The sequence below is a fragment of the Budorcas taxicolor genome, chromosome 6 (genome assembly GCF_023091745.1).
Source record: "Budorcas taxicolor isolate Tak-1 chromosome 6, Takin1.1, whole genome shotgun sequence".
Taxonomy (NCBI): Eukaryota; Metazoa; Chordata; class Mammalia; order Artiodactyla; family Bovidae; genus Budorcas; species Budorcas taxicolor.
In genome coordinates, this window is record NC_068915.1 from 10,734,782 (window position 1) to 10,806,870 (window position 72,089).

The window sequence follows — 72,089 nt, forward strand, 5'->3', positions numbered from 1 at the left end:
GCTCTGTGACTTTGTGCAAATATCTTAGATGTTGTAGTCTCATTTTCTTTACTTGCAAACTAAGGGATTGGTAGTTTGTCTCTACGGAGAAGGCAATGGCACCCCACTCCAGTACTCTTGCCTGGAATGTTGTCTCTAAGGTCTGTCTCATACTGAGCTGTTCCTATTTAAATTTTTCTCTCTGCTTTCAGTCAGCATATTAAAAAGAGTATGTTTATTTGATTTAATGGGTGGTCATTTTGCTACTTTTGAAATCCTCCTATACATTCAGAAAAGTTCATAACATAGCACAGAATTTTTGCTTTCATTATTTCACTTGAAGCCCAAACAAATATTTATTTATCTATATATATATTTTTACATATAGGGAGCTCAAGAACTTTAGTGACTTGACTTGCAGCACATACACCTCAAGTCATAAATACTCATAAAGTATATTTACCTTGACTCCATCTGTATCTTTTTAGCTTCACAGGCTTGTCCTGGGTTTTCAAATTGTCCAGATGCTAGCTGTACTTGTCTCTGCCAAAAAATCATTAAAGTCATTTTCAGAAGATTTTTAAATATAGAGCTGTGTGTAATAAATATAAAGAGGTGTGCAATTGGGAGAAATTTATATGCATCCTATCAAAATTTGATTATCACCACAGCAAGTTCCTTGGGGGGAAAACTTACAGAAGAATTTGTGTGTGTGTGGGAGTCCAAGAGTAAAGAAACACCTTTAGTAATACAAATATTATGATTACAATATTGATGACAATGTCCACTGAAAGACTATCTTATTACCATACAAACATTTTATTTTCACACTTTTAGATGCAATATATATGATAATATATTCATTGGGAAGAATTACTTGTTTGAAATCAAGTCAAGTCTGGAACCAGTTTAATCCTCTAATACTTAATTTGGAAAAAAGAAAAGTGTAAAGCTTTTAACAAGTTTAAATATTTCCATTTATTATCAAAATTCTTGACTTAAACCTCTTAATGAAGAACTTTATGACATATGAAATGCATGTCATGAGCATACAAATCTCTTAATAGGTCTTTTTTAACTGAAGTATCATTCTGACCTATGAAAATTGAGTTTGACAACTTTATTAAAATGAGATGATTTAGGGATGAACATTTTCATTAGTCCTTCAAATATATTGCCTTGCATTCACCAGTTTAATTGCATTTAAGAATGAAGAAATGGAAAGATATGTGTTAAAAATGAAGGAATAATATTTAAAATCCATATTTGCTATTCTTCAATTTTTTTAATATTTTAAATTGCTACTTATTTTCAATAGTTAAGAGGAATTATTCTACCGCCATAAGCAAGATGGTGAAAGAGGTATGATTTCAATTACACCTAGAATATATCTGCAAAAACAAATGTCCCATGAAAGCAAGAGGTTAACTTTGCTGCTCATAGTATGAACAGATAGCTGATTTGCACACACATATTCCTTTTATCCTGCAGATTTTCTAACAGACAAGGTGGTTGCAACAATTCAATGTTGTTCATCAATAATAACAGTCACAATACATTACTATGTGAAAATTATTCGGCAGATTAGATACACATGATGTCATCTAAATAACTATAAAGAAATTAACTGGATCCAGAATTTTTCTTTTCTTTTCCTTGATGAGTTAGGGAGAGGTAAAGAAAGAGTCTTTCTTTTATCAGTTATGATAATTGTAAGTGCTTGGCATGTTTATAATGGTTCAGTTCAGTTTAGTTCAGGCGCTCAATCGTGTCCAGTTCTTATAATGGTTATTACTATTGAATTTTGGAAAGCATAATTTCCTGCATAGTAACATCTATTCCTGCTTTATTGACTATGCCAAAGCCTCTGACTGTGTGGATCACAATAAACTGTGGGAAATTCTGAAAGAGATGGGAATAACAGGCCACCTGACCTGCCTCTTGAAAAATCTGTATGCAAGTCAGGAAGCAATAGTTAGAACTGGACATGGAACAACAGACTGGTTCCAAATAGGAAAAGGAGTATGTCAAGGCTGTATATTGTCATCCTGCTTATTTAACTTCTATGCAGAGTACATCATGAGAAACACTTGGCTGGAAGAAGCACAAGCTGGAATCAAGATTGCCGGGATAAATATCAATAACCTCAGATATGCAGATGACACCACACTTATGGCAGAAAGTGAAGAGGAACTAAAAAGTGAAAGTGAAAGTGGAGAGTGAAAAAGTTGGCTTAAAGCTCAACATTTAGAAAACGTAGATCATGGCCTCTGGTCCCATCACTTCATGGGAAATAGAAGGGGAAACAGTGGAAACAGCATCAGACTTTATTTTGGGGGGCTCCAAAATCACTGCAGATGGTGATTGCAGCAATGAAATTAATAGACGCTTACTCCTTGGAAGAAAAGTTATGACCAACCTAGATAGCATGTTGAAAAGCAGAGACATTACTTTGCCAACAAAGGTCCATCTAGTCAAGGCTATGGTTTTTCCAGTAGTCATGTATGGATGTGAGAGTTGGACTATGAAGAAAGCTGAGTGCGGAAGAATTGATGCTTTTGAACTGTGGTGTTGGAGAAGACTCTTGCGAGTCCCTTGGACTGCAAGAAGATCCAACCAGTCCATTCAGAAGCTAATCAGCCATGGAATTTCTTTGGAAGGAATGATGCTAAAGCTGAAACTCCAGTACTTTGGCCGCCTCATGAGAAGAGTTGACTCATTGGAAGAGTCTGATGCTGTGAGGGATTTGGGGCATGAGGAGAAGGGGACGACAGAGGATGAGATGATGGCATCACTGACTCGATGGACTTGAGTCTGAGTGAACTCTGGGAGTTGGTGATGGACTGGGAGGCCTGGCGTGCTGTGATTCATGGGGTCGCAAAGAGTCGGACATGACCAAGTGACTGAACTGAACTGAACTGAGCATTATTTCAGTCGTTTCCTTTGAACTGCTATTTCTTATCTTACACTCAGGATCATCCCCTTTGTTCTGAAGTGTCAACTCATTCAGAGTTTCCTTTTCTTCATGTCTCTGATAGCCAGGCTCAATTAATATTTATCAAGACATGTATATATTATGATTATACAATATATGTACAAAATATTTTTTATAATTTCCCATCTGTACTATAAATTACATAAGACTGATATTTCAACTTTTATTTTCATTTTTTAACTTTCTATAAGGACTTCAGCATTTTTTTACATGGAAGGATGAGGTCAAATGGGAAGGATGGAGGAAGATCTGCAGTGAAGAGACATCAGGGTACTTAGATTACTTCATGATCCACATGGATGAATCGGTTAAGCAGGGTTGGGACTGTGATCATCTGTCAAAATGGAAATCTGAACAAATAATGTAATATGTCAATATATTTAGGCCACTTTCCAAAGAAAAAGTTAAAGTTGAGAATGATGCTAGATTGAATGCAAAAAATAGTGAAGTACAACCTGCTAAACTAAATAAACACAGCCTAAATTCTATAATAAAACTTATAACATATCCTAGAATATATAACTCCCAATGAACTGAATGCTTTTTTAAACTACCAGAAGAATTTTAACATCTGGTGGAGCTGATTCTTGATTCCTTCCTTGTTTTCCAGTAGAATTATATTTTCTTTGTCAAGTTACATGTGTTCCATTGATAGCAACCTTGCAACAGAACACGCTATACATATTAAACACTGAGTAAATATATCACAGTCTGATGATTTGCACTGTATTCAAGAAAAGAGATATCATCTTTCAAAATTGCTTGTTTAAATTTAATGTAAAGTTTTTGAATGAAGTCCAGGGTTATTTAGGTGAATCTTTCATAAATTCACTTAAACAATAAATATTTCCTGGACATATAAATCTGTCAGTCACTAGTGTATTGGAGATATTGGGGAGAAAAAAACACAGAAGACCCCTTTGTCCCTCATCCTTTTGAAGTTAGTAGCTATTATAAATAGTATCTACTCTATATGCTATATGTTGTATTGCAAATAGTATAGTGCAAAAAATATATAGTCTAAAGCAAACTTTTAAAACACACGAGAAAGTCTAAATTAAGTCTTTGCAACTCTGATGTTATACTGTCTAGTTTGCAACCATGGCATTCCCTTGGATGGACTTTTGGAAATGTTACTTATCTTTCTTGGAATAAGTTATGTATTTCTCAAACAGTACTCCACTGTAAAATAGAAATACTAATAACACCTTGCTTCAAATGTTTGTGGTTTGATTTAAAGAAAATAATATATATGAATTATTTAGTAAAATGCTTGAAAGTGAACATTGCTTAGTTATGTCTGACTCTTTGTGACCCCATGGACTATACAATCTGCGGAATTCTCCAGGCCAAAATACTGGAGTAGGTAGCCTTTCCCTTTTCCAGGGAATCTTTCCAACCCAAGAATTGAATTGGAGTATCTGTATTGCAGGCAGATTCTTTACCAACTGAGGTATAAGGGAAAATGCTTGGCTATAGGTAAAGAGTGCTACCATTCAACAATACAATTACTATAATACTTTTTTATGTAGTAATAATTCTAAACTATATTTTCTAGCAACCTAGCAGATAGGTGGAATCATATGACACTACATGGGTAATACAATGTGAACAAAATTTTAATAATTCCTTATCCTTATATAAAATCTTCCATGAACAGTGTTCAGCAGTTTCCATTTATGAGGCTAGACGCATTTGAAAATCACTAGATCAATTCAGTTCAGTTGCTCAGTTGTGTCCAACTCTTTGTGACCCCATGGACTGCAGCATGCCAAGCTTCCCTGTCCATCACCAACTCCCAGCCCAGAGTTTGCTCAAACTTATATCCATCGAGTCAGTGATGCCATACAAACATCTCATCTTCTGTTGTCCCCATCTCCTCCTACCTTCAATCTTTCCCAGCATCAGGGTCTTTTCCAATGAGTCAGTTCTTTGAATCAGGTGGCCAAAGTATTAGAGTTTCAGATTCAGCATCAGTTCTTCCATTGAATATTCAGGACTGATTTCCTTTAGGATTGACTGGTTTGATCTCCTTGCAGTCCAAGGGATACTCAACAGTCTTCTCCAACACCACAGCTCAAAAGCACCAATTCTTTGGCACTTTATAGTTCAAATCTCACATCCATACATGATTACTGGAAAAAACATGCCTTTGACTAGATGGACCTTTGTTGGCAAAGTAATGTCTCTGCTTTTTAATATGCTGTCAAGGTTAGTCATAGCTTTTCTTCCAAGGAACAAGCATTGTTTAATTTCATGGCTTCAGTCACTATCTGCAGTGATTTTGGAGCCCAAAATAATAAGGTTTCTCACTATTTCCTAAGTCACTAGATAAGCAAGCCTATACCTATGAATAAATGCATGGAGCAGAGAGATGTTGGTTCTCAGTCTCTTGACCTCTAACATGGCTAAAATAAATATGCATCTACTGAGCTTGCTTTAAGTGAGAAGTTGTAAAATGTGGTGTTTGTAGTGTTTCCAGATTGTTATGATCTGTATTTAGTTAGGTATTCAATGGAGAGGAGGCAGAAAGTTCTCAAAATCTGGCAGACAGTATTACCTGCTTGTGAATATTATTGCATTGGTTTCTCATGAGTACTAATAGCAAATTATCACTAATATGATGGCTTTAAACACCAAAATTGACAAAGAAATTATGAATATTTTAGCTTTTGTGGTCAAGGATCTTGAGATAGAAAGATCATTTTACATTATCTTAATAAGTTGAGTGTATTAACAAGGGTCCCTATGTTATTCAGAGGGAGTCTGAATAGTCAGAGAAGGAAGCATATAGAGGAGGGTTGTTACCATGTGATTGGATGACATTGCCAAGACAATGAATGCTGACCTAGAAAAGAGTCAGAGAAAAATGCAAATCTGGTTTTAATTTACTTTGTAAATCATAATTGCCAGAGAAAGTAATATTGAGTGAATGACACTTTGGAAAAGTGGGAAAAAGAAAGGTGGTTCCTTAGTGGAATAATATCTATTGATAAAGAGTGACTAGAAAAAGTCATTTAAAAGTTTAAATCATGTAAAGTAATTAGCCTCCAATTAAAATAAATAATTCATATTTAAAAAAGTTTAAACCTTTTGGGACTTTGGAAAGAAGCCTTTGCTGGCTCACCAAAGACAATTAACGATGATACCCTGTGAGTAGACAGGAATGCTGCTTTCTATTTTGCTGCATGAAGAAACAAGCCAATGGGCTGTGTGTGGACTATTAATATCTTCATTTCCATGTAAAGATTTCTTGTGTTAGTAAATAAATGCCATTTGTAGAATGCCTTGTAGAATATAGAGAAAAGAGACAGAAATTCCACTCAAATTTGGTTGCCAAGAGCCAGCTGACCAATATCCGAGACAAAATGATGACCATGAAAACGAAGTGGAGTGGAGATACATGAAAAATGCTTGGGAACTGACTGTGTGCTTAAATGTTATACAACCTAATTTAAAGACACGGCGTTGTTTGTTTATTTATTTATTTATTTATTTACATCCTCTCAGTCTTTCTCTCTCTCTCTTTTTTCACACTCAGGTCCAACAGGTTATTTTATTGTTTTTATTTATCAAATATAGACTCATTCTATTATTTAGCTTATCAGACAATGTTATCTCCTTTCATCTTCTAAAAACATTTTGTAAAGATGTGATCTCATAAATAAGTATATGGCCCAGTGCTTTTTATAGGTATGTTGTGCTAAGTTCTGATTGTGTCATCAGTGTCAACATCTTATCAACAGTCTTTCTGGAGTTTGGCTATAGGATATTTTTTTCCCCTTTAGAATTATTTTTTAGGATAAAGATCCAGAAAATTCTGAAGAAAAATTTTGATATGAGGAGAATATACAGGTTTCTGACTAGAAATTCTGCTGTTTAGGTTATTACTAATTCAAAGGAAAATCATAGAAAAGTTAAGCAGATTTACTACCATGATATCATTTCTTGTTAGCAGGGGAAATAATTTTAATTCAAAGTGTATCTTCTGTCAACTAATTATGCACAGAAACTAGTAAGATAAACTTCACATATATTCTTGGAAATACATAATTTTGATGACAAAAGTAACATTAACAATCAGTCCATATTATTTCCTGCTGCTACTACTGCTAAGTCACTTCAGTCGTGTCCGACTCTGTGGTGACCCCATAGACGGCAGCCCACCAGGCTCTCTCCATCCCTGGGATTCTCCAGGGAAGAACACTGGAGTGGGTATATTATTTCCTAAATATACCTTATTTTCCTAATATATGACAAAAGAATTAGAATATTAAACTTGAACTATAAATGATGTATGAAAAAGATCAGAAATGTATTGCTTTGTGTTTTGAAAATACCTACGAAAACACTATAATTATTGTTGATAATAGTATTCCTCCTTTTTTGAATCACTTTTCAAAAAAAAAAAAGTGAAGTTCCTTTCAATAAAGTACAGCTCAGTTAAAGTGACATTATAGCTGACTGCTTTGTGATACCTAAAAGCTAATATGATTCAAGTGTTTATTATATTCAGCTGTATTCTAGAAGGGGATAACCAACACGTTGGGAAATGTTTGTTGAGTGACAAATTGCTCATTCTTCCTCAACTGCCATTTTCAACCAACTAAATTTTCAAAGTTGAAAAACAAATAAATGGGCACGAAAAAACATCAGAGTTATTATATTTGTCCCACCTAGTTCTTGTAACCATGTACAAATTAACTACCACCTAAAGTTTGGAAGAGATAAAATTAACTATTCTAAGTTGTCATTCAGTCATATAACTTCTAGTCTTTATTTTATACTCAAAATATGTTTAAGTATTTTGCAGACAGTCATCTGTCTGTCAATAAAACAGTTTTCTTCCCTAATACTATACACACTGTAAGTGATTAGAAGTGATACTATTGATTATTATCATGATGATAATGATGTGGTATATTGTTCAGTTGTTTAAACTGTTTCTTTGTACACGTTCTTTCCTTATTAACACAAGTTAGACAACTATACCGCTCCTCAAAAAATGTTTTCACTCAGTGTTGCTGTGACATTTAAATAGTATTTGTAATCAACATATGTCTGTAAATAAATGAGAGATAACTAAGTAGAGTTTTAAATTTTGAAATTTGTGTGTGATATTCTCTTGTATAAAACCTGAAATACAGTATAAGAATAATAGTTTCAAAGTGTATCAAAAAAATGAAGCAGAGTCTCCCAGGAAAATGTAGATTAATGAAATAGCTTCATAGATCATGTGTGTTTATTTTGTGTCATTTTTATAATTTTACTTGAAGATTTAATTATTTTGGTATTATTTGATTAAGAGTATAAAGTTATGCTATAGCCATTATCTATTTTTTCATGATTTATCTCTTCCTGAAACTTTAATTTCAAAATTTATTAGGCATCATATCTTTTTCTGCAGTTTTCAGGACCCTGTCACCAGTATTTCACATTTTGATTAAAGTGCAAGTACTGTTGTTTACTATCTGGATGCAATTCCTCTCTATGTAGCTGGAGAAAGGGATGTAGCTTCATTACAAAAATACATTTTGGTTTACTTTTTAAAATGTAGCTTGAAGAACTGGAAAGGAAATACACTACACACAGGGATGCTGTGTTGTGTTCTCCACTGAATTTTATTAAAAAGCTCACAGATATTTCTGATTGCTATTCTGCCAACAAACTTTGACTTTAACATATTTCATTGATCTTTCCCACTTATCGGAGAAGGTGATAGCACCCCACTCCAGTACTCTTGCCTGGAAAATCTCATGGACGGAGGAGCCTGGTGGGCTGCAGTCCACGGGGTCACAAAGAGTTGGACACGACTGAGCGACTTCCCTTCCCTTCCCACTTATCCTCTTTTATTTCCTCTTCATATAGAAAGTTTGTATATTAATGAAAATAAAACACCAGTAATTGTTATCACTGAGTGTTTACCATGTTCTGGCCACTTTAATGAACACTTTAGATACACTATTTTATTGTCCCTTCTAGCAGAAATATTTTCCATTTTACAGATAAAATTAAGACTGAGATTAAGAGATATTATAGGGTAGGTGATGAGGTAAGATTTGAGTATTAGTTGGTCTGGTACATAATCTGTACTTTGCCATATAATTCTTCACTCTACTTGTCTTTCTTTTTATTAGTCTTAAATTTTACTATTAATTAACACACATATGCAATTGAAATTATACACATTGGATACTGAGATGTGATTGACCTGGTATTATTTTATAAAATAAAAAAGTTAAAAATGAGAAAATTTTTGATCATAAACTTTTAAGAAAGCACAGTAACCCGAAATTTCTTTCCACCAGTTAAAACAACAACAAAAAAAGATCAACCTTTTATTTTAACATAATTACCCTCTTAAAAATATATTGCTGAAACATTTTCTGCAGATACAGAGAAGGAAAAAGAAGCAGTATAAATTACAGGCACACAGTGATTATCACAAAATCCTAGTGCTGAAAAATGAATTTTAATACCAGTTAAGCTGTCACTAAGTCAGAGTTATGAATAAATTCTTGATAATTACTTATAATTTTCAGTGTTTGGAAAACAATTTACTGGGCAGATGTTTTTCCATTGTCCTAAATGTTCCTATTGCTATGAAGTGTTGAACATTTTCTCTGGTTTATGCTCCAAATGTATTAATCTTTCCAGTCATTAAAGATGATTACCTGGTAACATTAACATACAAATGTACAGTGATCACTATGCTCTTATGAATTCCTTACAATCTACACACTTGAAAAAGTCAGATTATTCTTTGTTAGGTGATGTGGTGCCTTGTTTAAAGAGTGAGTTTATCATTAAGTCACAGGCCTTGAAAATTAAGTATTAATTGAGCTTGAACTATTAGAAAATTATCTCAGAAAAACATCATTTAACATGTAATTCCTTTAAATTTGTAATGTTATGAATGAGATTCCTGGGACAAAAGCTTGTTTATGCCAGTGAAATAAGTTACTGTTTCTCCTCTTTCTAAGTACAGTGATTATTTATCAGACATCCCTTATCAAATTTCATTTTAAATTTCAACCAAGTTTTAGATATTTAGGAATCAATTATCCAGTTTATGGTTTCTCTGAACCTCTAATTTTGTTTCTGTAGTTCTTTCTTTTCTCTAGAGCAATCAAAATTCCAAAAATCTTTTAAAAATAGGAAAGAAATATACATTGATTATTCATTTGTATTAATTATACATAATCCTAAGGAAAAGTTTATGATAAAGATTATTGATAGTTTAATAAAAGTAAGACTGGAAATCTATAAATTAAATTTGTTCGGGTTATTTATACACCAGCATAATGAAGGATTCTGTGATGATATTTTGAACTAAAAGTTAAGTTAATCCTTAAGAAATGAATACTAGTTAACTAAGAAGTAAATAATTTTAAAACCTTAAAACTATTCTCTATCAAAAAACTCATACACCATGATCAAGTTGGGTTTATTCCAGGAATGCAATGATTCTTCAGTATACACAAATCAATCAATGTGATACACCGTATTAACAAATTGAAAGATAAAAACAATATGATAATCTCAATAGATGTAGAAAAAGCCTTTGACAAGATTCAGCACCCATTTATGATTAAAACTCTTCAAACAAATGGGCATAGAAGGAACCTACCTCAACATAGTGAAGGCCATATATGATAAGCCTACAGTAAACATTATTCTCAATTGTGAAAAACTGAAAGCATTCCCCCGAAGATCAGGAATGAGACACGGGTGTCCACTTTCACCACGATTACTCAACATAGTTCTGGAAGTCCTAGCTACAGCAATCAGAGAACAAAAAGAAATAAAAGGAATCCAGATCAGAAAAATATCTCACTGTTTGCAGATGACATGATACTATGCATGCTGCTGCTACATCACTTCAGTTGTGTCCGACTCTGTACAACTCCATAGAAGGCAGCCCCACCAGGATCCTCTGTCCATGATATTGTCCAGGCAAGAATACTGGAGTGGGCTGCCATTTCCTACTCCAATGCGTGAAAGTGGAAAGCGAAATTGAAAATGAAGTCATTGAGTCATAATCAACTCAGTGACCCAATGAGGTCTACCAGGCTCCTCCATCTATGGGATTTTCCAGACAAGAGTACTGGACTGGGTTGTCATTTCCTTCTCCCAATACTGTGCATAGAAAACCCTAAAGATAGTATCAGAAAAGTAGTAGAAATAATCAGGAATTTAGCAAATTAGCAGGATACAAAATCAGTACACAGAAATCACTTGTATACCTATATACTAACAGCAAAAAATCAGAAAGAGAAATTAAGGAATAAATCCCATTCACCATTGCAGCAAAAAGAAAAAAAAAAAAAATCTAGGAATAAACTTACCTAAGGAGACAAAAGAACTGTACACAGCAAATTAGAAGACACTGATGAAAGAAACTAAAGATGACATAAAGAGAGGGACGGATATTCATGTTTCTGAGTAGGAAGAATAAATATTGTGAAAATGACTATACTACCAAATGCAATCTACAGATTCAATGAGATCCCTATCAAACTACCAATGGCATTTTTCACAGAACTAGAACAAAAAATTTCACGGTTCATATGGAAACAAAAAAGACCCTGAATAGCCAAAGTGTGTTTAGAAAGAAGAATGGAGCCAGAAGAATCAACCTTCCTGACTTCAGATTATACCACAAAGCTACAGTCATCAAGACAGTATGATACCGGCACAAAAACAGAAATATAGACCAATGGAACAAGATAGAAAACCAAGAAACAAGCCCATGCACCCATGGGTACCTTATTTTTGACAAAGGAGGCAAGAAAATACAATGGGGGTAAAGATAGCCTTTTCAATAAATGGTGCTGGGAAAACTGGACAACTCCATGTAAAAGAATAAAATTAGAACACTTCCTAGCACCATACATAAAGATAAACTCAAAATGGATTAAAGACCTAAATCTAAGCCCAGAAACTATAAGACTCTTAGAAGAAAACATAGGCAGAACACTATGAGGTAAACAAAGCAAGATCCTCTATGACCCACCTCCTAGAGTAACAGAAATAAAAACAAAAGTAAACAAGTAGGACCTGATTAAACTTAAAAGCTTTTACATAGCAAAGAAAACTATAAGCAAGGTTGAAAGACAACTCTCAGAATGGGAGAAAATAATAGCAAATGAAACAGCTGGCAGAGGCTTAATTTCCAATATATACAAGCAGCTCATGCAACTCAATACCAGAAAAGCAAATAACCCAATCAGAAAGTGGGAAAAAGACATAAACAGACATTTCTCCAAAGAAGACATACAGATGGCTAACAAGCACATGAAAAGATGCTCAAAATTGCTCAATATTAGAGTAATGCCAATCAAAACAAGAATGAGATATCACCTCACACTGGTCAGAATGGCCATCATCAAAAAGTCTACAAACAAGAAAACTGGAGAAGATGTGGAGAAAAGGGAACACTCTTGCACTGTTGGTGGAAATGTAAATTGATACAGCCACTATGGAAGACGGTATGGAGATTCCTTTAAAAAAAAAAAAAAAACTAGGACTAAAACCACCATACAACCCAGGAATCCTACTCCAGGCATATACCTTGAGGAAACCAAAATTGAAAAAGACACATGTATCCCATTGTTTATTGTAGCACTATTTACAATAGCTAGAACATGGAAGCAACCTAGATGTCCAGCAACAGATGAATAGATAAAGAAGTGATGGTACATATATATGATGGAATACTACTCAGCCAGAAAAAGGAACACATTTGAGTCAGTTCTAATGTGGTGGGTGAACCTTGAACCTATCATACAGACTGAAATGTCAGAAAGAGAAAGATAAATATCATATTCTAACACATATATATGGAATCTAGGAAAATAGTACTTAAGAATTTATTTACAGGGCAGCAATGGAGAAACAGACATAGAAAGCACACTTGTGGACATGGAGAGAGGGGAGGAGAGGGTGAGCTGTATGGAGAAAGTCACATGGAAACTTACATTACCATATGTAAAACAGATAGCCAACGGAATTTGCTATATGGCTCAGGAAACTCTAACAGGGATTCTGTATCACCTAGAGGGGTGTAATTGGAGGGAGATGGGAGGGAAGTTTAAAAGGGAGAGGTTGAGAGGAGCTACCCCACGCCCGAGGTCAGGGGCGGCGGCCAAGAGGAGCTACCCCATGTCCGAGGAGCAGTGGCTGAACGGGCACAGGAGGGCTGATAGAGGTACTCCATGTTCAAGGTCAGGAGGGGCGACTCGTCCAAGGTAAGGAGCAGTGGCTGCACTTTGCTGCAGCAGCCATGAAGAGATACCCCACGTCCAAGGTAAGAGAAACCCAAGTAAGATGGTAGGTGTTGCGAGAGGGCATCAGAAGGGAGACACGCTGAAACCATAATCACAGAAAACTAGCCAATCTGATCACATGGACCACAGCCTTGTCTAACTCAGTGAAACTAAGCCATGCGAGGTGGGGCCACCCAAGACAAATGGGTCATGGTGGAGAGGTCTGACAGAATGTGGTCCACTGGAGAAGGGAATGGCAAACCACTTCTGTATTCTTGCCGTCAGAACCCCATGAACAGTATGAAAAGGCAAAACAATAGGATACTGAAAGGGAAATGCCCCAGGTCAGTAGGTGCCCAATATGCATCAGGAGATCAGTGGAGAAATAACTCCAGAAAGAATGAAGGGATGGATGGAGCGAAAGCAAAAACCATACCCAGCTGTGGAAGCAAGGTCCAATGCTGTAAAGAGCAATATTGCATAAGAATCTGGAATGTTAGGTCCATGAATCAAGGCAAATTGGAAGTGGTCAAACAGGAGATGGCAAGAGTGAACGTCGACATTCTTGAAATCAGTAAACTAAAATGGAGTGGAATGGGTGAATTTAACTCAGATGACCGTTATATCTACTACTGTGAGCAGTAATCCCTTAGAAGAAATGGAGTAGCCATCATGGTCAACAAAAGAGTCCGAAATGCAGTACTTGGATGCAATCTCAGAGACGACAGAATGATCTTTGTTCATTTCCAAGGCAAACCATTTAATATCACCGTGATCCAAGCATATGCCCCAACCAGGAATGCTGAAGAAGCTGAAGTTGAATGGTTCTATGAAGACCTACAAGAACTTTTAGAACTAACACCCCAAAAAGATGTCCTTTTCATTCTAGGGGACTGGAATGCAAAAGTAGGAATTCAAGAAACACCTGAATGCAAAAGTAGGAAGTCAAGAAACATCTGGAGTAACAGGCAAATTTGGCCTTGAAATACGAAATGAAGCAGGGCAAAGACTAATAGAATTCTGCCAAGAGAACACACTGGTCATAGCAAACACCTTCTTCCGACAACACAAAAGAAGACTCTAGACATGGACATCACCAGATGGCCAACAGTGAAATCAGATTGATTCTATTCTTTGCAGCCAAAGATGGAGAAGCTCTATATAGTCAGCAAAAACAAGACCAAGAGTGGACTGTGGCTCAGATTATGAACTCCTTATTGCCAAATTCAAACTTAAATTGAAGAAAGTAGAGAAAACCACTAGACCATTCAAGTATGAACTAAATCAAATCCCTTCTGATTATAGAGTGGGAGTTAGAAATAGATTTAAGGGACTAGATCTGATAGACAGAGTGTCTGATGGACTATGGACGAGATTTGTGACATTGTACAGGAAACAGGGATCAAAACCATCCCCATGGAAAAGAAATGTAAAAAAGAAAAATGGTTGTTGAGGAGGCCTTACAAATAGCTATGCAAAGAAGAGAGGTGAAAAGCAAAGGAGAAAAGGAAAGATATAAGCATCTAAATGCAGAGTTCCAAAGAATAGCAAGGAGAGATTAAAAAAAAAAAAAAAAAAAAAGGCTTCCTTAGCGAACAATGCAAAGAAATAGAGGAAAACAACAGAATGGGAAAGACTAGAGAGCTCTTCAAGAAAATTAGAGATACCAAGGGAATATTTCAGGCAAAGATGGGCTTGATAAAGGACAGTAATGGTATGGATCTCACAGAAGCAGAAGATATATAGACGAGGTGGCAAGAATACACAAAAGAACTGTACAAACAGAGATCTTCAAGACCCAGATAATCATGATGCTGTAATCACTCACCTAGAGCCAGACATCTTGGAATGTGAAGTCAAGTGGGCCTTAGAAAGCATCACTACGAACAAAGCTAGTGGAGGTGATGGAATTCCAGTTGAGCTATTTCTAATCCTAAAAGATGATGCTGAGAAAGTGTTGCACTCAATATGCCAGCAAATTTGGAAAACTCAGCAGTGGCCACAGGACTGGAAAAGGTCAGTTTTCATTCCAATCCCAAAGAAAGGCAATGCCAAAGAATGCTCAAACTACTGCATAATTGCACTCATCTCACACGCTAGTAAAGTAATGCTCAAAATTCTCCACGCCAGGCTTCAGCAATACATGAACCGTGAACTTCCAGATGTTTTAGCTGATTTTAGATAAGACAGAAGAATCAGAGATCAAATTGTCAATATCCGCTGGATCTTGGAAAAAGTAAGAAAGTTCCAGAAAAACATCTCTTTCTGCTTTTTTGACTATTACAAAGCCTTTGACTGTGTGGACCACAATAAACTGTGGAAAATTCTGAAAGAGATGGGAATACCAGGCCACCTGACATGCCTCTTTAGAAACCTGTATGCAAGTCAGGAAGCAACAGTTAGAACTGGACATGGAACAACAAACTGGTTCCAAATAGGCAAAGGAGTACATCAAGGCTGTATATTGTTACCCTGCTTATTTAACTTCTATGCAGAGTACATCATGAGAAACGCTGGACTGGAAGAAGCACAAGCTGAAATCAAGATTGCTGGGATAAATATCAATAACCTCAGATATGCAGATGACACCACCCTTATGGTGGAAAGTGAAGAGGAACTAAAACTCCTCTTGATGAGGGTGGAAGAGGAGAGTGGAAAAGTTGGCTTAAAGCTCAACAGTCAGAAAACGAAGATCATGGCATCTGGTCCCATCACTTCATGGGAAATAGATGGGAAAACAGTGGAAACAGTGTCAGACTTTATTTTTTTTTGGGCTCCAAAATCACTGCAAATGGTGATTGCAGCTATGAAAAGAAAATATACTTACTCCTTGGGAGGAAAGTTATGAACAACCTAGAAAGCATATTCAAAAGTAGAGACATTACTTTGCCAGCAAAGGTCCATCTAGTCAAGGCTATAGTTTTTCCAATAGTCATGTATGGATGTGAGAGTTGGACTGTGAAGAAAGCTGAGCACCAAAGAATTGATGCTTTTGAACTGTGGTGTTGGAGAAGACTTTTGAGAGTCCCTTGGACTGCAAGGAGATTCAACCAGTCCATTCTAAGGGACATCAGTCCTGGGTGTTCATTGGAAGGACTGATGCTGAAGCTGAAACTCCAATACTTTGGCCACTTCATGCGAAGAGTTGACTCATTGGAATAGATCCTGATGCTGGGAGGGATTGGGGGCAGGAGGAGAAGGGGACGACAGAAGATGAGCTGGCTGGATGGCATCACTGACTCGATGGACATGAGTCTGAGTGAACTCGGGAGATGGTGATGGGCAGGGAGGCCTGGTGTGCTGAGATTCATGGGGTTGCGAAGAGTCAAGGACGACTGAGTGACTGAACTGGACTGAACTAATGCCTGATTTATGTTGAAGTTTGACATAAAACAACAAAATCCCATAAAGGAATTATCCTTCAATTAAAAAATAAACACATTTTAAAAATGACTGGCAACCTATAGATTTAATTTGTTCTGGTTAATTATATTCCAGAATAATGAAGGATTCTGTGATAATATTTTGAACTAAAAATGAAGTTAATCCTAAAGAAATAAATACGAGTTAATTAAGAAGACTGGTAAATAATTTTAAAACCTTAAAACTATTCTCTATGACGTGATTGTCTCATCACTGTTAGCTTCAAAACATAATCAGTGTAAAATGACCCAAGCAGTAGCAATGTAGTACGTATCCTATATAAACACTTTTGTAAACAATGCTTTTTCCAAATTAGTTCAGAAACAAACTTACCTAATGTTTCCAAAAGTATCTCAGTCTTTCTTAAAAGAGAAAAATTAGTTCTGCTGAATCTCTTATTACTTTTTTCACCAGAAAAAAAATACATTTCTATGTTCTAAATATAAAATAAGTTATACTTTAAAATGAAGTATCAGCATTGACAATTCTTTAAGCTGTTTATCACTCTGAGAATTGATTTTCAGTCATTAATTTAAAAATAAATAAAAAGCAGAGCAGCAGTTGACTGCAACCTTCCAGTTTCAAGTCAGCTCCATTATCAAATCCTATTCACTCTAACTTTAGAACATATTCAGCTCTCCTTACCACATCTCATAACTTTGCTCCAAACCATTATCATTTCTCAAACAAATGCAATATTTAAAAGATAGCTTCCTGTTTGTTGTTCCACATAATAGGAACTTGGAAGTTACCATTCCATCCCAACATGTAAAAGCTAAACACATTGAAAAAACAAACAATTTTTCTAAGTCTTAAGAGAAGGGAAGCCATAGGGAAAATCATACCATCAATATTGCCCCTTGGTAATTACACAAAAGATTTGAAAACTTACATCTACACAAAACCCTGTACAGGGCTTCCCAGGTGGCGTTAGCAGTAAAGAACCTGCCTGCCAATGCAGGAGACTCAAGAGGCATGGGTTTGATCCCTGAGTCAGAAGTATCCTCTAGAGGAGAGCCTTGGCAGCCCACTCCAGTATTCTTGCCTGGATAATCCCATGGATAGAAGAGCCTTGGGGGCTACAGTCCATGGGGTCACAAAGAGTCTGACACGACTGAAGTGTCTTGGCACACATGCACACACCATGCAGAAGACCTGGGTTCGATCCTGGGGTTTGGCAGATCCCCTGGAGGAGGACAGAATAGCAACCCACTTTGGTATTCTTGCCTAAAGAATTTCACGGACTGAGGAGACTGGTGGGCTACAATCCATGGGGTTGCAAAGAGTAAGATACAACTGAGTGACAGTTTTCACCGGACTGCTTATAGCAGCTCTAGGCCATTTCCAACACTTGGTGACAGCCAAGATGCCCTTTAGTAAGTGAATAGATAAACTGTGATACATCTAGACAATAGAATATTATCCAGCACAAAAGGAAATAAAATATTAAGCCATAAAAAATGGAAGTGCTTCAAATTCATATTGATAAAGGAAAAAAATCAACCTGAAAAGGCAACATAGTGTATGATTTCAACTATAAGACATTCTGAAAAAAAAAGCAAAATAATGGAGAGACAGTAAAAAGATCAGTGATTATCTGAGTTTAAGGGGAATAAGGTGATTTGGAGGAGCACAAAGGCTATCTGAAACTATGGTACTGTCACGATGCATACATATATCACCTATACATTAGTCAAACCCCTAGAATGTAAAACACCAAAGGTGAATTGTAGTGGAAACTATGGGCTTCGGGTGATTGTAATGTAATGTAGCTTCATCTGTTGTAACAAATGTTAGTAATATACGAAGACATGTGGGGCAGGGGATATCTGGGAAATGTCTGTGGGGCAGGGGATATCTGGGAAATGTCTGTATCTTCCTCTTAATTTTACTGTGAAGTGAAAACTGCTTTAGAATATTAAAACTGTTAACTAAAAAGGGAAAGAAAATGGTCTACTTATTTCTCTCCTTATAGGAATTAGTGTTTTCAGAAGTCAGAAGTTTCTTTTTAAAATGAAAATAAGATTGACACATTTTGTAGCTGAAAACTCAACATTTTATTCATCTACTACTAAATTAAAAGCTAAAACCCATAATGTACTTCAGTAGGTCCTCATGTCTGTACCTCCCCATTCCCAACTCTCTGAGCTCACCTCCCCTCAGACTTAAGCTCCTCAGCTCACTCTCCTGCAGCCATGTTGGCCTAGAGGCTGTTCCCAGAATCCACTAGGCAATCCCTCCGAGCATCAGAGTCTTTTCCAATGAGTCAACTCTTTGCATGAGGTGACCAAAGTACTGGAGATTCAGCTTTAGCATCATTCCTTCCGAAGATCACCCAGGGCTGAACTCCTTTAGAATGGACTGGTTGGATCTCCTTGCAGTCCAAGGGACTCTCAAGAGTCTTCTCCAACACCACAGTTCAAAAGCATCAATTCTTTGGCGCTTGGCTTTCTTCACAGTCCGACTCTCACACCCATACATGACCACTGGAAAAACTATAGCCTTGACTAGACGGACCTTTGTTGGCAAAGTAATGTCTCTGCTTTTCTGTATGCTATCTAGGAAGCTATGAATTTCACAATCACAAAAATATTATGACTTATTTATTTATAATGAACCTAACTAAGCCTTTAAAAGCATCAATTCTTTGGCTCTCAGCTTTCTTTATAGTCCAACTCTCACATCCATACATGACTACTGGAGAAACCATAGCTTTGGCTATACGGACCTTTGTCAGCAAAGTAATGTCTCTGCTTTTAATATGCTGTCTAGGCTGGTCATAACTTTTCTTCCAAGAAGCAAGCATTTTTTGTAATTTTATGCCTGCAGTCACTTTCTGTAGGGATTTTGGAGTCCAAGAAAATAAAGTCTGAAACTGTTTCCACTGTTTCCCCCATGTTTGCCAGGAAGTGACGGGACTGGATGCCACAATCTTGGTTTTTTGAATGTTGAGTTTTAAACCAACTTTTTCACTCTCCACTTTCACTTTCATCAAGAGGCTTTTTAGTTCCTCTTCACTTTCTGCCATAAGGGTGGTGTCATCTGCATATCTGAGGTTATTGATATTTCTCCTGGCCATCTTGATTCCAGCTTGTGCTTCATCCAGCCCCACATTTTGTATGATGTACTCTGCATATAGGTTAAATAAACAGGGTGACAATATACAGCTTTAACATACTCCTTTCCCAATTTGGAACCAGTCTGTTGTTCCATGTCCAGTTCTAACTTGCTTCTTGACCTGCATATAAATTTCTCAGGGGGCGGGCAAGGTGGTGATCTACATGGTCAATTATTCAATAAAGCAGAAGTAGATATTCTTCTGGTATTCTCTTGTTTTTTTGATAATCCAGTGGATGTTGGCAATTTGATCCCTGGTTCCTCTTTCTTTTCTAAATCCAGCCTGAACCTCTGGAAGTTCAAAGTTGATGTACTGTTGAAGCCTGGCTTGGAGAATTTTGAGCATTACTTTGCTAGTGTGTGAGATGAGTGCAATTGTGTGGTAGTTTGAACATTCTTTGGTATTGCCTTTCTTTGGAATTGGAATGAAAACTGACCTTTCCCAGTCCTGTGGCCACTATAAAGAAAGTTGAGTGCCAAAGAATTGATGCTTTGAACTGTGGTGCTGGAGAAAACTCTTAGAGTCCCTTGGACTGCAAGACCAAACCAGTCAATCCTAAAGGAAATCAGTCCTTAAAATTGATTGGAAGGACTGATGCTGAAGCTGAAGCTCTAATACTTTGGCCACCTGATGCAAAGAACTGACTCCTTGGAACGAACCCTGATGCTGGGAAAGATTGAAGACAGAAAGAGAAGGGAACAACAGAGCATGAGATCTTTGGATGGTATTACTGACTCAATGGACATGAGTTTGAGCAAGCTGCAAGAGATTGTGATGGACAGCAAAGCCTGGCATGCTGCAGACCATGGGATCGCAAAGAGTCAGACCCGACTGAGCAACTGAACTGAACTGAACTGAACTGTACTGTTGATAAAAAACAAATCTGTCACTGCAAGGTAATTCTGTTACTTACGGCTTGCACTCTGAAGAATTCTTTAATTCACTTCTCTTCTCAAGATTTTCTGCGTTCTCCTTCCCATCTCTCCAAGTGTGATCTAACTTCAATGTTGGGTTAAGATTGATACCGTGTCTGTGATATACAGCCCTAGGTAAGGACTCTTGAGTCAGCAGGTCCTTTGTGCACTTCTGTCTAGGTTGGCATCACCATTGTAATGTGTACATTTTATGGAATTTTGACATTTGTGCTTTCCTGCCATGGCTATTTGTCATCATTGTTGCCCTCCTGACCCCCATCACCAACTTCATGTTTTTTTACAAGTTTGCCCTCAAAGAGCCATAGAAGACTTTATCACATGAGTGTCACATTCTGGCATAGGACATAGGAGTGGTTTCCTTAATATTCACAATTGTGGGTTTTTTTAATTCATTTTTATTAATTTTATAATGAATGTGCTATGAAGTATTCTGGCTCAGAGACAAATTTCTTGTTAATTATATTATAGCCAATAAATATTGGCTGTCCTTGGGCCAGGCTTTATTCTACTGCAACATGAAGAAAACCAAGTTAAATATCCCACAAGAGTGCCTGGGCAGCCGTAGGTAATGATGGAGAACAGCGGATGGTCTCTGTTTATGCAAAGGACAGAGAACTGCCCCTCATCCTCTGAAATAATGAGGAGGAATGTGCTTCTTTGAGATGGATGGAAATGATCTTGTGTTCTCAGCCTAGTATTTTAGAATGCAATACATCTTTCTGAGACCCAAATAAACCCTAGATATCCGTGTCTAATAATCTAGGGATTTTTTTTTTTTTCTTTATCTTTCTGACACCTTGGACTTTACCTGGGCTCCTAGTCTGGGCTGGAAGCTTTTGCCCTTCTTGAGTCAGAGCCATTAACTAGACAACTGGCTACATCATATTCTCATGGTATTTAAAAAGTTAAATGTTTCTGGGGAATTGAAAGCAAGTATTCTTCATCTTTACATTGTGTGCATTTCCATGGCTCAGGAAGCCAGAGCTTTTTATCAAGCTGCAATCTATAGTGAGTTTTATTTTCCCACTTTGATTCAGGAATTTCTGCCATGTTGGGGCCTGGCTGTAGGTGAAGCTGCTCTGGGAAGATCCATGACAGGAAGTAAAGGGCAAACTCAGTCCTCTCAGATTCCCACCGGGCCTCTGTGGCCCTTGGTGGAGTGGAAGGCACCTCCAGCAATGAGCAAATAGCCCAGCTCGGTCAACTCTTACTCTCAAGTCTTTGACCAGTGAAAATTGCACTCCACTGGGACAGAAATTAGCTTGTACACATGAGTGTTCTTCAAATCCTTTATTTATTATTTATACTATTGTTTTTTAAGTAGCTTCCCTGGTGGCTCAGTGGTAAAGAAACCATCTGTCTGTGCAGGAGACACAGGTTTGATCCCTGGGTTGGGAAGATTCCCTGGAGAGGGAAATGGCAACCCATTCTAGTATTCTTGCTTGAGAAATTTCATGGACAGAGGAGCCTGGTAGGCAACAATCCGTGGGGCCACAAAGACTCGGACACAACTGAGCGACTGAACACATTTATATTTAATATTTTAGCTATGATTTATGCAATGCTAAAACACCTTTTCTCCAAAGAGCCAAATTTTGGCAGTTGAAAGCCTTGGTTCTCGAAACCATCAGTCATTACTATGGGCTTAAAAATATATCTACTAGAAAAAAGGGGTGGGGGGGAACTAATTAAATTATTATCTAAACATTTTATGCAACTTCACTTACTTCAAAACTCTGTTTAGCAGCCATAGTCTTGATTTTTACATACAAGCATACACTGTGGAAACTTTACTGAAGTTTTAAAAGAACTAAAGCTATTGCCATTCCAGGAAAAAACTGCATAACAACTATCCTACCCAGTTTAAAGAACTTAACTTCTGTAGGTGTGACAATTAGGTGGATCTAGAGTTTTTAAATTATCGTTAAAGTAATCTGGAAATTAAATATTTTAAAGAATAGACCTTTTATTTTGGAGAAGTAGAACATTTTTATTATCTGATAAAGTCATGCTCTTCACCCACTAATTAACATAATCCTCACAAACACAAAACATCTTCAAAACAACTCAAAGCCAAGTCCTTGGCCCAGAATATCAACTGTCAACTCTGTTTTCAAGAGACCCCGAAATAACCTGTTGCTCAAGTTTAGCTAACTTTGTTAGACCTTTTATTAAGGGAAAATGCATCTTGACAGCATCTTTGTGGTTTTGGGGAAGGGCTGGTTAGGAGAGAATACAGGTTTTTGAATCTAGTGTCACATGGTTTCGTTGTGTCAGAGGGTAAAATCAGGAAAGTATGTTTGCAGGATTTTACAGTCTAAGCTCAAAGCAGAAAACTATCTGGCCTTGGCCAAAGTTTCTGACATAATAAAGTAAGCAAGTCAGTATATAAGCAATCACTTGTTTGCTTAGGTGAACAGCCTGTTGTCCTGTTAGGAGAGGTATTTGCCCAAGTGACTAAACTGTTTGGAAGTATGGTTTGACTCCCAGTAGCAGTTTTTAAGATATCTGAGTAAAATGAAAAATTTAGTTTCCAAGATAGTTTTAAGTGATAAAGTATCAATTTCAAATGTTAAAAACATGACTCCCATACATGAGTGTGTATTGATTAATTTATTCAACTCATTGATTAATGAACTAGTCAAATGGTGACTCTACACGCATTTAAATAACCAAATAAATATTCCCTTGTGAAAGTCCATTTTTTAAAAAAGAATATTATAAAAGATTGCTAACTTACATACTAACTAGTTTTGTTCTTAGCCCTTGGAGTTATCTTTTCTACAAAAGGAAATGTATACATTAACATGAAACTTGACAGTGCCTGAGCTCTAAACAAATAGCAAATAACAGGTAAGTTCTCCTAAAATTTGAATATATATTTTCAGATGCGTTTATTAAAATTGCCATGATACTCCTTTTTAAAAAATTTTCATAGGTTTGTATAGTTTTTGTTATCACTTTCTCCATTGTGATCATAAATAATCTTAAATAGAGCAGCTTCTCAGTTGGCTTTAATGGTAAAGAATCCATCTGCCAATGCAAGAAACACAAGAGATGCAGATTCAATCCCTGGGTCAGGAAGATCCCCTTGAGTAGAAAATGGCAATCCACTCCACTATTCTTACCTGAAAAATCCTATGGACAGTAGAACCTGGTGGGCTACAGTCCATAGGGCTGCAAAGAGTTGAACATGACTGAGCGCATGCGTGCACACACACACACACACACAATCTTAAATGGTATTTGGTTTAACTTAGAAGGCTTTTTGTTCTGTTCTGAATGTTTACAACTAATGATATTAATTATGTAAACCACCTTGGACACAAATTACTGAGCAGGTACTAAGGCTGTGGAATGAATTTCTATCCTGAGCTTCCATTAAAGAGTGCAGGATTGAACATTCTAAAAGTCCATTATTTCACAAGCAGTTCTTGTTGATTTTGGAGAATTTCTGTCTACTTAGGGATCCCAAACTATGCTGAGGTCTTTGACTTTCCATGAAGTAAAGTCACGGTTCCCTAGGTGTAAGACAAGTAGCAGGTCAGCTATTTTGGATTTTTAAAAAAATACACATTGTCTTTATGCATTAAATACAAGCACTCTTATATAAAAGAGGGATTTTCCAGTAGTGATTCAATGAGATTTATTCTTAAAGATAACACAAAGTATGTTTTGGTAATACAATTGATAGTGGTTAAATAAGGGGAAAGGGCATATTCTCACTGAATGTTTGCAGGCTCACATTGCCATAAAAATTAAAGGAACAGTAATATTTTTCCCTGAAATCTGAAATCAAACACAGTGGGTCATCAGCAAAGAAATAACAGATTCAATGGGTGCAAAGTAAATATTCCTGTACCTGTAATTGGTCTATCAATACTGGTATTTTTCTTTTTTCTCTTTGTAGGGCCAAATCACATTTTGTCAAGGAAAAAAAGCCAAATGTTGAAGGGAAAATTCAATATGATTGACTCAATTGTCCAAAAAAAAAATGAAGAAGTAAACTTAAGGATTAACTTCCCATTGCAGTTGAACTTGAATATTTCTTTGAGCTGCCTGCAGGTGTACAGCTCTGCAAAAGGTTGAATTTGTAACCAGCTGTGAGTTTTCAGGACAATGTTTTGGGCTAAATGAATCAGCAAATACCTTCAGCCAGACAGGTTAATGCATGTGTCTAGGAAGACTGCAGCATGCTTAATATGTTGTTTTTCTCTTCTACAGCGTTTTACTTGTTTCATTGTACCTGGCTTCTTTTTGGAAGACAGAAATGTGCTTCTGTATTAGATGTAATGGCTCAATAGAAATTTTGATGATATACGGTTAAAGATATACCTTTTAATCCTCAAATCTAGACATGAGGTAATCTTCATACTTTTTGTTAAAGGTTTATTTTTCTATTTCATTGCTTTATGTCAAATTAACTATGTATGTTTATATGATTTTTATGTGACCTTATACAAAGGAAATTTAGTGGCTATGTGAAGTAAAGCATAGCCATTGATTTTCCAAAGTCATGATTACTTATTTCTCAAGTTAATGATGTTTTATTTCCTCCCCAATCTATTTATGAGGTCCACATAGATTGGCAGAATTTTAGAACTAAAACTAGCTTACAAACCATGAAATCCAATAACTTTCTTGTACATATAGGGAATAAGACCCAAGAGTCTAAATGACTCACTCAAGGTCCTATAGCTAATATGTAGGAACTTCAGTTTGTGACTCTGGGCTCCTAATTCAATATTCTTGCTGTGGTAACATTCTGTTATAATCAAAGATTAAATCTAAAAAGTTTGTTTAGGTAGATTTATAGAGGGTATCTTGGCATCACGTAATTTTAATTTAATAGTCATTTTGTGAGTTTGATGAAGCAGCTACATAAAAGTGAACTTCATTTTTCACATTGCCCAATATGAGAGGCATTAGCCACTTATGGGTACTGAGCACTTCAATGTGTCTTGTTCAAGCTGAGATGTACCAAAAGTATAAAATACACTCTGGAATTTGAAGGTTTAGGATAAAGAAACAATTTAAATAAATTTATTAATAATTCTATGTTGACTGAGCTGTGCTGTGCCAAGTCACTTAAGTTGTGTTGTGCCTGACTCTTTGTGACCCTATGGACTGTGGTCCACCAGGCTCTTCTGTGCATGGGATTCTCCAGGCAGGAATACAGGAGTGGGTTGATATGCCCTCCTTCAGGTGCTCTTCCTGAGCCAGGAATCAGACCTGCATCTCATTTCTTGCGTTGGAAGGCAGATTCTTTACCAATAGCACCACCTGGGATGCCCTCTATGTTGACTACATAATAAGAATAATACTTTTGATACATTGGCTTAAATAAAATGTATCAAATTTAAATTCACCTGTTTCTATTTTTAATGTGCCTCCTAGACCTTTTCCTAGGTGTCACAGTAGTAAAGAATCTGCCTGCCAATTCAGGACATGGAAGAGACACAGGTTCCCTCCCTGGGTTGGGAAGATGCCCTGCAGAAGGAAATGACAACCCACTCCAGTATTCTTGCCTGGAAAATTTCATGAACAGAGGAGCCTGGGGAACTGCAGTCCATGAGGTCGCAAAGAGTCAGACATGACTGAGCACACACACACACACACACACACACACACACACACTAGAACTTTTCAAATTGCATATGAGACTCAAATTGGTCACTGTTGGACAGTGATATTCTAAAGTGACTTTGAGAACAAATTGACAAATTTAATTCTGTTGACAAGTGAAGGCTATACCTTTATGTTCAACTGAACTAAAACCTCTATTTAAATAAATTCTTTAGAAGGGATGGTCCATTAACACTTATTTTTGTAAGTAGTTTTATCTGAAATAAATGACTTTATATAGCACTAATATTTACCTTGGCAGTTAGCTCGGTTCATATTCAGTCCCTTACATTTTGTTATTTTTACATGCATATACTATGTCTTATTGTAGCCATTGTAATTAGCATCCCTTAAACAGAAGGTCCAAGAATCATTTAATTTGTGACTCATATTACTCATATAAGAGGGCACAGGCTGTGGTTATTTAAATATTAACATGGTGAGCAACTGCAAACAGAATGCAGAAAAGAAGCTGGTTAAGGACAACACCAAACAAGTGTCAAAACATTTTGACTCAACTTAGTAGGAAAAAACAGATTTTGGCTCAGATTGTAATCTTGATGTTACTCTTCATAGTTAAATAGAATAGAATAAAATTTATCTCCTATTGTGGTAACCAAACAGAGAAAAGAGACTGTTTTTATAGTGAACAGTTTGGAAGATAGAATAGTATCTCCCTCTGGAGCACAGATATCCTTATGCAAATTATCTTCAAGTTCCCCAAGATTGAAGGTACTCTGCTGTGAGTGCAGGTATCATTTTGTCCTCTCAGTGTTTGTTGCCTTGTGAGAAATGACACCTGGGGAATCTTACAAGGAAATGCTGATACGTTTGGCTAATGTTACTGCTGTGAGTAATAAACTCCTTTGTTTCTGACCCTGTAGTCTTTTACTTTCTTCCAGAATCTACGAAACTCTGTGGCAGATTATCTTGTTAGCTTGCAAGTAGAGCAGTTCTCAGACCCTTCATCGTTATTGTCGGGGAGGTAGTACATGCTCTCTATTTTGCTTTTTTTAAGATAATATTGAGGACTGTAATGAGCCAAACAATACACATGCTTAAAATTAATTCTGTATTTTAACAAAGACTTGACAACTTCTCTGAAAATTTTGAAGATCTTTATATGAAGACAACTCAAGGCTACTCTCACTGTGATTCAACTCTGGCTCGTGTGGTTGCTCCAGAACAGTAAGTAGATCAGAGTCTAAGTTAGAACAAATCCATAAAGAGTAAAGGGTAAATAATTTTTTAAATCTGTGACTCAGTGTGTTTATCAAATCATGTTTATAAAAGATGTATGGAAACCAGAAAGTTGTGTGTATTTCCAAAAACAAAACTCCACAAAGCTTTATTCTTTTTTGTTTAAGAACTATGACGAGTTCTTACAATAGCATCTTGGGAAACCAAAAGGGTTTCATCTATGTTTATTCATTTGTTCCAAAACTTATTCATATTTGATTAAATTATAGGAAGCAAATATGTGAACCATTGTGGTTTGAGGGATATTGTACCAATTCTCAGATATACAACCTGATTTAAAAAAAAAAAAAAAAACAGTAGTCTGTGGTCTAATTTTATTTTATCAATGAAGAAAGCATTATTTTACATTTGAAATAGTATAGTTAGGAGAAATCATTTAAAAACTGCTTCTATTACATTATTTATGATACAAAGTGTAAAATCACTTCATGCAAAATAAATTTTAATAGAATTTGTGGATATAGCCATCTATATCATTTCTTTATTGTAGGTAATAATGTGAAATTTAGAAATAACAGTTTGACAAGCAGAGAGAGAAAGTAAGACAACATATGTGGAAAACAGAAAAGTTATGACTAAGAGCAAGACAGGAAGTGGTAACTTATACAATCCTGTACAAAACCACTAAGTGTTGACAGATTTCTGAACAGTGGACAATTAACATGCAAAAGTTAATTTTAAGATTTTTTTCCCATGTTTTCTTGTCTGATGTCTTACATCATTTTAATAATGATTAAATATACTCATTGCATGTTAGGCAAAGAAGCTGAAGTATTTTATCATTATTTGACAGTAACACTAAATTACAGCAACTTGGAAATTATCTATGGTACAGAGGTTCAGTTCAGCTCAGTCGCTCAGTCATGTCCAACTCTTTGTGACCCCATAAATCACAGCACGCCAGGCCTCCCTGTCCATCACCAACTCCTGGAGTTCACTCAAACTCATGTCCATTGAGTCAGTGATGCCATCCAGCCATCTCATCCTCTGTCGTCCCCTTCTCCTTCTGCCCCTAATTCCTCCCAGCATCAGGGTCTTTTCCAATGAGTCAACTCTTTGCATAAGGTGGCCAAAGTACTGGAGTTTCAGCTTTAGCATCAGTCCTTCCAAAGAACATCCAGGACTGATCTCCTTTAGAATGGACTGGTTGGATCTTTTTGCAGTCCAAGGGACTCTCAAGAGTCTTCTCCAACACCACAGTTCAAAAGTATCAATTCTTTGGCACTCAGCTTTCTTCACAGTCCAACTCTCACATCTATACATGACCAATGGAAAAACCATAGCCTTAACTAGATGGACCTTTGTTGGCGAAGTAATGTCTCTGCTTTTGAATATGCTGTCTAGGTTGGTCATAACTTTCCTTCCACGGAGTTAGCATCTTTTAATTTCAGAGGTCGTCACTGCTTTGGGGTTTCTTTTTTCAGAAGAAATTAAACTAATCAGGCCTACCTTGTAAAAATTCCCATATAATTGGACTCATTTCAAGAATATGAGATATTAAAAGCAGTTGGTATTAAGATTGAATTTTAAATTATTTAAAAAGTTAAGCCTGAAAATTAATGTATATTTATATTGAAATTATAGGAATATGTTTAGATTAAATAGACCTTATATAATAAATATTTTATTATATGTTTTTATAATTCTGTCTAAGCAGGAATCAGAGTAAAGTTCAGTTTTCATATTCGAGACATAACTACATACAAGGATAATTAGGTTGTTTGTTTTTTGAGAAACATATTACTGCATTAAAAACATAATTCTGTACATGACTCTTTATATGAAAATAATTTTTATTGACCAAGAAAGCCCTAACTTACCCTCAATTTGAATAAACTTTAAGTTTTGTGGGTTTTTTTTTTTTTGACTATAGTCTCCAGACCTATCTTTTCTTACAATATCTACTTTAGAAAATTTGTCATTGGAAATTTTTCCTCTGTCCCATGAAATGTAAATCTTCTACAACCTAAAGATGTATTTTTCAAGGACTTGAAAGTTATCCTTTGATAAGTAATCATCAAGAAGATAGGGCCCCTATCTTCCAGTCTCTGTAAGGGAGTAGGACCCTAACTTTGTTAAATCAATTAGCAAACACAGATGGCATAGTCACATGGACCAGCCTCCATCCCTAATGTCCTCCAATACTTTTACATTAGCTCACCTCATTCTTTAAATTCCTCTTGTCTTTGGTTTCAGTGGAGTTGAGTATGATATATCTCCCCATTACAATAGTCTTAACCTCTATTGCAATAGTCTTGAATAAAGTCTTCCTTGCCTTTATAACTTATCTGGTACAAATTTTCTTTGACAGTTCATTATGATATCCTCAAGAATATTTCAATATTAAATTAATTATTCCCAAATGCCCTTCCTGCTGTTTTCCCTCCCAGAATTGAAATATATGAATCCATCACCAATAATGTTATTCCAAAAATAATTTGGGAAAATATGAAATAGATGGTAACATAAGACAACTGTGATCATTTGTGTTTTCAGCCTATTCTAAAAAAATCCTTGTGGTCACTTAAGATATCTATGTTTTTGAGAATACTATTCATTAAGCCTTTACTTCTAACACCACTATTGGCAAACATCTCTAAGCAATGTTGAAATTATGTATTAATAGTAGAAAAATTAGAATTAAAAATAAATATAGTACTTGAACAGTAACATTTTACTTAAGTAATAAACTTTTATTTAAGTGAAGAATAAAATACAGCTGTCATAGTATCAGAAACTAAAAATCAAGATAAGATAAAAGACAAATGAATTGACTATTTAAACTAGAGATAAAGTCAACAACGTCTTAAGAACCATCCAGCCTGAAGCTTGCTAATGAGACGTCCAGAGCCACCTGGTAGGATTGATGCAACTGAGTGATTCTTTCCCCAGTTTTGCATGACCTTTAATTTTGAATAAGTGATGTTTTCTTCTTCCCATAATTTTCTACTCGGTTTCTAGAAACACAGGAAGGTAATCAAAATATGAGATAAAATAGCACTGTAAACTGAAGGTTTTAATAAATTAGGCATTGATTTTGCTTAATTATAAAGGCTTCTAAAGCAAAAAGGAAATAAAATAACCATAAGGTCATTGCTGCTGCTGGGAAGAAGAAAACTTCACTTATTCAAAATTAAAGGTCATGCAAAACTTGGGAAAGAATCACTCAGTTGCATCAATCCTACCAGGTGACTCTGGATGTCTCATCAGCAAGCTTCAGGCTGAATGGTTCTTAAGACGTGGTTGACTTTATCTCTAGTTTAAATAATTAGCCAATTCATTGTATTTTATTAGCTTATTAATTAAAAGTGCTAGAAGTCTTTAAACTCTTTGTATAGAGTGAGTATTTTCTCGGGCTTTCCCATGATGAAAGCAGTAATAGTTCATTGTTCTGGGCCACTAAGCTTTGATTGCCAAGTGTTAAACTGACGGACTGAGGGAGATGTTCTGTGTGGCAGTAAGGAGACAAAGAATAAGTAGGCTATTAACAGACATTCTCTGGAGCAAACATCACGCTAGACAAATTCAACCTAAATCAGAAAAATGTGCAACCACGAGGAAACCAGAAAGAAAAGCACATATCAAAGCAGAGCATTCTGACATTGCAGGGTAAAGAGAATGAATGTGCTACTGCCATAAACAGAGATGTGATGGATCTCACAAGCATACTACTGAGACAAACTCAGAAGGGTACACTGTGCTCTGAACAGATATGCAGCCATGTTTTTAGGAAAAACATATACAAGAATGTTCACAGCATCACAATTCATAGAATCAAAATTTGGAATCAACCAAATGTCTATCAACATTAGAATATTTTAAACAAACCTTGCTATATCCATGCAACAAAATATTACATAATAATGATACTGAATAAACTACTGCTAGATTGTTGTTGCTGTTCAATTGCTAAGTCATGCCTGACTCTTTGCGACCCCATGGACTGCAGCACATCAGGCTTTCCTGTCCTTCACTATCTCTCAGTTTTCTCAGATTCATGTCCATAGAGTCAGTGATGCTGTTTAACCATCTCATCCTCTGCCTCCCTTTTCTCCCTTTGCCTTCAGTCTTTCCCCGCATCAGGGTCTTTCCCAATGAGTTGGCTCTTCTCATGATAATTAAAAAAACTGCTACTAGATATATAATATCAAATGAAAGAAGCCAGATACTAAAGTGTATACACTGCATGATTCCATTTATGTATAGTTCAGAAAGGTCAGAAAAGGGTGCAGGGGTGTATTGCTAACATCTCTTTCTTGGTCTGTATACTCTTACATGGGTGGATTTAGGTCCTGAAAATTTGTAAAGCTAAACTCTGATGATTTGTGCACTTACATGTTTATAGTTTTTGTTTTAAGTTTACTGAAAAAAAAAATCTTTAAAATATAATACTCTTCCATTTTTAGTATAATTGCAACTTGTAAAGAGAAGTCTTTTCACAAAGCCAAATATGTTTTACATGAATAGGTTAAAAATACAAATTAATTTAACTTGGTTGACTTTTGTGGTTAGAAAAAAATTAGTCACTTGGCTTCTGCAATTGGTTCTTTTAAGAGGAAGGCAAAATAGATAAAAATAAATAGTTAGAATATTGGTTTTACAATTCATCAGAAAAATATTGAGAAATATTTTAGGCTGTTCATTTAGTAACAATTTGAATTCTACTATTAAATATTATATTTAAAGATTTTAATTAGTGACTGCTTGTCTTGTGCTTTACAGTGTAAAAAGAACCACAAACATCTGATTTCTCTTCACAACATATCTGTGACATATATTTTAGTAAGTGTTGGGGCAAATAATTATAATTATAAGATTTCTGCCTGACACTGAAATCAGTGGTATATGTGTACTAGACTGCAATTTCTCTGGTGGATATGCATCTTACTCAATATTTTGGCTGCCTTTATATATAGGTGATATATACTCTACTAAGGCCTACAGAAAGAATGAATATACTAAATAATGGAAAACATGACAAATTTGAGGGGATCCCTTTACATGAAGATATAAAATTACAGGATCTCCAAAATTTCCAAACAAAAGAGTTTCAGTGGTTTGGGGTGAGAATGATCGTTTATTCTAGCATAACTGGCATCTGCAATGATGGATAAGTTTAGGAAGGGTTGAGGTTGAAAAAGACACCATGTTTAGAAAGATGTAAAGGACTCCATCCAGTAAATATTAGCACTGTTTAAGTTCATCTCTCAGAGTAATCATAGCTTTCAGTTTTACCTAACCTCTATATTAAGCCCATTGAGACATAGAACATCATTTACCAGTTTATTCTCTATGCAACACCACTTCTTAGTTTATGTTTTTGTGCATATATATATGTATATATATGTACATACACACACATGTATATATAATATGGTCATTTATCTATATATCTATGTAGATATATGGATATAGATGTATAGATACATAGAAAGAGATATTTGATTAAGTGGAACTTAACATCTTAATTTCCCTCCGTTAAAGAATGTGTTTCTAGTGTTATAGTACAAAGATATGAACACAAATCACAAGAGATTCAATTCACCTTAAACACTTCATTTCACTTAGAAAATAGAGCAGTTATCACCAGTGTCCTGAAGTCAGATTGTTCTAAAGGTATGGAATCACTGAATTTCTAGGAGCATGAGCCATAATTATCTTACCTTCACAGGTAGGGGAATCTCAACAACTTTCACCAAATCCTTGTGAGGAAATGGTGTAGGCACTATATCAGTTATTTGCATTTGAAAATTTGCTAAAACAACTGGTATGACAGTGTTGGAGTAATTATAGAAATGCTGCAGTGTCTTGAGTCGTTAGTCTTTCGTCCTCAGAGTGCAGCCCAGGTGTCCTCCTTTACCAGGGCAGCATGACCACTAGCTGCCAGGTGTTCTCACCTGCACTGAGAGCGCCTGGGCTACATGGTAATAGAGGTTCTCCATGTGAACTTTGCCTTGCAGAATCTGTGTTCTAAATTCTTGAATTCTGCAAGTGAAATATTGATGAAGTCCTCCATGGCTGAACATTTCTCTGCATATATGAAATGAATTTTAAAAATTTCTGAGTTCCTTTCTTTTCTCTATAATACTTTGTGAATAACATTCACTTGGAAACTACACCTTTGAAAAGAGACATCTAGTGATGCAGTCTATTTTCTTGGGTCAAGTCACTTTTGTTTCCATCAAGAGATGCCAGTAAGTTTCCCATTTGAAACAGCATATAATTAGTGGGGCTTCCCTGATGGCTCCATGAGTAAAACTCTGCCTGCAATGCAGGAGACATGGGAGACATGGGTTCGAACCTTGGGAGATGTGGGTTCGATCCCTGGGTTGGGAAGATCTCTTGGAGGAAGAAATGGCAATCCACTCCAGTACTCTTGCCTGGAAAATTTGATGGACAGAGGAGACTGCCTGGCTACAGTCCAGAGGTTCACAAAGAGCTGGACACGATTGAGCAACTAAACACAGTGGGGCTTGACAAAATCTATTTCACTTTCCCATGAAAACACGTGAAGACAACAAAAATCAGAATGCTTTGAAAATAATGAATTGATTTCTGTTGAGTAACTTATTTGTCAGAAACAATATCTAGCTTTATTGTGAAGGTGTGATGATTTGAATCACCAAAGAAAAGCATTTTGCAGGACAGAGCCATGACTGTTCTAGTTAACAAAATTGTATAAGGCTATGTTGCAATTAGAGTCAGGATAAAGCACTCTAGATTTTCTAAAGAAAGTATTAGCTTATTCCATGTATTTTGGCCACTGGTCTTTGTACTACTTTGTTATTGCTATAGCGTAGTGATATCCAGTGGGGCCTTGGAAATATCAATAATAAATATCACTGTTTGAATTTTATATAATCAATAAAAGTACTTTCTCTTTTCCTTCCAAGACTGCATGTTTAAACTCCTACAAGCAGCTTCAGAAAATTACACTTTCTTCCAATTCAAGTTGAAAACGTCGAGAGACTGTATCAGTTGTCAACTGAAAGGAGCAACAATGCTTTATTCTCAGGTCAGGCAGAGTTTGTAAATGATATCTGAAAATTGCAGATCCATGAAAACGGAGTTTAAAAAAGTGTCTAAAAATGGATATTTGTCTTAACAATATGGGATGTGGGCATACATCCCATAGGGAGCTAGACCCTGGCTTAGACCATAAGTTTTGAAAGTAGTGCTGTTAGGTTCAAATCTTGAGTCTTTTTCCAGTTGATGTGTTATTTGAAAGTAATGCTCAATTTTATCATATACATAATGAAAATATTTCAAATTTCCACCAAATAAAAAATAAACAAGATAACTGGTTTATTTAGCTCAATGCACAAGCAATATTGTTAGCTACTATAATTACTATTAGTAATAATAGAATCATGGTGAAACTCTTATATGTAATACTGACTTTATTTCAGGTTTTACATGAATTTTCAATTGTCATTTATATTAATGCTATATCAAATGACTTTTCTTGCCCTCTACTATATTTCTCAGTCACTGGACCCCACTCTTCAATTAAGAAACATTTCAAGTTTTATATTACTAAAAAGGTAATTTTTGTTTGTAGCAAAAAATATAAAATAATTTTTTCACCAAATCAAAATTTTAAAACATAAAATTTAAATTAAATATATATTTTTTTCTTTCTCTAGAATTTGGAGATGATAGGTTGTCATAAATTCTCAAAGGAAGACTAACCTTGAACATCAATTTATTCTGCTTGAGTCTTCTCCCAGGCATCATAAATTCAGTGTCTTCAAGTTTTTTGCACAGAGGACACAGACAGTTCTTCATTTTCCCTAAGACAAGTTATCTCATACTTCTTAAAAGAGAAGTATAATAATAATTACTAGGACCTAGACTTAGGAGGAGGAGGAGACAGTTCTCCCTATAGGTCAGTATGGGAAGGAAAACAGAAGGGCATGAGCAGTAGAAAAGAAAGCAAATCTATGTTTTGATGCTCAGGGAAATGTGTACAAAATGTCTATTATGTCCAGAGGATCTAATTATGCCTCTTATGGCTTGTGAAAAATAACATTTGAAATAAACATCTGATATTTTTAAAATCCTGATATATTTACTTAAGACACTAATAGTACAGGATGTTGCTCACACTATTCCTGTATTTCAGACTCTAGCACTCTCTACTCTAAAAGGTGCTCAGCTGTGTTTTATATGAATTGTCATACAGGCATTTAAAATAATTTTATCTGCACTTCATCATAAATCTGCCTTCAAGAAAGCAGCAGGACTTCAGAAAAATTTGCTTATACACTCTTCTGTCTTTGTGAAGCATCATCCTTCATAAGAAAAATATTACTTATTCTTCATTTAGAAAACTATATCATACATATGATTTTCTCCAAAAAAAAGGAGAAGAAGGAAGGGGAAAGACTTGGCAAAACTAAAGAAATGTTATTATTTTCCTTTAGTTAAATGTTATTCACTAAATTAAATGATCTTTTAAACAGCTAATGGAGCCTATTTTAAGGTGGCAATTAATAATGTTAGAAGTTAGGTTAGCATTATACAAGTTGGGAGAGATAAGCCTGAGTTGAATCTTACACTTATTAACGGTGACTGTGGAAAAGTTATTTAAACTCCCTAAGCTTCATTTGTTTAATAAACAAATAAGAGTTGATACCTACTGTCAAGTGTTTTGGTTAAAAAAAAAAAAAAAAATCCTGTAAGTGAAAACTATATTGTAGGTGGCCAATTAACTGTGGCTATAATCTTGTCATTGTTTTACAGTCTCTAAGTCATCTCCGATTCTTTGCAGGAATGAAGCATGCCAGGCTCCTCTGTCTTCCAATATCTCCTGGATTCTACACAAATTAATGTCTATTGAGTCGGCGATGCTATCTAAACATCTCATCCGCTGCTGCACCTGCCTCCTTTGCCTTCAATCTTTCCCAGTATCAAGGTCACTGACAATGAGTCAGCTCTTCTCATCAGGTAGTGAAAGTATTGCAAGACAGCTTCATCATCAGTCCTTCCAATGAATATCCACGGTTGATTTTCTTTGGGACTGGCTGGTTTGATCTCCTATCAGTCCAAGTGACTCTCAAGAGTCTTATTCTGCTCTACAGTTCAAAAATAGCAATTCTTCAGTGTTCAGGCTTCTTTATAGTTCAACTCTCATATCCATACATGACTACTGGAAAGAGCATAACTTTGACTATATAGATGTTTGTTGGCAAGGTGATGTCTCTGCTTTTTAATATGCTGTCTAGCTTTGTCATAGCTTTCCTTCCAAGGAGCAAGCATCTTTCAATTTCATGGCTGCAGTCACCATCTGCAGTGATTTTGGAGCCCCAGAGAATAAAATCTGTCACAGCTTATACTTTTTCCCCTTCTATTTTCCAAGCAATGATGGGGCCAGAGGCCATCATCTTAGTCTTTTAAATATTGAGTTTTAAGCCAACTTTTTCACTCTCTTCTTTCACCGTCAAGAGGTTCTTTAATTCCTCTTCCATTAGAGTGGTATCATCTACATATCTGAGGCCATTATTATTTCTCCTTGCAGTCTTAATTCCAGCTTGTAATTCATCCAGCCAGGCATCTCACATGATGTACTCTGCCTATAAGTTAAATAAGCAGAGTGAAAACATACAGACTTATTGTACTCCTTTCCCAGTTTTGAAGCAGCCGGTTGTTCCATGTAAGGTTCTAACTGTTGCTTTCTGACCTGCATAAAGGTTTCTCAGGAGACAGGTAAGGTGATCTGGTATTCCCATCTCTTTAAGAATTTTCCACAGTTTGTTGTGATCCACAAGTCAAAGGCTTAAGGACAGTCAATGAAGCAGAAGTAGATGTTCTTCTCGAGTTCTCTTGTTTTCTCTATGATCAGGAGAATGTTGGCAATTTGATCTTTGCAGCTTGTACACCTGGAAGTTCTTAGTTCATGTACTATGTAGGATTTGGAGAATAACCTTGCCAGCATGTGAAATGAACACAAATGTATAGTAGTTTAAACATTCTTTGGCATGGCCTTTCTTTGGGATTGGAATGAAAACTGGCCTTTTCCAGTCCTGCAGCCATTGCTGAGTTTACTAAATTTGCTGACATATTGAGTGGAGCACTTTAATAGCATCATCTTAGGATCTGAAGTAGCTCAGCTAGAATTGCATCATCTCCAGAAGCTTTGTTTGTAGTAATGCTTCTTAAGGCCCACTTGACTTCACATTCCAGGATATCTGGCTCTAGGTGAATGACCACATCTTTATGGTTATCTGGGTCATTAATACCTTACTAACATAGTTATTCTGTGTATTCTTGTCACCTCTTCTTAACCTCTTCTGCTTCTATTATGTTCTTACTGTTTCTGTCCTTTATAGTGCCCATCCTTGCATGAAATGTTCCCTTGATATCTCCAATTTTCTTGAAGAGATCTCTAGTCTTTCCCATTCTATTGTTTTCTTCTATTTCTTTGCATCATTCATTTAAGAAGGTCTTCTATCTCTCCTGCTGTTCTCTTGAGTGCTGTATAATCTACAGTTCTATAATTACAGATTTTGATCATAGTTTTAATGTTTTTTTAAACAAGCAAAATTGCATTCTTATTGAGTTTTCATGTTCTCCCAAAAGATTGACTACCGAAGTATTATACTATTAACGATTGTATTGGTTACTGAGAAGTGAAATTGAGATTTTGCTTTCATAACTCCTTTCTTCCATTTACATATAATAACTCTAGAAATAGTTCATTATTATTTACATAATCCAGTGATTTAATATGCATCCATTTTTGCCATGTTGCTGATTGAGACACTGAAGCACAGAAATGTGATATTTTGACATAAGAGCTTTATTTTCTTCTGCCTAAATTATTCCCAGATCTCAAGTTAAATGAGTAAGAAGAAGTATTTACTTGTACAACTCCCTAGAAAACTATTCAATGATGATAGTAATGTAACATTTATTTGGGAATATCCAGTGATAAATATTTTAGGCAGTTGTCTTAAATGGAAGAAAAAAAAATAATTCTCAAATGATCCAAAGTCAGTTCTATCTCAGTTAATCAAAGGCTCAATAAAATTACCATTTATTATTTTGCAGAAGAGACACTTGAAATTATAAATGCAGAAAACAAAATATCAAGACCATGTTATGCAAAAGAGAACAGTGAAATAAAAGAAACTAACAACTGAACACTGGGATAATAACTAAAGAGATGATGTTAGAGCAAACCAACCTGCAAAGTGAGAACATTAAAACATATGTGTATACAACTATATATGGACTTCCCAGGTGGTACTAGTGGTTAAAAAAAAAAACTCACCTGCCATTGCAGGAGACATGACATGCCGGGGGCCAGCGTGAGGAACTCCGCCCATGGCAAAGGTCATGAGGAAGGAGGCTTGGCATATGCAAAGGCGTGATCAAGCCTCAGGAAACCCCCTGTTCCCAAGCATCTAACCCCAAAACCAGAGTCTGTTTTATGCTCTCCTCCAAAACCGTTTTTCTTGGAGAAGGAGTAAACGTGCAGCTCCAAGGCAGTAAAAATTATTGGGCATGGCAAGAGTGTTTCAGCTTACGGACTCCTCTGAAGGTTATCTAGCCCACCTGTATAGGTTCGTCCGGCCATATGTGATTGTTTACAGCCTCCCAATCTGAGAGGCATGAGATGTTTTAGACTTACTAAAGGCAAATTCTTTTGGGGAATTAGAAATTATTAGTATAGTGGGTTGGTTAGGAATTATATTGGTGAAGCATTCTTCATTTGTTGTGTCAATAATTGCTGCTAATTCCCTGCTCTGGGTGGGACAAGGATGTCTCAGGTCAAACCTCTTTGCTGACAGACCGGCTTGTGTGACAGGATTATCCATACTCCTGCCACATGATTGTTTACTACCTCTTAGCCATAAACAGCACAGAGAGTTTTGGAGTATTTTGAGAGTCTTAATTAGCATAGGGCTTTTTCTTCTTGTTGAGTCAATGATTGCCGCCAGGCCTCCATATCCTTAGGCACCTGGGAATATATTAATCAATGTATTTGGAATATAGCAAAGGAAATATAGTAGTTTTTGATGTTAGCAATATGAGACTTTTTGAGTTAATGGATTTTCTCTTTTGTAATAGATCACTGTACTTTGTTATAAATCACTGTGTCCTTGCTATGTAAAAATGTAACTTTATCATATCTTAAGACTAAATAGATCTTAAGGGGAGCATTGGTGAAAGGATTTTCATTTGTTGGGCTGATGTTTGCTGCTAAATCTCCATGTTCCCTACCCATATAATGAATATAACTAGCATATAGGAAGAAATAAGTATTAACCTTTAAGCATATAGGAGAAATAAGTATTAACCTTTAAGATTAATCATGTTAACCTTGGGTTAAATAAATTCCTTTCTTGATTGTAACTTACTACACCCTCACCCTATAGGAATGTAACTTTATTTGGAGGGTGGTGCCTGGTTTAAGAAAAAACACCCTTGGAAGAAATAAGTTTTTTGGTTATCAGAAAGAAAGGATCATAAATCCCTAAGACCTTTTTATGTGAAGCACCTGATTTTGATAAAGGTCAGGACTGCTGAACCCCACCCCCCACCCCGCCCCGTGACTCTGTATTCATCCCTATGTGTAACAAAAGGTATATAAGCAAACCTAAAAATAAAGAAAACGGATCAGTTTCTGGAAAGACTGATTCCCCCATGTCGCTTCTTTCTTGCTCCCATTTTTCTGGCTGAATTCCCATCTGGAGCATGGATGCTATTCCATGTAATCCAAGTTATTCAGCCTCTTTTTCTCCACTAATCTTCCTACTACACTATCCGTTTCTAATCTCTCTATATATCTGTAATTAAACATGTATTTTTCTAAGGACGCCGACGCCATCCCCCCACCTTCGAATCACCTTGGATCCACGGGGGCTGGACCCCGGCAATGACACCCAGGTTCAATCTCTAGATTGGGAAGATCCCCTCCAGAAGGGCATGGCAACTCACTCCAGTATTCATGCCTGGAGAATCCCAAGGACAGAGGAGAGTCACCAAGAGTTTGACACAACACAACAAGGAAAATAAGGTAATGCAATTCTCTATACATAAATTTGGTAATAAATGAAATGGGAGACTTAGCACAGTAAATGTGATTCTGCCCAAAATTATGTATTTTAACAGAACTCTGATTAAAATCTCAATATAGAGATGAACAAGATGGTAGAGGAGTAGGTGGACATAGAGTACATTTCTCTCCATGGATACATCAGGAATACACATTCAGACACAGAAGTGCATGCAGAACACCAGCTGAGAGTGGACAGGAGCACCTGACCAGTGGAAAGAATATATATAACCATGCAAAACTCGGTAGGATGAAGGAACTAGGCAGAAAATCACAGGAGAGTTCATAGGACTGGACATGCCCTTGGTGGGTGGGGGAGCTGAAGCAGGGGTCCGATCCCTACATGGATGCAATTGTCTGAGCCAAAGGAGAAACCTTTAAGGCTGAACGTGAAACAGCTGATCTGTGGCAGCCCAAATGGAATGAGAATCAGACAGTCCTTGCTGCAGCCAAACATACCCCAGAGAGGAATGCTTGTCCCCTGGAAGATGGATCATCTGGGAGCTGGTGTTCAGGGACTGTGGAGCAATTTCAGGGCAAGAGCTGCTGTTGACTGTGGAGAGATGGATTGAGGGATGTGAGGGAGGAGATCATGGTAGAAAATGCCAGTTGAGGAAAGCCAGGCAGCCATGGAAGCAAGGAAATACTGCTGAGTCATGCGAAGGGGGTGGAGCCATCATCATAGCCTCTCTCTCCCCACATGCCAGCATTGGCAACTGAATGATAGAGAGACTGGCCCATCAAACACCTGATGCACTGAACTGCAGAGTAGGACCCCACCTGGGTGCTCCTTTAAGTGATGCACTGAACAACAGACTAGGACACCACCCAGGGTGCCCCTATAAGTGCCTGACATGCAGATCTACAGAATAGGACCCCATCCTGCATGCCCCTTTCAGTGCATGACGTGCCAATCAACAGAATAAGACCTCAGCCAAGGGGACACCTCTATGTCCTCGAACAGGCCCAGCTATGGAGAAAGACTGGCCAAAGAGGCCTTCTGATCACTAGCTACAAGAGGCTCAGAAAAGACTCTGATAGGGCCCTAACTCAGGCAGTGGAGACAGTCTGTGTCCCTGCACTCTTGGCACCACCAGAGTCCCCGAAGGCCAAGCACCTGAGCCACCTTCACACTCAACTCTCACTGGGGCAGAGCCAACCCAGACAAAAAATTTTTGCGTCTATGAGTGCAAGGTCGTTTCAGTGGTGTAGGACTGTTTGTGACCCTGTAGACTGTGGCCTGCCAGGCTTCTCTTTCAGGGAGAGGGGCTCCCTGGGCAAGAATAGTGGAGTGTATTTGGCCAATACTGGTTGCCATACCCTTCTAGAGCACTATATTTGCTGCTGTCATAGCCGCCAACTCCCCTGAGTACCTGGTGCTGCCAGAACCCCCATGACAGAAGCAGCTGCACCACCTCCACACCTGGCCCTCACAGGGGAAATCCCAAGTCCTCCAGGGCATCCTCAGGAGCAAACCCCAGGGGATGACCCACATATAGAAGTGGAAATAAAACCACAGTTGAAACCCAGGGGCAGTGTGGCTAAGGAAAAAAACCCAGAACCTTCCCACCAGTTGTACAAGCTACAGATTAAATCCACATGATCAACTATGCAGCTTCTGTGTATAAAAATATATAAAAGGTAATTGAGAGCTCCAAGAAAAGAAAATTATCTAGTTCTAATAGCTGTGGACATTGGAGGCAAGAACACACAGGAGTAGGATCAGATTAAAATCTGAGCAGCCCCCTCAGCAGAGATCAGCACAGTGTTGGAGGGCATCCTAGAGAGGTGAGGTAGACTGTGACTGCCAGCTTGGGAATCAACTCTGACAGCAGTGACTCAAGAAAAACATTTATTATTCTTATTTTTTGACTTGTTCTGTAGATTCTTCTAAATTTTTTTTCTTTTTTTATCTATTTTTATCCCCTTCTGTTGTAGTTGTTAATTTTATTGGCACTATGAAATCTAGACCAACTGACCTGCCTCCTGAGAAATCTATATGCAGGTCAAGAAGCAACAGTTAGAACTGGACATGAAACGACAGACTGGTTCCAAATTAGGAAAGGAACATGTCAAAGATGCATACTTTCACCCTACTTATTTAACTTATATGCAGAGTACATCATGAGAAACACTGGGCTGGATGAAACACAAGCTGGAATCAAGATTTCCAGGAGATATATCAATGCCCTTAGATATGCAGATGACACCATCCTTATGGCAGAAAGCAAAGAACTAAACAGCCTCTAGATTAAATTGAAAGAAGAGCGTGAAAGAGTTGGCTTAAAATTCAACATTCAGGAAACTGAGATCACGGAATCCAGTCCCATTTCTTCATGGCAAATAGATGGGGAAACATTGGAAACAGTGACAGACTTTATCTTTGGGGGCTCCAAAATCACTGCAGATGGTGACTGCAGCCATCAAATTAAGATGCTTGCTTCTTGGAAGAAAAGTTATGGCCAACCTAGACAGCATATTAAAAAGCAGAGACATTACTTTGCTGACAAAAGTCCATCTAGTCAAAACTATGGTTTTTCCAGTAATCATATATGGATATGAATTGGACTATAAAGAAAAATGAGTGCCCAAGAATTTTTTTGAGCTGTGGTGTTGGAGAAGACTCTTGAGAGTCCCTTGGACTGCAAGGAGATCCAATCAGTCCATCCTAATGAAAATCAGTCCTGCATATTCATTGGAAGGACTGATGCTGAAGCTGAAACTCCAATATTTTGGCCAGCTGATTCAAAGAACTGACTCGTTGGAAAAGACTCTAATGCTGGGGCAGATTGAAGGCGGGAGGAGAAGGAGATGACAGAGGACGAGATGGTTGGATGGCATCACTGACTCAAGGGACATGAGTCTGAGTAAACTCCAGGAGTTGGTGATAGACAGGGAAGCCTGGTGTGCTGCAGTCCATGTGGTCACAAAGAGTTGGACACGACTGAGTGACGAACTGAACTGATGAAATCCAATTAAGATTTTGAGCTTTTATTTTTTTTTTTTCCTCAGTCACATTGTTTATTGTTTTTATAAACCTCTTCCTCTACACTGGGCTTTTACAGTTCTTTGGAGTTTTCCTTTATCATTATTTTTCTTTTCTCTCTCTTTTTAATTTTTAAACCTATTTTTATTTTTTCTGCTTTTATTCCTTTGTTTGCTTTTCCTACTGTACTCTTCACCTTGCAGTTAGTCTTTAACATGTATAAATCTTCTTTATCTACCTCTATTTAACTTAGCATATCTATTCTTTCTTTCTTTCTCTCCTTTCCTCTCAACATATTTGTTAGTTTTAGTTTCATTGCTTTATTCCCCAATTGGCACTTTGCTTTAGTTATTTTCCAGTTTGTGCTTAGTTTTGTTTGATAGTTATAAATTTTGATTTCCTTTATTTGCTGGGTCAATCTATTGTACTTTATTTTTGTTGGACTGTTTTGATTTTGCTTATGGGTGTGTATATATGTGTGTATATTCAGTCACACATTTTATTCTTGCTATAAACTTCTGCATATATTTTGGTATTTTGCAATTCGGTAGTTTTCCTTTATTTTCTCCCTTTTTTCTTTCTTCTTCCATTTTTTTCCCTCATTTTTATAATTTTAATTTTTTTAAAAAACTTCTTATATTTTTGTCTACATTTATTCCTTTGTTTGCCTTTCCTACTGTTCTTTCCCCCTTGCAGTTAATCTTTAAAGTATATAAATCTTCTTCATCTACCTCTATTTAACTTTGCATATCTATTCTTTCTTTCTTTTCTTTCTTTCCTTTCCACTCAACGTATTTGTTAGTTTTGTTTTCACTGCTTTATTCCCCACTTGATACTTTGCTTTAGTTTTGTTTTCCAGTTTGTGCTAGTTAGTTTTGCTCTTAATTGGTAAATATGATCTTTCATTTCCTTTGTTTGTTGGATCAATCTACTGTACTTCATTTTTGTTGGGCTGTTTTGACTTTGCTCATGGATGTATATGTATATGTGTATGTTCCATTATTTTAATTATTATTTGCCCGATTTTGTAACTGCCATTTGTCTGGAGTTTATCTTTACTTTCTTGTTTTTGAATATTTGTTTTAGTCTCACTTAATGCCATAACAAACCACTTGTGGAATCTTTGTTCCTGACCAGAGATTAAGCCCTGAGCCTTTGGATTGGGAGCACAGACTTCAAGACCCTAGACTACCAGAGAACTAACTCTGGGGAGTATCAAATAGTGAGAACTCATACAAAAGAAGCCACTTGACTACAAGACTCAACATCAGTACATAAGATGAACACTAACAGACATAAAAGGAGAAACTGACAACACAATAATAGTAGGAGACTGTAACACCCCACTCACATCAATGGACAGATCATTAAAACATAAAATGAATAAGGATACTCAAGTCTTAAATGATGCTTTAGATGAGATGGATTTCACTGATATCCTCAGGACATTCCATCCAAATGCAGAAGGATACACCTTCTTCTCAAGTGCACATGAAACATTCTCCAGGTGAGACCACATCTTGGGTCACAAACCAAACCTCAGTAAATTTAAGAAAATGAAATCATGTCAAACATCTTCTCCCACCACAATGCTATGAGACTAGATATCAATTAAAAGAAAAAAAAAAACTGTAAGAAACACAAACACATGGTGATTAACACATTTCTAAATAGCCAACAGGTTTCTGAAGAAATAAAAAGGGAAATTTTAAAAAAAAATTATAGAAACAAATGACAGTGAAACCCAAGAACTCAAAACCTATGAAATGCAGCAAAAGCAGATCTAAGAGGGAGATTTATAGCAATACAATCCTACCTCAAGAAACAAGAAATAGACAACCTAACTTTACACCTAAAACGATTGAAATAAGAAGAACAAAACAACAACAACAACAACAACAACAACAACAACAACAACAACAACAACAACAAAATTAGTAGAAGGAAAGAAGTCATAAAGATCCAAGCAAAAATGAATGAAAAAGAAATGGAAGAAATAGTAAAGAGTAATAAACCTAAAAGCTGTCTCTTTGAGAAGATAAACAAATTGACAAACCTTTAGCCAGACTCATTAATTTTAAAAAAAGAGAAAAATCAAATCAACAAAATTAGAAATGAAAAAGGAGGGGCTATAACAGACAGTGCAGTAATACAAAGGATTATAAGAGACTATTTTGAACAACTATATGGCAGTAAAATAGATAACCTTGAAAAAATGACCAGATTCTTAGAAAAGTTCAATCATCAAAGACTGAACCAGAATGAAATAGAAATTATAAGCAACCCAGTTACAAGCAATGAAATTGAAGCTGTGATCAAAAATCTCCCCCCAAAATAAAAGCCCAGCATCAGATGGTTTCACAGGATAATTCTATTAAACATTTAGAGAAAAGCTAATGCCTATCCTTCTAAAACCCTTTCAAAAAATTGCAGAGGAAAGAACACTTCCAAATTCATTCTACGAGGCCACCATCACCCTAATGACAAAGACAACACCAAAAAAAAAAAAAAAAAACAGAAAATTACAGGCCAATATCACTGATGAACATAGATGCAAAAATCCTTAACACAATTTTAGCAAACAATTCAGCAACACATCAAAAAGCTCGTACACCATGATCAAGTTGGATTTATTTCAGAGATGCAAGGATTCTTTGATATACACAAATAAACCAATATGTTTCACCATATTAATAAGTTGAAAGATAAAAACCATATGATACTCTCAATAGATGCAGAAAAAGCCTTTGACAAAATCAGCACCCATTTATGATTAAAACTCTTTAAAAAATGGGAATAGAAAGAACCTACTTCAACATAGTTAAGGTCATATATGATAAGCCTACAGCATGCATTATTCTCAATGGTGAAAAACTGAAAGCCCCTAAGATCAGTAATAAGACAAGGGTGTCCACTTTTGCCATTATTATTCCACATAGTTTTGGAAGTCTTAGCTACAGCAATCAGAGAACAAAAAGTAATGAAAGGAATCTAGATCAGAAAAGAAGAAATAAAGCTCTCACTGTTTTCAGATGACATGATACTGTGCATAGAAAACCTTAAAAATCATATCAGAAAATTATTCGAACTAATCAATGAATTTAGCAAAGTTGCAGGATACAAAATCAATACACAGAAATCACTAGCATGTCTATATACTAACAATGAAAAATGAGAAAGAGAAATTAAGGAATCAATCCCATTCACCATTGCAACAAAATGAATTAAATATCTAGGAATAAACTTACCTAAGGAGACAAAAGAACTGTACACAGAAAATTATAAGACACTAATGAAAGAAATCAAAGATGACATAAACAGATGGAGAGATAATCCATGTACCTGGGAAGGAAGAGTCAGTATTGGAAAATGACGATACTACCAAATGCAATCTACAGATTCAGTGAGGTCCATATCATATTACCAATGGCATTTTTCACAGAATTAGAACAAACATGTTCACAACTCATTGGAAACACAAGAGACCCCAAATCAACAAAGCAATCTTAAGAAAGAAGAATGGAGCTGGAGGAATCAACCTTCCTGACTTCAGATTATACTACAAAGTCACAGTCATCAAGATAATAAGGTACTGGCACAAAAACAGAAATATAAACCAATGGAACAAGATAGAAAACCCAGAAATAAACCCACGCACCTATGGGTACCTTATTTTTCACAAAAGGGGCAAGAATATACAATGGGACAAAGACAGACTCTTCAATAAATGGTGCTGGGAAAACTAGACAGCTCCATGTAAAAGAATGAAATTAGAACACTTCCTAACACCATACACATAGATAAACTCAAAATGGATTAAAGACCTAAATCTAAGCCCAGAAACTATAAAACTCTTAGAGGAAAACATAGGCAGAACACTCTATGAGGTAAACAAAGCAAGATCCTCTATGACCCGCCTCCTAGAGTAACAGGAATAAAAGCAAAAGTGAAAAGCGGGACCTGATTAAACTTAAAAGCTTTTGCACAACAAAGGAAACTATAAGCAAGGTGATAAGATAGCCCTTAGAATGGGAGAAAATAATAGCAAATGAAACAACTGACAAGGCTTAATTTCCAAAATTTACAAGCAGCTCATGCAACTCAATACCAGAGAACAATCAAACCAATCAGAAAGTGGCGAAAACACCTAAACAGACATTTCTTCAAAGAAGGCATACAGGTGGCTAACAAACTCATGAAAAGAAGCTCAATATCACTCATTATTAGATAGATGTAAATTAAAAGTACAATGAGATATCACCTCACAAAGGTCAGAATGGACATCATCAGTTCAGTTCAGTTCAGTCGCTCAGTCGTGTCCGACTCTTTGCGACCCCATGAATCGCAGCACGCCAGGCCTCCCTGTCCATCACCAACTCCCGGAGTTCACTCAAACTCACATCCATCCAGTCAGTAATGCCATCCAGCCGTCTCACCCTCGGTCTTCCCCTTCTCCTCCTGCCCTCAATCCCTCCCAGCATCAGAGTCTTTTCCAATGAGTCAACTCTTCTCATGAGGTGGCCAAAGTACAGCCAAAGTTTCAGCTTTAGCATCATTCCTTCCAAAGAAATCCCAGGGCTGATCTCCTTCAGAATAGACTGGTTGGATCTCCTTGCAGTCCAAGGGACCCTCAAGAGTCTTCTCTAACACCACACTTCAAAAGCATCAATTCTTCAGCGCTCAGCCTTCTTCACAGTCCAACTCTCACATCCATACATGACCACAGGAAAAACCATAGCCTTGACTAGACGGACCTTAGTCAGCAAAGTAATGTCTCTGCTTTTGAATATGCTATCTAGGTTGGTCATAAATTTCTTTCCAAGGAGTAAGCGTCTTTTAATTTCATAGCTGCAGTCACAATCTACACTGATTTTGGAGCCCCCCAAAATAAAGTCTGACACTGTTTCCACTGTTTCCCCATCTATTTCCAATGAAGTGATTGGACCAGATACCATGATCTTCATTTTCTGAATGTTGAGCTTTAAGCCAACTTTTCCACTCTCCTCTTCCACCCTCATCAAGAGGCTTTTTAGTTCCTCTTCACTTTCTGCCATAAGGGTGGTGTCATCTGCATATCTGAGGTTATTGATATTTCTCCTGGCAATCTTGATTCCAGATTGTGTTTCTTCCAGTCCAGCGTTTCTCATGATGTACTCTGCATATAAATTAAATAAGCAGGGTGACAACATACAGCCTTGACGTACTCCTTTTCCTATTTGGAACCAGTCTGTTGTTCCATGTCCAGTTCTAACTATTGCTTCCTGACCTGCATACAGATTTCTCAAGAGGCAGGTCAGGTGGTCTGGTATTCCGATCTCTTTCAGAATCTTCCACAGTTTATTGTGATCCACACAGTCAAAGGCTTTGGCATAGTCAATAAAGCAGAAATAGATGTTTTTTCTGGAACTCTCTTGCTTTTTCCATGATCAAGCAGATGTTGGCAATTAGATCTCTGGTTCCTCTGCCTTTTCTAAAACCAGCTTCAACATCAGGAAGTTCACGGTTCACGTATTGCTGAAGCCTGGCTTGGAGAATTTTGAGCATTACGTTACTAGCATGTGAGATGAGTGCCATTGTGTGGTAGTTTGAGCATTCTTTGGCATTGCCTTTCTTTGGGATTGGAATGAAGACTGACCTTTTCCAGTCCTGTGGCCACTGCTGAGTTTTCCAAATTTGCTGGCATATTGAGTGCAGCACTTTCACAGCATCATCTTTCAGGATTTGAAATCGCTCTACTGGAATTCCATCACCTCCACTAGCTTTGTTCATAGTGATGCTTTCTAAGGCCCACTTGACTTCACATTCCAGGATGTCTGGCTCTAGATGAGTGATCGTAATTATCTGGGTGGTGAAGATCTTTTTGTACAGTTCTTCTGTGTATTCTTGCCACCTCGTCTTAATATCTTCTGCTTCTGTGAGATCCATACCATTTCTGTCCTTTATCGAGCCCATCTTTGCATGATATATTCCCTTGGTATCTCTAATTTTCTTGAAGAGACATCATCAAAAAGACTACAAATAATAAATGCTGGAGAGGGTGTGGAGAAAAGGGAATGCTCTTTCACTGTTGGTGGGAATGCAAATTGTTACAGCTACTATGGAAGATGGTATGGATATTCCTTTAAAAACTTCAAATAAAACCACCATATGATCCAGCAATCCCACTGCTAGGCATATACCCTGAGGAAACCAAAATTTAAAAAGACACATGTATCCCATTGTTCACCAAAGCACTGTTTACAATAGCTAGAACATGGAAGGAACTTAGATGTCCTTCTACAGATGATTGGATAAAGAAGTTGTAGTATGTATACACAAGGAATGTTACTCAACCATAAAATTATATGCATTTGAGTCAGTTCTAATGAGGTGGATGAACCTAGAATGTATTATACAGAGTGAAGTAAGTCAGAAAGAGAAAGATATATATTGTGTTCTAATACATATATATGGAATCCAGAAAAATAATACTGAATAATTTATTTACATGGCAACAATAGAGAAATAGACATAGAGAATAGACTTATGGACATGGGGAGAGGGAAGAAGACGTGCAATGTACAGAGAGAGTAACATGGAAACTTATATTACCATATGTAAAATAGATAGCCAACGGAATTTGCTGTATGTCTCAGGAAATTCATACAGGCTCTATATCAACCTAGACTGGTGGCATGGGGAGAGAGATGAGAGGGAGATTAAAAATGGAGGGGGTATATGTATACGTATGGCTGATTCATGTTGAGGTTTGACAGAAAACAGCAAAAGTCTATAAAGCAATTATCCTTCAATAAAAAATAAATAAATTTTTAAAAATCTCAGTGTTTTTGTATATACAGGCAAGCTTATTCTAAATGTATAGAAAAATCCAAAGAATTGACTAAAGGCTAAAATAATTTTGAAATAGAATAAAGCAGAATTAACCAGACATTAAAACATTAAATGTCTACAGTAATCAATGCTCTTTGGTATTATCAAAAGGATTGATATGTAGATTGGTGGAAGAGAGAACAGAAACAAGATCATGTAATGCTATTTAGCAATAAAAAGGAACAAAAATTGATACATGCAGCAGCTTATTTAGATCTCAAAGTTAAAATGCTCAGTTTGTTCACTTGAGTCCAATCTGCAAAGTTCACTCTATAGCAATGAAAATAGATTCATGATTGACAAGGGTTTGGTATGGTGGGTTGGAAGGTGATGGGTGTGATTATACACAAGGAACACAAAATATTTTTGAGGTGATGAACTTTTTCTGTATCTTCTAATATAAAAATATCATGTATACATAATAAAATTGCATAGAATCATATGCAACACATTTTACCATGGCAGTTTCCTAGTTTTGATGTAGTATGTTTATGTAAGATGTAGTTAGGAAGGGAAATTTTAAGGGTGCATGTACCTGGGACCTCTCTGTACTATTGCTACAATTTTCTACTAATCCATAGGTTTCTCAAAATTAAAAACTAAGACAAATTTTCTTCTCAAAAAATATTATTTTTTTAATGCTTTAAAGAAAAGTTTTGAAACTTTCTAATATTTAAAGAAAAATTTTCCTCACTGAAGGGTAAATCTCAATTATATAAGTATTTTTCTATTTAACGAACCTATTGTGATTTATTGCCCTCCAGTCAGAGTTTGATATTAAGAGTTAAGAATCAAAGTTCTACATTTGTGTTTGAATTAAGAAAAAGTCATTAATATTATTCTTACTCAATTTTACATATTTAAAGACTTCGGGTTGGGGGTGGTGGTTACATCTTAAACATCAAGACCAGTTTCACAAAACAAGGCACCTGGAAAAAAAAAAAAAATCACTGTTCTTTTTTTTTTTTAGTTTATTTTGATCTGAGTTGATACCCTAATTATTTAAAATGAAGTGAGACTTGTATTATGGCCAAATAATTCTAGAGCATGTTCATCTCACATTCATAGTGTGTCAGTTCAGTTCAGTTCAGTTCAGTCGCTCAGTCGTGTCCGACTCTTTGCGACCCCATGAATCACAGCACGCCAGGCCTCCCTGTCATAGTGCATAGTGTCCTATAATTACCAGTTGGTCAAGGTGGTTGGTAGTGTTGTCCAGATAACCTGTGTCTCTATCTTCGTTTTATTTCTTTATTTTCTTTTGCCTAATTGTTTTTTTGGACTTTGAGAAAGGAATTTTACATCTTTTTTAAAAATATGAATTTATTTATTTTAATTGGAGGTTAATTACTTTACAATATTGTATTGGTTTTGCCATACATCAACATGAATCCACCACAGGTATACACGTGTTCCCCATCCTGGACCCCCTCCCTACTCCCTCCCCGTACCATCCCTCTGATTTTTGAATTGTCTTTTACTGCCTTTAATTCTTCAAATTCTTGAAGTTCTTGTTTCATTTAGTTGGAAAGTCTGCTATTTTCAAAAATAATATTACAATTATCTATCTTTAGGAATATCTTTTCCTAAAGAATTATCCCTCTTTATTTTTGGTGATAATCCTTCTCTTGAAGTCTATATTATGCCATATTAATATAGCCATTCCTGCTTTTGCATTATTTCCATGTATATGGAAAGTCTTTTGCCATCTATTTATGTTTAACCAATCAGGTTTATATGTAAAGTCCATATTTTGAGCATGTTATAAAAGAGTCTTATTTCTTTACATCCCAAGAATCTGCCTTTTAACTGAAATATTTACTCCATTAACATTTAATGCATTTATTAATATGTTTGGGTTTATGTTTACCACTCCTAAAAATTATTTTCTTAAGGGGCTTCCCAGGTAGTGGTAGGGGTAAAGAACTTGTCTGCTAATGCAGGAGATGTAAGAGACACAAGTTCAATGCCCAGGCTGGGGAGATCCCCTGGAGAAGGGCACGATAACCCACTCCAGTATTCTTGCCTGGAGAATCCCATGGATAAAAAAGCCTGGCAGGCTACAGTCCATAGGGTTACGAAGAGTCAGACACGACTGAAGAAACTTAGCATGCACACATATTACCTTTGCATTTTATTTTCTTAGTCTTGTTTTCTTTTTGATTATTTCTAAGTGATGATTTCAAAAAGATTGTCTCTGTTTTAATTCAGTATTTATAATAAAGTTGAATAACTCAAAAGTATACACAGGCCACTAATTTCAAATAGAATTAAGTTTACTCATCCATTCTTCTGGCACCTGTTTCATATGTTTTCAGATTCCTGGGATTATATGGGGATGATTTATAAGGTACTACATTTCACTGAATTATAAACATTATTTAGTTCATCAAATTTCCAAAAATACCTCTTTCTAATGTCACATTTCTGTTTTTTATATTCTTGAATACTTGATTTACCTGCAAAAGCTATATAAGTGAAGATTTTGGTCTCTGGTCCCCAACTAATTAGATTCAAGTTCTGGCTCTATAGTTAACTAACTTTAAGCATGTTCCTAATATTGCTTGACATTTTGTTTGTCTCAGTTTCTTTCTCCAATTTACATACAAGATTACAGTTGCAGAAAACACAATCCCTCAAGATTTAAGAAAGCAATCTATTTTAGGGATTAGGTGACATATGGAAATGTTCAAGAACTAGAGATCTTAGTTTGGCCAATCAGGAAAGCCTCCTGAGAAACACTGTAAAGCTGGTTTGGGGAGGGAGCTGACAGTTCTGCTGAGCTAAGAACCATGCTACCTCTTTCACAACCAAGAGAAGTGAAGCATTCATTATGGATACTTGGCAACACTGAATGTAGGGACTCTTTGGACACTAGAGCGATGTTCTCAGGAAAAACAACAACAACAACAACAACTTACTTAAAAGTTTCAAGAGACCTATGCAGCTGCCACTTTTAAAGTGTTCACTTTTAACTTCCATGACTTCCAGGACTACATGTGCTTGGTATAAGATGGGGTTACATAAAAAGTCTAATGTAGGAAGATCTGTACAATATATGTTTTACATTTCCAGCCTTGAGGTTATAGGGATTCAAGCTATTAGGGGATAAACAGGTGTTGAAGATTCAATTTGCCGCATCTCTTTCTGATATTAAGGGGCCATCATGCTAGTAGCTACCTCTTAGGTTTGGTTGGTAAATGACATTAAATGCATGAAACATATATAGTATATTACCTGGCACATAGTTGTTGATGTTCCTTCTGGATCAAAAGATGGTATTTTTCTTCTAGATTCCAGAGAATTTTTATTTCTGCTAGGGCTAAACAAAATTTTGATAGGAGAAAAATGGTCAACTTATGGAAAGAATCAATATAGTGAAAATGAGTATATTTACCAAAGCAATCTACAGATTCAATGCAAACCCTATCAAGCTTCCAATGGTATTTTTCACAGAACTAGAACAAATAATCTCAAGATTTGTATGGAAATATAAAAAACCTCGAATAGCCAAAGCAATCTTGAGAAAGAAGAACGGAACTGGAGGAATCAACTTGCCTGACTTCAGGCTCTACTACAAAGCCACAGTCATCAAGACAGTATGGTACTGGCACAAAGACAGAAATGTAGATCAAGGGAACAAAATAGAAAGCCCAGAGATAAATCCACACACCTATGGACACCTTATCTTCGACAAAGGATGCAAGAATATACAATGGAGTAAAGACAATCTCTTTAACAAGTGGTGCTGGGAAAACTGGTCAACCACTTGTAAAAGAATGAAACTAGATCACTTTCTAACACTGCACACAAAAATGAACTCAAAATGGATTAAAGATCTAAACGTAAGACCAGAAACTATAAAACTCCTAGAGGAGAACATAGGCAAAACACTCTCCGACATAAATCACAGCAGGATCCTCTATGATCCACCTCCCAGAATTCTGGAAATAAAAGCAAAAATAAACAAATGGGATCTAATTAAAATTAAAAGCTTCTGCACAACAAAGGAAACTATAAGTAAGGTGAAAAGACAGCCTTCTGAATGGGAGAAAATAATAGCAAATGAAGCAACTGACAAACAACTAACCTCAAAAATATACAAGCAACTCCTGCAGCTCAATTTCAGAAAAATAAACGACCCAATCAAAAAATGGGCCAAAGAACCAAATAGATATTTCTCCAAAGAAGACATATGGATGGCTAACAAACACATGAAAAGATGCTCAACATCACTCAGTATTAAAGAAATGCAAATCAAGACCACAATGAGGTACCACTTCACACCAGTCAGAATAGCTGCGATCCAAAAGTCTACAAGCAATAAATGCTGGAGAAGGTGTGGAGAAAAGGGAATCCTCTTGCCCTGTTGGTGGGAATGCAAACTAGTACAGCCACTATGGAGAACAGGGTGGAGATTCCTTAAAAAATTGAAAATAGAACTGCCTTATGACCCAGCAATCCCACTGCTGGGCATACACATTGAGGAAACCAGAATAGAAAGAGATACATGTACCCCAGTGTTCATCGCAGCACTGTTTATAATAGCCAAGACATGGAAACAACCTAGATGTCCATCAGCAGATGAATGGATAAGAAAGCTGTGGTACATATACACAATGAAGTATTACTCAGCCATTAAAAAGAATACATTTGAATCAGTTCTGATGAGATGGATGAAACTGGAGCCGATTATACAGAGTGAAGTAAGCCAGCAAGAAAAACACCAATACAGTATACTAACACATATATATGGAATTTAGGAAGATAGTAATGATGACTCTGTATGCGAGACAGCAAAAGAGACACAGATGTGTAGAGCGGACTTTTGGACTCTGAGGGAGTGGGAGAGGGTGGGATGATTTGGGAGAATGGCATTGAAACATGTATACTGTCATGTAAGAAATGAATCGCCAGTCTATGTTCAATGCAGGATACAGGATGCTTGGGGCTGTTGCATGGGGATTACCCAGAGAGATGATATGGGGTAGGAGGTGGGAGGGGGGTTCAGGATTGGGAACGCATGTACACCCGTGGTGGATTCATGTCAATGTATGGCAAAACCAATACAGTACTGTAAAGTAAAATAAAGTGAAAATAAAAATTAAAAAAAATAAAAAAACTTTAAATGTAAATATACATTATCACCTAAAATAAATGTATATTAAAAAAACTCAAGTAGATTAGTTATGGGCTTAATTTGGGGGATACAAGCATAATTTACCAACTGTGTTTTTAGTCTGAGAACAATTTTATAGAGATTATCATCTTAATACAGAGATACAAAGAATGAAATATTGTAATTAACTATTTTTGGTACACTACTTTGACAGTGTAATAGTTGAGATATAATATATAAAGCAATAATTATTTAGTGTGATTTTTGTAATATCAATGTGTCTTAAGATACCCTGAAATGTATAGTTATGTTTATAAGATGCAGAGTGTTCCTATAAAGAAATAATCAGAACTACTTAACTGTTTAGGGGCTGGTAGCCTGGTAGCTCAGCTGGTAAAGAATCCACCTGCAATACAGGAGAATCCAGTTTGTGTCCTGGGTTGGGAAGATCTACTAAAGAAGGGATGGGGTACCATTCCAGTATTCTGGCCTGAAGAATTCCATGGACTTTATAGTCCATGGGGCTGCAAAGAGTGGATATGACTGAGTGATGTTCACTAACACTTAACTATTTATCCATCTGTGTATTAATATATATGTTGACTTTGAATGGGGGGGATGCTCAGTTTTATGTGCTATAATGTGCAGTTTATATTTGATTTTAAATAGAGCTGTTGTTTAGTTGCTAAGTTGTGTCCAACTCTTTTGAGACCCCCATGGACTGTAGCCCACCACACTCCACTATCCATGGAATTTCCCAGGCAAGAATACTGAAGTGGATTGCCATTTCCTCCTCCAGAGGATCTTCTCAACTTGCATGTCCTGCACCAGTAGGCAGGTTCCTTACCACTGAGCCACTAGGGAAGCCCTATTCCTTCAATAACTATCTCTAAACCTGTATTTTAAAAACTCAGAAAAATTATGTACACATCCTACAGCTAAAAATATTGACTTTAAGCAAGAATTAAGAATTTGCTAGTGAATACTTATGTTTTCTCTTATTAATTAAAAAATATTCATCTATCAACTGGTGTACATAAGTATGCTACACCAATAAATAGTAAGTGCTAAGATGGTGACTGCAGCCATGAAATTAAAAGACGCTTACTTCTTGGAAGGAAAGTTATGACCAACCTAGATAGCATATTCAAAAGCAGAGACATTACTTTGCCAACAAAGGTCTGTCTAGTCAAGGCTATGGTTTTTCTAGTGGTCATGTATGGATGTGAAAGTTGGACTGTGAAGAAAGCTGAGCACCAAAGAATTGGTGCTTTTGAACTTTGGTGTTGGAGAAAACTCTTGAGAGGCCCTTGGACTGCAAGGAGATCCAACCAGTCCATTCTAAAGGAGATCAGCCCTGGGATTTCTTTGGAAGGAATGATGCTAAAGCTGAAACTCCAGTACTTTAGCCACGTCATGAGAAGAGTTGACTCATTGGAAAAGACTCTGATGCTGGGAGGGATTGAGGGCAGGAGGAGAAGGGGACGAAAGAGGATGAGATGGCTGGATGGCATCACTGACTTGATAGATGTGAGTTTAAGTGAACTCCGGGAGTTGGTGATGGACAGGGAGGCCTGACGTGCTACAATTCATGGGGTCATAAAGAGTTGGACACGACTGACTGACTGAACTGAACTGAAGACATCAAATTAGCTTTGAACTTTCAGGTTATAAATGAATGTATATGACATTACACAGTAAGTGAAGTTGCTCGGTCGTGTGCAACTCTTTGTGATCCCATGGTCTGTAGCCTACCACACTCCTCCACCTATGGAATTTTCCAGGCAAGAATACTGTAGTGGGTTGCCATTTCCTTCTCCAGGGGATCTTCCCAATCCAGGGATCAAACCCAGGTCTCCTGCATTGCAGACAGACACTTTACTGTCTGAGCCACTAGGGAAGCCCTTGCTACACATTAAGTTACACATTAAGACGTCTTTGCAAATTATATTTATATTCCATGATACATGTATTTTTTAGTAAAAATATGAATAGAAATTCTACATTCAACTTTATCTGCCTACTATTAAAAATTCAATTTAAGTATAAAGAGTAAACCTATTGTTAAGTACATTAATCTCATTAAAGTCTTGAAATCTGTGCACCTAAAGTTTGATTTGACTGTAATCGATTTTTATGCTGGCTCTGATGACCTCCGATAAAACATTTTTGTATTCACCAAAGTGGTATATGATGGCAGACTTCTATATTATATAAATACTCTCCAAATCATTAGTCATTAATGTATTTATTTATTTCATTAAAGTTATTTATTTCATACAATCAATTTAAATCGTTTTTATGTTAAGTGAAAGGAAAGAGAGTTCCTAAGTTTGGGGGCTTAGAATTTAAATTGTATAGCATAATATGGTTTAAAGAAAGACTAGGCTTCCCTGATGGCTCAGGCAGTAAAGAATCTGCCTGCAGTGTAGGAGACTCAGGTTTGATTCCTGGGTCAGGAAACCCTGGAGTGGAAATTGACAACCCACTCCAGTATTCTTGCCTGGAGATGTTCATGGACAGATGAGCCTGGCGGTCTACAGTCCATGGGGTCACAAAGAGTCAGACTAATATTCAGCTATCACATATCACAAAGAAAGAGCTAGTATTTTAAGGATTTCACTCCTACCCATATATCCATGATATCTTATTTAATAAACTGGTCATGTGATGAAAATATCCACTAATTAAAGTACATCCACATAATTAACAGTACATAGATGAATTTTAACAGCTTTCAAAATTTCAATGTGTCAATACCTTGATTAAAAGAGAATTTTGAATAGAAAATATAAATTTGGGGCCATACACACAAAGGGACCCTCATACTGCAGATTACATACAAATTGGCATTTTGAGGTTCACAAGAAAGCAGAGAAATCATGAGAAGTTATCTCAACCAATGACGAGCAGTGAGCACATATAAAAGGAACGGTTGCTCCAAGTGTGTTGCTGGAAGCAAAAAAGTGGACCCATGAATCAAATATCACAGTGGACTCTATAACACAGGGAAGCAGGGTAAATCTCCTGTGGGGAAAAAAAATCTCATCAATTTAGGCCTCGACATTCCCTTGAATTTGTGATCAAGTATATAAGAGCTCAAAATCAAGAATCAAATAATATACAATCAAGCAAAATATCATGTATGAGAATTAGCCCAACAAAGGATAGATTTAGACTACTCGGTACTTTGGATATTAAAGGTATTTGAAATGTGTGTAAATACATTCTTTTGAATGGATGCATAAAGAACAGAAAATCAGAATGACAAAGGTAAGCAATCAGTAAGCATATCTGAAAAAGAAACACAGTATGTTTAAATAAAAAATATGAATGTTGAAAAACATTTTAAATATGAATTAAATAGCACATTAGATATAGCTGACAGAGAATAAATCAATTAAAAGAAAATTCTAAAGAATTTACTCAAAGATTCAATTCATCACGAAGGCATAATAATTCTAAACTTGTATTTCTTTTTTAAATTGCCTTATAATATATAATAATATGCAAGAAAGCTCCCTTGAAATGGGTAAATTCATCACATAGCTTGAAAATTTTAACAGAATCCTTTCATTAGTGAAAAATCAAAGTAAAAAAAATCAGCAAGTATGATTTCTTGGGCATATATAGAACCTAGCACATAAAAATTAAGAAAATACAAATTTTTCTACAGCACACATGGTCATTTATAAAAAGTGACTATAAACTTGGCATGAAAAGCAGCCTAAAATGTTCAAAATCATTATCATACAGAACACTTACTCGGCGAGCAATACAATTAAATCAGATGTCAATAAAGATAATATAAGCAAAGAAAACATCTGCTTTGAATTTTAAGCACATATCTCTAAATACCTCAAGTTTCAAACGGAATATAAAACTGAACCAAACAAAACTTTTGTACATTAAAACTTGTAGGCTGAAGCAAAATGTTATTGAGAGGGGAAATGTATAATTTAAAAAGCACATATTAGAGAAAAGAAATATCAAAATAGAAAAAGATAATGATCCACACCAAAAAATTTGGAAAGAACTAAAGAATAAGCCCAAAGGAAGTAGAAGAAAGTGAGGATAAAGCAAAAGTACCTTCTGTTAGCAAGAATGATTTCTATCAACAAAGTAGAAGTTGAAGATGAAACAAAGATTAAAAGGGGGGAAATTGTTTTGTTTTAATTTGAAGAAAATAATGAAAGAAACAAATTTCTGATTAGATGTTTAACAAAATGGGAGTCAATGAGAAGGAACAAATTTTTAAAATGACATCAGTTCAGTTCAGTCGCTCAGTCATGTCCAACTCTTTGTGACCCCGCGGACTGCAGCATGCCAGGCTTTCCTGTCCATCACCAACTCCTGAAGCTTGCTCAAACTCATGTCCATCGAGTCAGTGATGTCATCCAGCCATCTCATCCTCTGTCATCCCCTTCTCTTCCTGCCTTCAATCTTTCCCAGCATCAGTGTCTTTTCCAATGAGTCAATTCTTCATATCAGGTGGCCAAAGTATTGTAGTTTCAGCTTCAGCATCAGTCCTTCCAAAGAATATTCATCTCCTTGGTGTCCAAGGGACTCTCAAGTCTTCTCCAACACAATTCAAAAGCATCAGTTCTTTGGTACTCAACTTTCTTTATGGTCCAGCTCTCACATCCATACATGACTACTGGAAAAACTATAGCTTTGACTGGACGTACCTTTGTCTGCAAAGTAATGTCTCTGCTTTTTAACATGCTAAGTTGGTCATAGCTTTTCTTCCAAGAAGCAAGTGCCTTTTAATTTCATGGCTGCAGTCACCATCTGCAGTGATTTTGGAATCCAAGATAATAAACTCTGTCACTGTTTCCATTGTTTCCCCATCTATTTGCCATGAAGTGATGGGACCGGATACAATAATCTTAGTTTTAAGTCAGCTTTTTCACTTTCCTCTTTTGCTCTCATCAAAAGGCTCTTCAGTTCCTCTCCACTTTCTGCCATAAGGATAGTGTCATCTGCATATTTGGATAAAGCATTGATTGTATTTGTCAACTGAGATTAAGTTATGATATAGTAACAAATAATACCAAATCTCAGGATTGACTATTTGGGTATACAGCAAAGTGATTCATGTTCATATGTGTGTATATATATATGTATATGTATATATATGGCAAAGTGATTCATGTTCATAAGTGTGTATATATATATGTATATGTATATATATAACAAAGTGATTCATGTTCATATGTGTGTGTATATATAATGTATGTATATATGTGTGTGTACACAGCAAATACATATACACATGTATGCATATGCATGTATATGTACACACATACATGCAAATACATACATGTATGTATACATGTGTGTGCATATGTATACATACACATGCATGCATATGTATAGTGTGTATATGTACATATACAGTGATTCATGCTCATGTGTATACATATATATACATGTATATATACACATATATATACACATACATATGTGTATATATATACATATGAAGTATGTTCTTTACCACTAGTGCCACCTGAGAAGCCTATAAATGCATACATATATATATGTATATAGAACAGAATATATACTATATATGTAGAATATATATTTGGAATTGAATTCATATTTATAAAATAATACATGTGCAAATATTCTATTTCATATTCTTTTCAATGATAAATTATTATAAGATATTTAATATAATTCCCTGTGATATACAGTAGGTCATTGCTGGTTATTTATTTCATATATAGTAGTGTATGTCTGTTAATCCCAAACTTCTAATTTAACCCTCCACCCCTTTTCCCATTTGGCAAGCATAAATTTGTTTTCTATGTCTGTAAGTCTATTTCTTTTTCATAAATAATTTCATTTATATCATCTCTCCAGATTCCACACATATGATATCATATCATATGATATTTGCCTTTGTATGACTCACTTCATTTAGTATGATAACCTCTAGGTTCGTCCATGTTGCTGCAAATGACATTATTTCATTCTTCTTAATGGCTGAATAATATTCCATTATATATACATATACATTCCTAGATGTATGTATATGTGTGTATATATATATATATATATATATATATATATATGCCACATCCAAGCAAATATTTTAAACAATTACTACCAACTATCAAAGTAGATAGAAAATACTAGGAACAATTTTTTGAAAAACAATTTGAAAACAAATGAATATATTCCCATACATGTGTAGCTTAAAAGTAATTTGGGATAAATAATTCGGGCTTTTCACATTTGTTGCATAATCTGGCTCTAAAAATGGCATTCTTGTTTTGTTCTCTCATATGATCAAGATTCTGTTACATATAAAGTGCTTTCTTCCTTCTGCTCTTTCATCCACAGTTCGGCAACCTGCTCAGATACCTGGTTTAACACCGTAACGCCTTCTGAACTGGAGTGCTATATTATAATCTCCATTTTTCTATGATTGTTTTTTAATTGCTTCTGAGAACAATAGCAGCATAAAGGTGAAAAAAAAAAAAAACAGAAGTGTTAACTATAGAGGCTCAAGATGGCACCAAAGGAATGGACATGCTTAACTGAATCTAGGTATACAAAAACAATTAAAATAATTACCTAGGAAGCAACGAGAGGAGTATCATTAGCTGACAGGTAAGTGCGCATACAGGAGTACAGCAGGCTAGGAGCTGCAGTTCTCGGAAATATCACATGGAGACAGGCAAAAAGGAATGTGTCTAAAATGAAATATTATGATTTTAATCAATGCTACTGTCACCATTTAAAAAAATTAGCTGTTGTAATAAATGGATGTATGGCAATGTCTCTTTATGATTTTAATGGGCAATTTTTTAACGGTAAATGACCATCTTCAGTTCAGTTCAGTTCAGTCGCTCAGTCATGTCCTACTCTTTGCGACCCCATGAACCTCAGCACACCAGGTCTCCCTGTCCATCACCAACTCCCGGAGTCCACCCAAACCATGTCCATTGAGTCGGTGATGCCATCCAACTGTCTCATCCTCTGTCACCCCCTTCACCTGCCCTCAGTCTTTCCCAGCATCAGGGTCTTTCCCAATGTGTTGGCCCCTCACTTCAGATGGCCAAAGTATTGGAGCTTAAGCTTTAGCATCAGTCCTTCCAATGAATATTCAGGGTTGATTTCCTTTAGGATTGACTGGTTTGATCTTGCAGTCCAAGGGATTCTCAAGAGTCTTCTCCAGCACCACAATTCAAAAGCATCAATTCTTTGGCACTCAGTCCTCTTTTTGATTCAGCTCTCACATCCATACATGACTACTGGAAAAACCATAGCTTTTACTATATGGACTTCCTCAGCAAAGTGACATCTCTGCTTTTTAATGTGGTGTCTAGGTTTGTCATAACTTCCTTGTTCTATAAGTGATTAAATGATTAGATTCATCAACTGAAATTTAAAAACAAACATAAAGAAAAGTATTTTCTAATACATCATTTCATAAATAGTATGTTATTTATGCTCTATATACTTTTTGTCTCTACATGGTAGATGGAGCAAAAATCACAGTAACACAATAATAGTTGTTTAAAAATTAGAGGATTCACATCTTTGTCATTCGGATCAATTTTTATGTGTTTGAGAGAAAGGAGTTAAGCTATACTTTAGATAAAGTGCATTTCAGATAGAGGGGTGAAAATATACACGAACCACGCATCATAAAGTTACAGAAATGTCACCATTTGTGCAGAGATGAGTACAGCAATCCTAGACACCAGGTGGTCACAGATTTTTCTTAAGTTGCTTGTGGATGAGCTCTACTTTCTCTCCTTTTGGAGTTTTTCTCATGATACTAGAAACTGAGTGTGAATGTCATCTTTTTTTTCCCCTATACCTTGAAGGGCGTGGCAGCCCACTCCAGTATTCCTGCCTGGAGAATCCCCATGGACAGAGGAGCCTGGCGGGCTATAGTCCTTGGTGTCACAAAGAGCTGGACACGACTGAGTGACTAAGCACATCACAAGAGATAAGCAGGATGATGCTTTCACCTAAAGCAAACATCAGATGCAGCTGAATTTCTGTGGAGTTTTCACATGTCAAAAAACTTGTTAGTTAGTCAGGGAGACCATTAAGTTTTAAAATAGTAGGTGTATGTGCATACAGTCACTCATTTATTTTGCCTACCAGGAATTGCCAGGTACTCACTCTTAAATAAATTGACAGTTATTATTAAACCAAAATATATATTGAGACTCACAGAGAGCTGTTAAAGGAGGAATTATTTCAAGAAGGAGATACTTAGTGGAATAAGACAGATTTAAGAGAATTAATTGAGATAATAAGACTATGATAAGGCCCAGAATCCTATTGTTCATAAATGTCGCAACTCTCCAGAGTTAAAGGTCATGAATGACATTTGTATCTATCTCAAATGTATTTTGTGGAGGAAGTGCATCTCTCACATTCATTTAGTGATTGTAGCAACTTTAATATTTAGCAGGAGCTATTGTCTGGCTTTCTGACAACCAAAACAAACAAACAAACAAAACACAGAAAAAAAAGCCCTCATTTGTTTCTCCCTCTTCTCTACTTTCTGATAAAGAATCAGAACAGACTTGTCACTAATCCACAGTAGTAAAATTTGGTGCAAATATTTCCTTTATCAACACATATTTTTCTGCAGTATGTTCTACTAAGAGATGAAAGTTGTCTGACAGTAGGGACTGTGTTTTTCTATTTATTATACTCAGGACCTGAAATAAATATGAAATAGGAATACTGAAGATGATGGTAATAATGCCTAGAAAGCTCTTAGAGTAGTCTAATGAAATGCATTATTGGATTACAAAATAGTTAATTGAAGTCATCATCATTACAATAGTTGATTCCTTTGATGTATTGCCTCTGGGCATGATTAAAGATTTAACAATATTGGTCTTATATCCTGAGATGTGAAAAATGCCTAATCATTTGTTCAATAGTATAAGGATTATTTAGAATCAGGAAGCTAGGAAAATGCTGTCTGCATATAAATTAGCCTGAAAAATTTATTTTCCAATCATAATAGTATTTCTCATCTCTGAGGAATACATATATAAAGAAGAAAGAATATGTTCCTTTTATTTAAAAAGAAAACAATATGCAATTTAAGAGCTAAGAAGAAGAGAGAATAGTTAGTTTTATGGGAAAAAAATACAGATTTAAGTCTCAGAAAACATATGTTCTAGTTGCAGGGCCTCTACTTCCTTGCTAGTGATTTTCAGAAGGTTATAATATTTGTCTGGGTCTAGATCCATCTTCTTTTAAATAATGACCTCTAAGTTTGGTTCCAACTCTAACCTTCGTAAGGGGCTTCCCAGATGGCTCAGTGGTAAAATAATCTGCCTGAGAATGCAAGAGATGCAGGAGCTGTGGAGACACAGGTTCAATCCCTGGGTCAGGAAGATTCCTTGGAGTAGAAAATAACAACACTCCAATATTCTTGCCTGGAAAATTCCATGGACAGAGGAGCCTGGCGAGCTATAGTCCATGAGATCACAGAGAGTCAGACATGACTGAGCACACACTCATTCCTGACCTTTTACATTACTAAAGTAATACAACATGAGCATACCACCACAATATTGAGCTAAGAAATGGCACCCCACTCCAGTACTCTTGCCTGGAAAATCCCGTGGACAGAGGAGCATGGTGGGCTACAGTCCACAGGGTCGCAAAGAGTCAGACATGACTGAGCAACTTCACACAACAATACCCAGGGTATTTATTTCAAAGAACATTATAACATTCTTAGGAAAAAAATAACTTCATTGTTATCATTCTTAAATAATGCTCAAAATTTTAGGAAGCGTTTAGGATACAAGCATCAAACTAAAGTAATGACTGAGAAAAAAAGATTAGAAATCTCTAGTGTTTGAACATTAAATACACACATTTAATTTCTCATAATATTAATAACTAACATTTATTGAGCATCTACTATGTGCCAAGTATTGTTCACATGAAGTGTGTGCTATTACCACATCCAGTTTACAGAAGAAAAATAAGGCTCACAAACCTTTAGAAATTTTTCCCAAGTTCAAATATCAGTAAGTGAAAGTCAAAATCATAACCAGTCAAGCTATAGAACCCATTATTTAACCTCTTCACTACAGCATTATTCTCACATATGTCATCATGTGATCTCCACACATCAGCAAAAGCTTGATAGCACAAGTGCTCATTGATCAATCCTTTATATCAGTTAACAAGAAAAATAAATTTGTTTGAATTTTGTTCAAGTCAGACTATTAATGGTGTATACCAACTTCTCAAAGGAGAAGTTGGAGAAGGCAATGGCACCCCACTCCAGTTCTCTTGCCTGGAAAATCCCATGGATGGAGGAGCCTGGTGGGCTGCTGTCTATCGCATGGCACAGAGTCGGACACGACTGAAGTGACTTAGCAGCAGCAGCAGCAAAGCAGAAGTACTTGTACAAACTGATAGTTAAGTACTAACACTAAAAAATCTATTCAGTATTTAACTTAGTAACGAATATATAGTAGACATTATGTAAAATATTGAGATCACTTTCCTTTAAACAAGAATTAACTTTATGTAAGTCTTTGATATTTGCTCTGTAAAAATTTTCATTTTGAAGATATGCATTAACTGCTGCTGCTGCTGCTGCTGCTAAGTTGCTTCAGTCATGTCTGACTGTGCGACCCCACAGATGGCAGCCCACCAGTCTCCACCGTCCCTGGGATTCTCCAGGCAAGAACACTGGAGTGGGTTGCCATTTCTTTCTCCAATGCATGAAAGCAAAAAGTGAAAGTGAAGTCACTCAGTAAGCGTCTGACTCTTCGTACCCCATGGACTACAGCCTACCAGGCTCCTCCATCCATGGGATTTTCCAGGCAAGAGTACTGGAGTGGGTTGCCATTGCCTTCTCCAATGCATTAGCTAGAAAGAACTAATAAATCTGAGAGAATGCAGCTTCCTTTAGAATCAAATTAGTTACTCCCTTATGCCTGGGGTTTAGAAGCTATGAAGGTGACACTGTTCTACTACGAACTGCATCAATGGTTAGGAAATTTAAATCTATTCACTAGAGGAAATTTCCTATTTGGAAGGACTTTTTCCATTTAAGCTTGCTCTCAGTAAACTGAGAGTAAAACACTTCTGACTTCTAGAAGACATTCGCATGTATATATTCATGACCAAAAGGAGTTTACTTGGAAATTATGCAATATTATTCCCATTTTTAAGAATTCTAGTTTCAAGAATGTCAGTACAAAGGTTTAAATGTGTCTACCTAGATTAATATATCTGTATAGTGGAATATAAAAAAATTGATCAAACATTTGATTTTTAATATTTCATTATGATTAAGAATGTCAAATTTATTTTGTCTTTTTTAACGAAATTATGGGCTTCTCAAAGGTGTTGGGGTATTTGTAATATATTTCTAGGATTCACAAGTTTTGTTTTTATATTAGCTATTTAAATGATTCCTCTTCTTACAGAATCCATCTTTTTAAAATTAAGGTGGAAAATTAACTAAAAATACTCAGTTTTTTTGTAACCAAAAAAGACTACAAAGTAAACTGAAAAATCAATTTAGTAAATTTAAAGATATGTTTTTAAATATGTTTATTTTGAAATTTTAATGTGAAATAATAAACTGATATTTAAAATATTTTAATACAAAATAATATAAATAATTATTCAATATTGACTCTCTAGTGGATAAAACTTTATTTTTTCACATGAGATATTTTGAACTAAGTAATAATGGGAACTGAAGTAAGGATATATTGTTGGTCCCCTTCATAAATGGGGGAAAAGATGTGGAATATTACAAAAATTAAATGCTATCTTATCTTCTGTTATAATACTTGTCAAGGACAGACATCAGTTAAGAGAAAATAGTCCTAGAAAACACTGGGAAAAAATGTTGTTCTAGGCTTTGGAAGAGCTGTTAAATGGGAGAATTGACTCCATGTTGGATCTCTTTCCTTTACTTTTACCTTTGCTTCCAATTGCTCTTGTTCACTAAAAGGATACTGTCTATACATAATGCCCTGCCTTGGGTAATCCTGACCCTCTGCCTGAATGTTAAACCAAAATGTCTTTGTTCAGGACTCTGTCCACCTGTGGATATCTGCAGGAAGGAAGAAATTAACACATCCTTTTCCTGATTCTAGCCATTCCAGGAGATATTTGTAAAATTAATGGCTTTCTTCCCCCTTAACTGCACACCTCCCTTCCTCTCTTTTCTATAAAATAATCTGGCATCCAGAACCTGATAAGATGGTTATCTTGAGCCATTAATTAGTCTGTGATCTTCTTTATTAGCTGGCTTTCCGAATGAAGTCATACTCCTGGGCTTGGCACCTTGTCTCTGATTAATTGGCCTATTGGGCAGCCAGCAAAGTGAGTTTGGACTCGGTAACAGAACTTCCTGATAGTATTGAAATATCTGGCAAATTATTGGAATTAGTTATCAAGAGGTGAAGTAACTTCATAGTTTTCCAAGTCTCTCTCTGCTATTAATGAAACATATGATTTCAATGTAGAGGTATCAAAGGTAAAATTAATTTTTGTTGTTGGCCTTTCAGTTAGTTTTGCATTTGTAATAGAAGAGTCTTTACAGTTTCATATGTATTGGTACCAGAAAAATCACCAGGCAAATTGATATTTACCGAAGTCAGGATTAAAAATGCTTTACTCTGACTGTTATATAGTCATATTTCATAGATCAGTATTTTATTTTCTTCAAATCAGTAATCTCTCATTATATGCAATTTATTCTTTTTTCTTGCATCTTTTGAAAGTTATTGGACATTTCAGTATTTAAGATCAAATTATTTTTGAATATCTTACATACTTTAACTCATCAAGTGTATAAATAATAATATCTGTAATACAAATATCTTTTCCCCAATAGCAATATTAAAGAAACAAATTCACAGAGTAATATAGAAGACCGTGATACAGTTATATACCTTTCTTACTAATCATTGAGAAGTATGTCTTTCACACATGCCATTGTAATCCAATTTATGAAATCATTTCCTTCCAAGAACACACAGTCTAGAAAAAGTTTTAGATGACCCAAAGCTTTTGTTAACGTAATTTGATAAATGTCTTCATTGAAGATGTAAATAGATAATGAAATACATTAGATAATAGAAAATTATATAAGGTACCAAGTCACAATAGCTGTATACCTAAATTTTAAATAAGTAAGATTTGCAGTAAAGCAAAAGCCTAACATATTCATCAAAAAAAGATTAAGTGATTATGAAAATATTAAAATTTAAAACAAATGCAGAACAATTTCAGTTTTATCACCTGTTAGCTGCGAAACCTAAGCAAATTGTCTAGCTTCTCCAAGCACCAACATATATCTTCACCTGTTTAAAAAAAAAAAAAAGAAGAAAATAAAACCTACTACTACCTTAAAGAGAGCTTTTAAGGACTGGTATATAATATACACAGCTTAGTAATATATAATAAACACAGCTCAATAAATGACTTGTTGTAGAATCATGTGAAAAATTTCCTTCCTACACTTTTCTGATTCTCCATGCCTCTCCTTCACCAAATGCAAAAATGTATAAAAGAAAATCAAGGGGTGTGTGTTCCTGTGTGTATGTGTATTCAAAGATGTAGCCTTTTGTATTCAACAGTGTATTATCTGCAAGTATTACACTTTAACAAGCGAGTTGTACAGGTATATGTCCCAATTACCAGTATACACATAGGAACTCAAAAGAACTTTTTTCATATTCGATCAAATTCCCTAAGAAGTATGGAAAGCAAATTGATATGAATTGCATTTCTCACTTTCCAAAATGTAATAAAAGACTGTAATGAATACATGCTACAGAGATTCGCAATGTAATAAGAGCGCTTCCAGGAACAATACACTATAAGAGGTAACTAAAGTCAATTTGTGCATGAGTTTAATAATTCTCTTAGGTGTTTAAACCTACTAAATTTAATATATTTTACAAATATATTATTCAAACAGTGAAGCATTTGGATTCCTTTATCTAATTCCCCACAATTTCTGAACTTACATTTGTAAGTACAGGACTTTTCTCTGTTTTTTTCTCTAATTCATTTATGAAATTATATAGTTCTTTAAAATTTTAGAGGCTGCAAAGTTTGAAAACTAAAGGTAATAGAGGTCTGTGTGTAACTAGATCAAAAGAAGAAATAAACTTGGGTAAATGAGTGATGAATAAATAAGGAGTAAATGTTATAAAATTGCCTAATTTTCAAATAGAAATATGGATATGTACATACATACATACAAAAGTTAGCTTATGAAATTAATTATGGATAATTATATGAAAAGACTCATAAGAAAAAATGTGGTACTCAATTGAAAGAAATATTTTTATTCATCAATTGAACTTGTGATATAATTGTTGTACCAAAACATATATTTTTCTTATGACCCTTCATAATTTAATACATTAAGTTTACTTTCAGAGGATGTCTTAGCCTGGGAGGCCCTTGAATCAGCTCAAAACAAGGACTTAGCTGCAACTGATTTTTAGGAGTTAATCTCATTGAGAATGAGTTAAAACCTTGGAGAACTGAGGGAAGAAAGAAAAGATAGAGTGTGAAATAATACTCACTGCTATGAACAGAGGCCCAGTTTCAACTGGGATAGTCAAAGGAGGGTACATAATGTACCTCTTGAAAGTATCCACCTGCATTTAATGCATCTGCTTCCATCAGAGCATTGGTTGAGGTTTTCTATCAAGGACCCTGACTGCTGTTTGTTTTCAGATTACTATTGAGAGTGTTTGAGTAACTCCCATTTGTGTCTTCAGCTCTGGAGAATCCTTGAAACAGACAAGATACTACTGACATTAGATGTTGCAAAGCCCATGTAGAACTGTCCACAAGGTCTGAGCTAGTATTATATATAAAACAAAGAAGATGTGGCCATCTGGTACTGACAACCACCTGCACTAGTTTGGTCTTTTCTGTCATTATGTTTTCAAATTGGGAGGGAACTATTTTCTGTATATAATACAACTAATCATACACAGTGGTCATTGAAATAACCTGTAATTGCCATTGTTGTTATTATTCATAATTACTTTTTCTCACAGTTCCTTCTAGATTTTTCTCAGCCTTAATCATCAATTTAGCTGGAGTAGATTGCTCTCATAGTGGGCTGATTCTTCATTAAAGCAGCCCGTGAAGTTCTGAGATCTTTATTGCCTTGTTCTTGTTTAGGCTATAGTCACAAAAAAAGCATGACAGTAACCAGAGACAGTCAAGTGCATCTCTTGGAATACTGGACATACGCTTGCCCTCCCTAGCTAAACAATCTAAATATTTATTAATATGGCATATCTCTGAATTTTTGTAGTTTACTTCCCACAAGCAGACATCCATGTGTCTTAGCATTATGTACTAAATATATGCCATTTCTTGACACTGAGTCCAATTTTCATGATACAATTAAAATAGTGAGCCAGTGTGATGTTCTGCAGAATGTCAAAATAATCAAGACAATACAGATTATTTTTGAAGAGACAAGTAGTGTTAACCTAACCTTAGGGCAAAATAGTATATTCCTGTGTTCTTTCCACAAAAGGCAGAGTTTTGGAGCCTCCCAACTGACGAGAATGAAATGAATGTATTTATCATAGTAACAGCAGCATGCTATTTCTCTAAGGCACTCCTGACATATTTAGGTAAAGATATCTCTTTAAGACTACAAATGTCATAGGAATTAACAACTGGTTACAATTATGTAACCCGCTATGGCTTGGCTTGCTACACTTCATCTAGGTTCTGCAAAACCTACACAGTCAAACTGGTAGAGGCTACATTGTCAACATCCTTACAGTTTGAAAGTAGATTGATGCCTTCCCGAGATGTATCATGCTTTTAGGATTAGGATTATGGCAGTTCCAGTGTTTTGCAGTTGGCTTTTCCTATCACAATGGCTTTTCCTTCATGCATCAGAGAGACAGTGTGCTGTGCATGCATGTGTGTTCAGTTGTGTCTGACTCTTTGCAACCCTATGAACTATAGCCCACCAGGCTTCTCTCTCCATGGGATTCTCCAGGCAAGAATACTGGAGTGGGTTGCCATTTCCTCTTCCCGGGGATCTTCCCAACACGGGGATAGAATCCATGTCTCTTCTGTTTTCTGCATTGGTAGGCTCTACCTCTGAGCCACCTGGGAAGCCAAGAAAGACAATGGTTTTGCTAGCTCTTAATTCTTCCCAAGTAGTCAGCTACTTGTATTAGTTGTAGTAAGGATAATTTGTTTGCTCAGTCGTGTGACTAAGTGTTCAGCTTAAATTCTGGTTTCTCTAATCTGGAACCTATCTTGTACACCCATGTCTGAAAAGCAAGTCTAGGTGGACTCAAGTGGGAATACAAAGGCAGGAGACCCTTCTGAAAGTTGGGGCATCCAAGCTCCAGTCTTGGATCTCCACTAAGGATGTATGTTTACTTTCAGGCAAATCACTAGAACCTCTGTCATTT